Here is a 72,089-nt window from a genome sequence, read left to right on the forward strand (position 1 = left end):
GTAGTTCCAGAGCGTCAGAAGCAGAAAAGATAAGTACCAGCCATACTGGCACCATAGATCCTTTAAGGGAAGGGGAGACGCGGAACCGTGGGTTGAGTTAAAGACTCTTGCTGAACAGGACTGTAGTGTTGAGCTGTGTGGTGTTGAGATGGTGAGAATCAATGGAAACAGAGGACAAGTAGAAAGAGGAAAGGTGAAGATAGAGAACAATAGTGAAAAGAAGGAAGGAAACTGTGTGGAAAATGCTTCGAGTTGTGAAGGAAACGTTCATAAGACTGAGTACCCACTATCCCTAGTATATATTCCTTACCAAGTTCTCGTTCAGAACAAAGTAAATTTTGGACTGGTGGTCTCCCTCTCTGAACTGTTCAGCACCTGGTCCTAGCAATCCAACAACATCGGTTACATGCGGACTGATCAGGCGGGTAGCGCCCTCGCAGCACAAGTTCACACTTACAGAGATGAATACCTCGCCCACGGCTACCACCCCGCACCATGTTACAGCTGTATACATACAAATGTAGATTCTTTTAACCAAAAATGATTGCAAAAATATCAGAAATGAGAAGATCCATGTTTTACATCTCAGATATTAACGCATTGATGAAAGAAGGTGATGTAGCCTTTGACCACAACCGTAATGCTAGAAAATGTAACTCATGCATGTGGCCGAAGAACGCCAATGGAATCGTCCCAGTACCGTATACCATATCTTCTCAGTACTGTAAGTGCCTCCTATTTGTTTTCTCATTGTGCTGTTTGGTGTAACCAATCTAACGTCAATAATATTAAAAGGGTCTCCCAGGACTTTTTATAATTCATGGGCAATCCTTAGGATAGTCAACTGATGAGGACACAGCACATCAGTGTCCACTTTATTGTGTGCCCAGGCACAGCGCCATCCACACGGTTGTGGCTATAGCTGGTACTGCAGTTACATGCAATTCTTATCTAAGTGAGTGGAATGTAGCTGTAAGACCAGGCACAGTCTCATCTGTATATCTGGTGCTGTGCCTGCATTAATAATAAATGTTACACAGCATTCACTAAGCATAAGGTAAAAGGCTTATATATTTATCGAATATCCATGGGGTATTTGGGACCCACTTCTGTGGCACACTGTTCGGAATGGAGAGATGTATATGCATGTTTGGCTTTCTATTTATGAGTTCTGAATTTTTTTTTCTACAATTTTTTTGTACTCTTGTAATAATCAATAGAGAGTTGCTTCCCTGGTCATCTCTCCAATGACCAAGGCACATGATGCCGGTCCCACAGTTATGGGATCTGCATCTAATGAGAGACCTGTGAATATGTATAAATGATTCAGATGATTTACTATTATGACACATTTTTATATTATTCTAACAACTTTTTTATGGCGGTATTATACTATGAATATAAAGTCTACATACCCCCCATAACATGCCAGGTTTTTGTCATGTAAAAAAATTATACTAAGGACTTATTCAGATGTCTGTACAAATCAGTCTGATTTCGGACCACAATGCACAGACTGACCGCAGGACTCCCGCCCGGAGTATGACAGCTTCATGTATTTCTATGAGACTTTAGCGCTTGGGTCGGGAGAGCAGTCAGTGCGGTCCGAGATTAAACCAATTTGCACGGCTTCTGCATGAGCCTTTAGAAGAATTATTTCAGAACTTTTTCCACTTGTAATATCACCCATAATCTGCACAATTCCATTGAAAAACAAACTGAGATCTTTTTGGGTGGAAGAATAAAAATAAAGATTTAAAATAATGTGGTTGCATAAATATGCACACTCTTAAACTAATACTTTGTTGAGTACCCATTTAATTTATGACAGCATTCAGTTTTTCTGGGTAGAAGTCTATCAACATGGCACATCTAGAATTGGCAATCTTTGCCCACTCTTTCTTGCAGTAGCTACAAATCTGACAGAGTATGATGGCATCAACTGTGTACAGCACCATCTTCAAGTCAACCCAAAGATGTTTAATTGGATTCAGTTCTGGACTGACTGTTTGGAGCTGGCTGTTTGGAGCTGTTCATAATCCCCTCCACTTTGACTAAAGCACCAGTTCCAGCTGCTGAAAAACAGCCTCTAAATATAATGTTGCCTTCACCATGCTTCACTGTTGGTATGATGATCTTTTGGTGATCCGCAGTGTTGGCTTTCTGCCATACAGTCATATGAAAAAGTTTGGGCACCCCTATTAATCTTAAGCTTAATGTTTTATAAAAATTGGTGTTTTTGCAACAGCTATTTCAGTTTGATATATGTAATAACTGTTGGACACAGTAATGTTTCTGCCTTGAAATGAGGTTTATTGTACTAACAGAAAATGTGCAATCTGCATTCAAACAAAATTTGAAAGGTGCATAAGTATGGGCACCCTTATCATTTTCTTGTTTTAAATACTCCTACCTACTTTTTACTGACTTACTAAAGCACTTTTTTTGGTTTTGTAACCTCATGGAGCTTTGAACTTTATAGCCAGGTGTATGCAATCATGAGAAAAGCTACTTAAAGTGGCCACTTGCAAGTTGTTCTCCTGTTTGAATCTCCTCTGAAGAGTGGCATCATGTGCTCCTCAAAACAACTGTCAAATGATCTGAAAACAAAGATTATTCAACATAGTTGTTCAGGGGAAGCATACAAAAAGCTGTCTCAGAGATTTAACCTGTCAGTTTCCACTGTGAGGAACATAGTAAGGAAATGGAAGAACACAGGGACAGTTCTTGTTAAGGCCAGAAGTGGCAGGCCAAGAAAAACATCAGAAAGGCAGAGAAGAAGAATGGTGAGATCAGTCAAGGACAATCCTCAGACCACCTCCAGAGAGCTGCAGCATCAACTTGCTGCAGATGGTGTCACTGTGCATCGGTCAACTATACAACGCACTTTGCACAAGGAGAAGCTGTATGGGAGAGTGATGCGAAAGAAGCCGTTTCTGCAAGCACGCCACAAACAGAGTTGGCTGAGGTATGCAAAAGCACATTTGGAGAAGCCAATTTCTTTTTGGAAGAAGGTCCTGTGGACTGATGAAATCAAGATTGAGTTATTTGGTCATACAAAAAGGCGTTATGCATGGTGGCAAAAAAACACAGCATTCCAAGAAAAACACTTGCTACCCACAGTAAAATTTGGTGGAGGTTCCATCATGCTTTGGGGCTGTGTGGTCAATGCTGGCACTGGGAATCTTGTTAAAGTTGAGGGACGCATGGATTCCACTCAGTATCAGCAGATTCTTGACAATAGTGTTCAAGAATCAGTGATAAATATGAAGTTACAAAGTGGATGGATCTTTCAGCAAGACAATGATCCAAAACACCGCTCCAAATCTACTCAGGCATTCATGCAGAGGAACAACTACAATGTTCTGGAATGGCCATCCCAGTCCCCAGACCTGAATATCATTGAACATCTGTGGGATCATTTGAAGAGGGCTGTCCATGCTCGGCGACCATCAAACTTAACTGAACTGGAATTGTTTTGTAAAGAGGAATGGTCAAAAATACCTTCATCCAGGATCCAGGAACTCATTAAAAGCTACAGGAAGCGACTAGAGGCTGTTATTTTTGCAAAAGGAGGATCTACTAACTATTAATGTCACTTTTCTGGTGAGGTGCCCATACTTATGCACCTGTCATATTTTGTTTGAATGCAGATTGCACAATTTCTGTTAGTACAATGAACCTCATTTCAAGGCAGAAACATTACTGTATCCAACAGTTATTACATATATCAAACTGAAATAGCTGTTGCAAAAACACCAATTTTTATAGAACATTAAGCTTAAGATTAATAGGGGTGCCCAAACTTTTTCATATGACTGTATATACCTTTTGGAATTATGGCTCAAAAATTCAACCTCGGTATCATCAGACCATAACACATTTTCCACATGCTTTTGGCAGACTTGGTGCAGGTGTTGGCAAAACATAGTTGGGCTTGGATTTTTTTTCTTTAAAGAAAAGGCTTCCATCTTTCTACCCTACCTCACAGGCCAGTCATATGAAGAACACTGGATATTTTTGGCATATGCAGTACACAATTAGTACTTGCCTGCGGTTCCTTTAATGTTGCTGTAGGCTTCTAGGAATCCTCATGGATCAATTTTCTTCTGATCTTTTTATCAATTATGAGGGACACCGATTTCTAGGTAATGTCACTGTTGTACCAAATTTAAGTCACTTCTTGATGACTGTCTTCAGTGTTGCATGATATATCTAATGCCTTGGAAATAAATGTGTACCCTCCTGACTGATAACTTTCAACGAGATACCTTTGCTGTGTTGTAAGCTGAGCAAAACTTTAACTGTAAAATGCAACTAGAAAAATGTCAGGAAAATCCTGCTAGAACAGCTAAACTTTATATGGGGTTAATCAGAGTCCCTGTAAATGATGGCAGCCGTATACTGACTGCTATGTAATTGTACTACTGTACTGTGCAACAGTGTAAATGTGATTGGCTAATTCTGAAAACAACCACATCACCAAGTATAAGATGATGTTCACAGTTATGTAACCACACTATCAGTTGTATTATTTTTATTTCCCCTCAAAATGATTTCAATTTGTTTCTCAGTGGATTTGCACAGATTATTGGTGATATTATAGGTGGAAAAATTCTGAAATGATTCTTCTTGGTATGAATTTTCTTTTACCAAACCTGGTATTTTAACAGGTGATTATAGACTTTGCAAATCCACTATATGCACACAACTGTACCAGGATGCTGTTTAAAGCATTTCTGTCATTCGATGTCACTGCATATGCTATTAACTAGATTTCGTACACTTGATGACATTGGTGTACTTACTGTGAAAATCTGTGCCAGAATGACTCTATAATCCTTGGTCAAAGCTTAATCGGTGTCCTTCCGCCTTGCTGCTTAATCTCCTCCCACCCAGCCTGATTGACAGCTCTTTAATGTCCCTCTTCCCTGTTGCTGCTGAAATCTCACACTGCTCAGTACAAGACGTAGCTGTCAATCAGGCTTGATGGGCACGACTGAATACATTTGGATTCCTGAACACTCCCACTCTTTAGCTGGACTTATAAAATAATAATTTTAATATCAGTACTATACAGCCATTCTTACATGAATTTTTCAACATAATTACACCAGTCTCATCAGGACTAAGAGATCTATTTTATTTGGTATGCAGTTTGCATTGTGAAATCTGGTGGCAGATTTACTTTAAGCTCTCTCGCAATAATCGAAAAAAGGATTTTATCCGATGCAATGGTTCTCACCTGGTAAGGTTGTGTATCCACAACCACTAAAAGGCTCAAGGCTGCTGCAGAACCACGGCTAAGATAACAACTGAAATGGAATGAAAGGGTTAATCCTGCGCTGCTGGTGGTCAAACATGGAAGAGGAGAACGGTATCCAGGAATGCGGTTTACTTGTCAACGTGTTTTGAAGTTCCAAACTTCCACATCACTTCCACAGTGTGTAATACAATGAAACAATGCAGGTATAAATAGACATGAGATTCAAAAAAACGGACCTCAGATGTCATATGATCAGGGACAACGTATTGTGCAAAAAGATGGAAAACATTTAGGACATTTTCTAAAAAAAAACTAAAGACTCTTGCATTGGAGGCCATTAAATAGAGGACTATCTCTGTAATACGGCGCCATTAGGAGTTAGTATAGGGGAGGACATGAAGTTCCTATACAACCATCATGTTGTAGCCCTGTATGTCATACTGAAGGCTCTTCCTGCTTTTATTTATTCTAAAACTGACTCTGAACTCTTCCTCTTCAGCGGCATCAGATGTGTCTCTGATTAATGAAGCCTTGAAGGAATTTGAGGTGATGACCTGTGTGCAGTTTGTGAATCGGAACTCAGAGCCGGACTATCTCAGTATAGAATCTGGAACGGGGTAAGTGCTAATTTTTACATAGAGACCTATCACCAGGTACTAAGTCAAAAGTGGCCATTTTTTGCGCTTATATTATTCCCGCTCAGGCTCGGACTGGCCCACAGGAGAACAGGAGAATCCTCCGGTGGGCCACCACCCTCTTATATGATCAGTACTTGGCACAATATACCTGAATCACTATGTACAGACAAAGGCGACATCTTATTCATTTAACAATCTACACAGTTCATTGTATAAATTTGTGATTGAGGATATTGTCACATTTGCATGTAGTTGAAAAGTGGGGCCTTGTAGTTGGTTATTGGTGGGCCCTTGGCACCCCAGTCCAACACTGTTCCTGCTAATCCCCTGAGTATTCAGTTGTTTTGGTTTATTTTATATCTGAGACATGGGCATTTTCATTTTGTGCTCGCATTATACTAATTTGTAAGGTTTTTTTTACCAAGGGAGTGTTGCTCACAGGGTAATTATGCAGAGCAGCCTAAAGACAAGCCCCCATCCTGTAAGCAAAGCTCACTCGGTAAAGATCCTAAAAATGAGCATACTGGGTGCACAAAATAAAGTTGTAGTCCATCTTGTCTTGATAAATTTCAGGAATTAGTGGAGGAAAGGCTGGTCCCTCTCCATATCCATAGCAGAAAATAATCTTGGGAAGCAAAATCTAACAAAAAAGGAGAGGAAAACTCTTGAAAATCTTAAAACAATGCATGATGTAATATTCCGGGTGGTGCAGTTATTATTCTGGATACAGTAATGTATCATCATCAAGTCGTACACATGATATCGGATAATTCAATTTGTTTAATTTATTTCTCCTTCTCTTTTTAAATAAGATTTAGTCAGTTTGGTAGATGAAGGTTTAGCCCTAGGGGGGGTTTTTAATAGAAAGGAAGCTGAATTTATTGTAACTGATCATCCTACTATTGTTCTTTTTCATTGTATCCCAAAGATTCATATAGCCGGATTTCCTCCTCCATTTGATGCAGTCGTGGCAGGATTAGGCTGCATTAATGAAAACCTTTGTTCATGGGTGGAAAGTATACTCCAACCTTTAATTAAATCCATCCCTGGGAACATACAATATACCAGACATGTGTAATGCAGGTGCCGGAATATGTATCACAACTATTCTACAAAGGGGGTTAGTAGCAAGGGTAATAAACAGCAACTTGGAATACCAATCAGAAATATTTCAGTGAATAACAGTACAGTCCTTTGCAGCAGTGTGATGCATCCAGTCGTGGGAGACATCACGTGAGTTCTCTTTCTCTTTATATGGCTCTAGCGGGGGTCACCGGTTCTTCCCGCTAGGCCGCAAGTCTCTTCCAGATAAAGTCTATCAGATCCCGTTTAGACTCCCATGCACCAAAACGGCCCCCACCCAACCTGAGATCCTAATCCCAACTGTCCCCTGTACCATAGGTGAGAGTTGTAAGTGACGGCTCTGTTCACTTGCGCAGTTCCTCCGCTGCTGCTGGCGCATCTTTACTGTCGTGGTCCTCTCTCAGCTCTTCTTGGCTTCACCGTCGATGATAGTCTCTCACGCTTAGGGGAAGGGGGTCCAGACCTCGGTTCTTGGCAGGCGGTGTCGGATCCCGGGGACTTACTCAGTGTGGGGCGCAGGTCCTGACTCTGACCAACATGTGCGGGGCTGAGGGGGGCTTCTGTGAGGAGTGCGGAGCCTCTCATGCGATGTCCAACTCTGGTGCCGCGCAGCCCTCAGGCTGAGGCTTGTCGCGCTGGGCTTTGCTGTCCCTCTGGAGCATGTCTGCTCCACTTTGCAGCTCTGGAGCATGTCTGCTCCACTTTGCAGCCAAATCTCTGGCTGCAGAGTCTTTTCTGGTGCACATCTGCACCCTGCGCTCTCTTGGCGCCAAAAGCCCCTGCAATCTGTCACACAGAGCGTATATATACCCAGGAAACTCTCTGGGTCACATGATCAGGTCCAGCATCAAAAGTCTCACTCCCTGCAAATCTGCCAGCAACATTTAGTTCCTGCTAGCACAATTCTTTGTTTACTTTGATTTTCAGTTTGTTCCAGCAGAGGGTGGTGTTTACTTACAGTTACTTACTCTCTCTTGTCCACATCTCTACACATGTATTATTGACCTTTGACAATTTTCAGTGGAAAGATGATTTTATTTGTATTTCAGCTGATGTTAACCATTGAGCCAACAAGTGGGCAGCATGGTGGCTCAGTGGTTAGCATTGTTACTTTGCCGTTCTGTAGTCCTGGGTTTTAAATCCCAAAAGGGACAACATCTGCAAGGAGTTTGTAAGTTCTTACCAGTGTTTGTGTGGATTTCCTCTGGATACTCCAGTTTTCTCACACAATTCCAATGGGGACAGTAATGATGTCTATAAAGAATTAATGGAATTAATAATGCTATAAAAGCGAGCAAAATAAATGTTAGATCGCTATACTCAGCTATACCACATGATCTAGCACACTTACAGAGCATATAATAAAAACTTTGAGAAATCCTTATTTACACCAATCTTTTTCTATTGAAACATTTTTTTCCCCTTGATTCTGATTTTTATTTGCAATTATCTGGTGCTTCTAAGGAGACTATATTCTTCCCATTGATTGCTAATATCGATATTGCATGGTTGGAATTCAAGTATTTACAGAATTCTGATTTTTATATTTTGTCACTACATTGACGACCTCATTGTTTAGGGGATGCTGTATGGCGACCACACTAAACATTGAGAATTACTTTAATTCAAATAGTTTAAATTTATTTATTTTTCTCATTTTGTTGTGATCCCACAAATATTATTTTTGTTCACAAACGTATAAGTGATAAGTTAAGCGAATAAGTTAGGTCAGTACTAATTCTGTTCAGGCTAACTTTCAGAAGTCTAGTAAGATTATAGTAAGAGGTTTAAGGTGGAGGCTGATGTGGCGACGCATACTATTTTTTATTTTTAGGTATGTCTGACTAAATTGCTTTACTATTGATTTAATTTTGTGTATTACATTTCTCTATTTGTGTGCATTACATTGCACCAAATTTATAAAATTCAAATTCTCACATATAATAAATAACTCTGTGGATATACGTATGTGCATATGCCGTACATACCTGTTATAATTCCTTAGTAATATTCTGCCATCTGGTAGCTATCCTTTCTATTGTCTTTTTAATCTTCATTTTTTTGTGTATTATGGCGGCAGTAGTGGGGTGATGCTGTGGGCCCTGGGTTTGGGGTATCCCGGCGTTGCTGAGCGGAGTCCCCTTCCCATTGATTTCCTTGTGGTGGGTTTGGGAAAATGGCCGTTGAAGGCGACGCATGCACACATTGAGATCTCTGGATGAGATCTCGTCTCCCGAGATCTCAATCTGCGCATGCGCCTCCTCTGGTGGCCATTTTCCTGAAACCCACTGCAGGGAAATCAATGGGAAGGGGACTCTGCTCAGCGTCGGCATCTCCGAGCCCGGGGTCTGCAGAATCGCCCTACTCCTGCCGCCGCCGGCCTCCTGAAGCGGCGACCCTGCCTCCTGTGACCTCGCTCCACCCCAGCCGCCCACTCCCCAGTAAGCTACCTTTGGATTTTAAGACCCACCCCATTCTCCTCCCAAATTTGGGGGAAAAAAAGTGCTTCTTATAATCCGAAAAATTCGGTATGTCCATTTTGGCATTTTTTACAGCACTATAAGACACATCACCATTTTATCAAAAAAAATGTTTTTCCTATTTTCCTCCCCAAAATTTGGGGTGCGTCTTATAATCCGTAAAATATGGTAATTTCACACAAAACCCAAAAATGGTCCAGTCAAAATTGTTGGTACCCTCAGCTTAATATTTGGTTGCACACCCTTTGGAATAAATAACTGCAATCGCTTCCTATAACCATTAGTGTTGAGCGAGCACTAAAATGCTCGGGTGCTCGAAGCTCGGGCCGAGCTCACCGTGATACTCGGGTGCTCGACCCGAGCAACGAGCCCAAAGTTAGTCTATGGGAGACCCGAACATTTTTGCGGCGGCTCCCCCGGCAGTCATGCCCACCCATTGGTGACCCGCGATCACGTGACGGGGTCACTGATGGGCGGGGCTTAGGACTCCCGGAAGCGCGAGTTAAATGCCACTGTCAGAGATTTAACATGTTAACAGCCGCGGGTGGATTGCGATTCCAATAATCAGCTGACATGTGCTCGCTTCAGTGCGGGCTCACCGCCGGAGCCCCCGCTGAACTGGCCTTCCCGACCTTGTGCGTACTATTACTGACCAGATCGGAAAGGGGTTAAGGAACATCCTTTCCAGGGTAAAGACTTGTGTATAAGGTAAAATAAATAACCAAAAACAAAAATACTCCTCCACACCTTGGGCTATGTTCACAAGTAGCATTTTTTTAATGCGTTTTTGCACTTTTGTATTGCTTTCAACCGTGACAAATGCATTCACTGGGAAATATCATTTTAATATTTTACAACCTTATCTGGCCATGTGCTGTGTGACACATGCATACAGTGCTAAAAAGACATGGGAACAGCATGGGGAAGACCCCTGGAGGCATCTCTGACACCCAGGTCACTGCCTAAAAGTGTGCCCATCAGAAGTGATCGTTGCCGCATCAGAAGATGCAGACTTGCAACTATCCCCGTGCAAGTCCTTGTCCCAGGGCAGTGTTCAATTGTACCTCCCCCATAACTTGCAATACAAGAGCAAGTATGCAGCCTGCCACCCACCCACCCCCAGGCTGCAATACCATACTGCTAGCTTGCTTGCACTTGAAATTGGGCCTTTTAGGCATGTGGAGGTGGAATCTGGCCACCACGTCATGGCTGCGTCGGTAGCCTGGTATTCATTCTCAGTCCCCAGCCGCCCGGCGGCCGGGTGTCCACGCTTGGTCCCCAGCCGCTAGGGGGCGGCCGGGTGTCCATACTCAGTCCCCAGCCGCCCCGCGGCCGGGTGCCCACACACAGTCCCCAGCCGCGTGGGGGTGGCCGGGTGTCCATAAACGGTCCCCAGCCGCCCCTATTTGTCCCGGTGCACCTTATACACAAGCGCGCATACCAAAACATTACCTGTGCCCTCCCCAGTGCATTTAGTGGGAAGGACAGCCTAACCACAAACACGTGGACAAGTGAATGTGGCCAGGAATGGTCCATCTCACTGACGCCTTCACACTGGGTTAATATTGTGGAAGCCGGGACACAGTTGGACACTGGGATGCAACACGTCCTCCAGACATAGAGGATTGCGGGTCCTGGGTCAATCAGGCTTCAACACAAAGTTCAGAAGGTAGACAGCAGCAGTGGTCGGCCTCCTACACAACGAGTAAATTATTCATGATCATGAGGCCATCCACCTCCTTAGCTTTCTGTTCCTTGGAATGCAAGCGCATGTATGTAGTAGCAGCTAGACCTGAGGTGGTCAGCGTTTTGGCACATATTCTACCTCCTTCGAGGATTGCTGGATGTTTTCCTGCTACTATCCCAGTACTATGACTCCCGTTAAAACAAAGCTTCAGGTGATGAATGATGGATGAGGTGGTGGCAAAGGAGAAAGAGCAGGAGGAACAGGGACCATTCACATCAATATCAGGCCAGCCAACCACACATGTCTTGTAGGATATGTTTCTGTACTAAAAGGAGCGGTTCAGCTACACAGTTATAAGGCATGCAGTGAATGCAATGCCTACCAAAAATTTCGAGGCACTCCAATGCCCCTTGGAAGTGACATGGAGGTCAGAGGGCCTTAACTAAACCGTTTTTTCCATTTATAGCAACTGGGTCTCCTGTACACTGTTGGCCTAAGCAGGGAATGGAAGGCTTTCCAAAAATTATTAGGCACTGCAATGCCCCTTGAAACAGACGTGGATTACAGATTATTAAAAACCTTCTACCCATTATTGGGGAGTGGGTCTCCCTTAGTGTTCGCCTATGCATTGAAAAGCAAAAGCTGACAAAAATTAGGAGGAAATGCAATGCCCGTTGCAAGAGTCGTGGAGGTTAGAGGTAATTAAAAACAACATGTCAATGCCCCTTGGAAGAGCTGTGGAGTTCAGAGTGGTTTAACAAGACGGTTTTAATGCCCCTTAGAAGAGACGTGGAGTTCAGAGTGGTTTAACAAGACAGTTTTAATTCCCCTTGGAAGAGATGTGGAGGTCACAGTAGCTTAACAAGATGGTTTTAATGCCCCTTGGAAGAGACGTGGAGTTCAGAGTGGTTTAACAAGACAGTTTTAATGCCCCTTGGAAGAGTGGTGGAGGTTACAGTGGAATAAAAAGACAATATCAATGCCCCGTGGAAGAGACGTGGAGGTCACAGTAGCTTAACAAGATGGTTTTAATGCCCCTTGGAAGAGTGGTGGAGGTCGCAGTGGAATAAAAAGACAATATCAATGCCCCTTGGAAGAGTGGTGGAGGTTACAGTAGAATAAAAAGACAATATCAACGCCCTGTGGAAGAGACGTGGAGGTCACAGTAGCTTAACAAGACGCTTTTAATGCCCCTTGGAAGAGTGGTGGAGGTCGCAGTGGAATAAAAAGACAATATTAACGACCCTTGGAAGAGACGTGGAGGTCACAGTAGCTTAAGACAATTTTAATGCCCCTTACAAGAGCCATGCAGTACAGAATATTAAAAACATTATTCCCATTATTGGGGAGTGGGTCTCCCATAGTCTTTGCCTATGCCTTCCAAGCAAAAGCTGCCAAAAATTAGGAAGGGGGAACTTGCAATGTCCCTTACAAGAGCCATGCAGTACAGCATATTAAAAACATTATTCCCATTATTGGGGAGTGGGTCTCCCATAGTCTTTGACTATGCCTTGCAAGCAAAAGCTGCCAAAAATTAGGACAGAGGAACTTGTAATGCAGGCAACATGGACCACGGTCACCCTGGTGTTATAGTGGTCGTGGAGGCTGAGGATAAGGAGAAGAGCAAAAAACAGCCGAAATGAGGAAGCGTATACCCATGTGTGGGTGTGAAGCGGTGCATGTGAATACACCTCCCGAAATAACACAGTGGATTTGACTTTATGTTACTCTGCTGTCATTTGGTGGTGATGAGAAGTCTGGCCCAATCCAGCCCTTGTTCATTTTGATAAGGGTCAGCTTGTCAGCATTGTCAGTTGACAGGCGAGTGCTCTTATCAGTTATAATTCCCCCAGCGGCACTAAAAACACGCTCCGATAACACGCTAGCGGCAGGGCAGGCCAGAACCTCCAAGGCGTACAGAGTGAGTTCATTCCAAGTGTCCAGCTTGGATACCCAATAATTAAAAGGCACAGAGGAATCATGGAGGACGCTGGTACTCCCTCACCATCTTTTGAAACTTTCCACTCCTTGTGAGAGTACCCTGCGCCTCAGGGCCTGTAAGCTGGGCAGGTCTCAGAAAACTGTCCTAGAACATTGACAGTGTTCCCCTGCCTCTGCTGGATTGGAGTTGCGTCTCTCTCGCCTGTATGCCTTAGTTGGGCAGCGAACTGTGACCTCTGCCGCTACCGTGTTCAGATGGGAATTTTTTTAATAGTTCTGCAGCAAGGGCCTTCTGGTACTGCCCCATTTTTGTAGACCTCTCCAACTCAGGAATAAGAGAGTGAAAGTTCTCCTTGTAGAGGGGGTCTAAAAGTGTCATCAACCAGTAATGACTGTCACCCAACATTTTGACAATGCGAGGGTCACGGTTAAGGCAGCGTAATATAAAGTCAGCCATGGGTGCCAGACTGGTAACGGGCAAGACTTCCGTGTCCTCACCAAGGTGACGACTGATAGTGTTGAGCGATCACTAAAATGCTCGGGTGCTCGAAGCTCGGGCCGAGCTTACCGTGATACTCGGGTGCTCGACCCGAGCAACGAGCCCAATGTTAGTCTATGAGAGACCCGAGCATTTTTGCGGCAGCACCCCCGGCAGTCTGTAGAAAGCCTAAAAAGTGCCCAAAACGATAGTGACAGTGCTCAAAAGACATGGGGGCAGCATGGGGATCGCCCCTGGAAGCATTTCTGACCCCCAGGTCACTGCTGTCAACAACGTGGTCAGAGGTATTAAGCCACTTTTGCGGGCTCACAATAAAACGTTCAAAAACGAAACTGAAACGGTTTTCCTGTGAAATATGTTAAGGAACTTCCTTTCCAGGGTAAAAACTTGTGTATAAGGTAAAATAAATAACCAAAAACAAAAATACTCCTCCACACCTTGGGCTATGTTCACAAGTAGCATTTTTCATGCGTTTTTGCACTTTTGTATTGCTTTCAACCGTGACAAATGCGTTCACCGGGAAATGTCATTTTAACATTTTACAACCTTATCTGGCCATGTGCTGTGTGCCACATGCATACAGTGCTGAAAAGACAAGGGATCAGCATGGGGAAGACCCCTGGAAGCATCTCTGACCCCCAGGTCACTGTCTAAAAGTGTGCCCATCAGAAGTGATCCTTGCCGCATCAGAAGATGCAGACTTGCAACTATCCCCGTGCAAGTCCTTGTCCCAGGGCAGTGTTCAATTGTACCTCCCCCATTCCTTGCAATGCAAGCGAAAATATGCAGCCAACCACCCACCCACCCGCAGGCTGAAATACCATACTGCTAGCTTTCACTTGAAATGGGGCCTTTTAGTTTGGAGGAGGCCGAAGCTGGCCACTACCTCATGGCCGCTTCGGCAGCGAGGTATCCATACTCTGTCCCCAGCCGCCCGGCGCCCGGCGCTCGGTCCCCAGCCGCCAGGTGGCGGCCAGGTGTCCATACTCAGTCCCCAGCCACCCTGATTTCTCCTGTCACCTTCCCCCACACTTTTCTTAGCCTGGCCTGCTTTAGGGCAGCATTGGACGAGCCCACCAGAGAACCAGACTCCTCCGGTGGGCCCTGGCTTCTCCATCAGGGGAGTTGAGAGTGCCTAGGTGAGGAGCATGATGATGATGATAGAAGTTAGCATCTGCTTTGTTTTCTTGGAATGCAAGCGCATGTATGTAGTAGCGTCTAGGCCTGAGGTGGTCCGCCTTTTGGCGCATATCCTACCTCCTCCAAGGATTGCTGGATGTTTTCCTGCTACTATCCCAGTTCTATGACTCCCGTTAAAACAAAGCTTCAGGTGATAAATGATGGATGAGGTGGTGGCAAAGGAGAAAGAGCAGGAGGAACAGGGACCATTCACATCAATATCAGGCCAGTCAACCAGATATGTCTTGTAGGATATGTTTCTGTAACAAAAGGAGCGGTTCGGCTACACAGTTATAGGGCATATAGTGAGTGCAATGCCTACCAAAAATTTTGAGGCACTCCAATGCCCCTTGGAAATGACATGGAGGTCAGAGGGCGTTAACTCAACCTTTTTTTCGATTTATAGCAACTGGGTCTCCCGTGCACTGTTGGCCTATGCAGTGAATGGAAGGCTTTCCAAAAATTATGAGGAACTGCAATGCCCCTTACAAGAGCCATGTGTGGCACCCCAGGGGTCTGGTCACCACAGTAATAGAGATATTACGTCGGAGAGCAAGTGGGAGGTTTCCTGGTCAGGATCCCTTAAACATGCAGCATCCTCCTGCCCCAGTCCTGGGAGGGGAGAATTCTGCCCTTATAAACTGGATCTGGGGCGGGGTTGAGTGAGTCAGAGAACAGTCAGAGTCAGAGTGAGAGCAAGGGAAAGTAACAGCAAGGAGCTCTGTAGGAGCTAGGAGCTAAAGACCAGGGGCTGGAAGCTGAGCAGAGCTCGCCCTGGCAGAAGACAATAGGAACCGGACACAGGAGTCCGAAGCTGTGAGGACTTATATATCCAGCAGCAGAAACCAGTCGGCAGGGGATTTCAGGTCCTCTGGCCATAGAAGCCCGGAGGCTCAGTCACAAGCAAGGGACCAGCACCGCCGTCGTGGAGCGGAGGCTAACAGAAGGCCCCAAGTCACCAGCCATACGGGTGAGCACTACACGGTACACTCAGGGACGTGGGCTACTTCTACCCGCTTACAGCAAGGTAGCCAGGAAGAGTGCAGACAGACGGGGAGGCCTACAACTCCACCTGGCCAGGGGAACTCCTGCTTGCTCACAGACTGACCAGGCCTCTTATGCTAGCCAGTACTCCCGGGAGGGTCTACCTTATAATCATCAGTAAAGACCCTGAACTGCACTGCAAAGACTCTGAGTCGTTCCTGCTGCGCTCGTGCACCATCACCCCCATCATCCACACTCACTGCCCTGAGGCTATACTCCTCCCGAGGGGAGTTATCCCATTCTATGCTGCGCACACAACACCAGCCTCAGCGGTCTGCCTCGCAGCGATGCTACTCCCTGACCGCAATCCACGGGTGGCGCAGTCGGACAATTAACCTCAAAACCTAAGAAAGACTGCCACTGGTTTGACCAGCCTGAGCCACGGGACCGGGTCACTGCCACGGAGACTACAGACCCCAGAGACCCAGCACCGGGTATCCCACACACATGTACACACGGCCCAGGGGGCGCGTCACATGCAGTACAGCATATTACAAACATAAGTCCCATTATTGGGGAGTGGGTGTCCCATAGTATTTGCTTATGCCTTGCAAGCAAAAGCTGCCAAAAATTAGGACAGAGCAACTTGCAATGCCCCTTACAAGAGCCATGCAGTACAGCATATTACAAACATAAGTCTCATTATTGGGGAGTGGGTCTCCCATAGTATTTGCTTATGCTTTCCCAGCAAAAGCTGCCAAATATTAGGACGGAGCAACTTGCAATGACCCTTACAAGAGCCATGCAGTACAGCATATTACAAACATAAGTCCCATTATTGGGGAGTGGGTCTCCCATAGTATTTGCTTATGCTTTCCCAGCAAAAGCTGCCAAAAATTAGGACGGAGCAACTTGCAATGACCCTTATAAGAGCCATGCAGTACAGCATATTACAAACATAAGTCCCATTATTGGGGAGTGCGTGTCCCATAGTATTTGCTTATGCCTTGCAAGCAAAAGCTGCCAAAAATTAGGACGGAGCAGCTTGCAATGCCCCTTACAAGAGCCATGCAGTACAGCATATTACAAACATAAGTCCCATTATTGGGGAGTGGGTCTCCCATAGTATTTGCTTATGCCTTGCAAGCAAAAGCTGCCAAAAATTAGGACGGAGCAACTTGCAATGCCCCTTACAAGAGCCATGCAGTACAGCATATTACAAACATAAGTCCCATTATTGGGGAGTGGGTCTCCCATAGTATTTACTTATGCTTTCCCAGCAAAAGCTACCAAAAATTAGGACGGAGCAACTTGCAATGCCCCTTACAAGAGCCATGCAGTACAGCATATTACAAACATAAGTCCCATTATTGGGGAGTGGGTCTCCCATAGTATTTGCTTATGCTTTCCCAGCAAAAGCTGCCAAAAATTAGGACGGAGCAACTTGCAATGCCCCTTACAAGAGCCATGCAGTACAGCATATTACAAACATAAGTCCCATTATTGGGGAGTGGGTGTCCCATAGTATTTGCTTATGCTTTCCCAGCAAAAGCTGCCAAAAATTAGGACGGAGCAACTTGCAATGCCCCTTACAAGAGCCATGCAGTACAGCATATTACAAACATAAGTCCCATTATTGGGGAGTGGGTCTCCCATAGTATTTGCTTATGCTTTCCCAGCAAAAGCTGACAAAAATTAGGACGGAGCAACTTGCAATGCCCCTTACAAGAGCCATGCAGTACAGCATATTACAAACATAAGTCCCATTATTGGGGAGTGGGTCTCCCATAGTATTTGCTTATGCTTTCACAGCAAAAGCTGCCAAAAATTAGGACGGAGCAACTTGCAATGCCCCTTACAAGAGTCATGCAGTACAGCATATTACAAACATAAGTCCCATTATTGGGGAGTGGGTGTCCCATAGTATTTGCTTATGCCTTGCAAGCAAAAGCTGCCAAAAATTAGGACGGAGCAACTTGCAATGCCCCTTACAAGAGCCATGCAGTACAGCATATTACAAACATAAGTCCCATTATTGGGGAGTGGGTGTCCCATGGTATTTGCTTATGCTTTCCCAGCAAAAGCTGCCAAAAATTAGGACGGAGGAACTTTCAATGCTGGCACCCTGGTGGTATAGTGGTGGTGGAGGCTGAGGATAAGGAGAAGAAGATTAAACAGCCGAAACGAGGAAGCGTATACCCATGTGTGGGTGTGAAGCGGTGCATGTGAATACACCTCCCGAAATAACACAGTGGATTTGACTTTATGTTACTCTGCTGTCATTTGGTGGTGATGAGAAGTCTGGCCCAATCCAGCCCTTGTTCATTTTGATAAGGGTCAGCTTGTCAGCATTGTCAGTTGACAGGCGAGTGCGCTTATCAGTTATAATTCCCCCAGCGGCACTAAAAACACGCTCCGATAACACGCTAGCGGCAGGGCAGGCCAGGACCTCCAAGGCGTACAGAGCGAGTTCATTCCAAGTGTCCAGCTTGGATACCCAATAATTAAAAGGCACAGAGGAATCACGTAGGACGCTGGTACGATCGGCAAGGTACTCCGTCACCATCTTTTGAAACTTTCCACTCCTTGTGAGAGTACCCGGCGCCTCAGGGCCTGTAAGCTGGGCGGGTGTCAGAAAACTGTCCCAGAACGTTGACAGTGTTCCCCTGCCTCTGCTGGAATGGAGTTGCATCTCTCTCGCCTGTACGCCTTGGTTGGGCAACGAACTGTGACCTCTGCCGCTAGCGTGTTCAGATGGGAATTTTTTTAAGAGTTCTGCAGCAAGGGCCTTCTGGTATTGTCCCATTTTTGTAGACCTCTCCACCTCAGGAATAAGAGAGTGAAAGTTCTCCTTGTAGCGGGGGTCTACAAGTGTCACCAACCAGTAATGACTGTCACCCAACATTTTGACAACGCGAGGGTCACGGTTAAGGCAGCGTAACATAAAGTCAGCCATGCCTGCCAGACTGGTAACAGGCAAGATTTCCGTGTCCTCACCAAGATGACGACTGACCATGCTCTCCTCCTCCTCCTCTTCCTCCTCCCCCCTGTCCTCAGGCCACCCACGCTGAACCGACGGTGTGACACTTGTACAGGTACTACCGTCTACAACGCATGATAGCAGCTCCTGTTCTTCCTCCTCCTCCTCCTACTCCTCCTCTCCCTCATTGTCCCCCAATGCACGTTGGGATGAGATGAGGCTGGGCTGTGTGTAATCGCCCGCTACGGCTTCTTGATCCATCTCGTCATACTCTGGCTGCAATGCCTCCTCTTTAATTCTCTGCAGAGAGCGTTGCAAAAGACAGACAAGTGGGATGCTGACACTAATGATGGCGTCATCGCCACTCACCATCTTGGTGGCCTCCTCAAAGTTTGTCAGGATGGTACATATGTCAGACATCCAGGTCCACTCCTGAGGTCTTATGTGTGGAGTCTGACCTGAATATCGACGGCCTTTTGCAGCTGGTACTCCACAACTGCTCTCTTCTGCTCACAAATCCTTTGCAACATGTGGAGGGTAGAGTTCCAACGTGTGGGGTCATCACACACCAGTCGGTGTGCCGGAAGCTGCAAACGCTGCTGCAACACAGCAAGGGCGGCGGAAGCTGTAGCCGACTTGCGAAAATGAGCTGACAGGCGACGTGCTTTCACGAGCAGATCTGGCAACTCGGGGTACGATTTAAGAAACCGCTGAACCACGAGGTTAAGCACATGAGCCAGGCATGGTACGTGTGTGATCTCACCTCTCCTCAGAGCCGCCACCAGGTTACGGCCATTGTCACACACGACCATGCCGGGATGTAGGTTCAGCGGTCTCAGCCACAGATCTGACTGCTCTTTCACAGCTGTCCACAACTCACAAGCAGTGTGAGGTTTATCACCTAAGCTTATGAGTTTCAGCACAGCCTGTTGCCGCTTCGGCAGTATTGCAATGCTTCCAGCTTGTAACTGATGTGGTGATATCTGAGATGGAGGCTGAATATGAGGAGGAGGAGGAGGAGGAGGATGCGCAGGAGCTGTGCACTGTGGGGGCAACTCTGACTGACATAGGGCCCGCAATCCTCGGTGTGGGGAGGATGTGTTCCGTCCCAAGGTCCGACTGGGTCCCGGCTTCCACTATGTTTACCCAGTGTGCCGTCAGAGAGATGTACCGTCCCTGGCCACAAGCACTTGTCCACGTGTCCGTTGTCAGGTGGACTCTCCCAGTAACTGCGTTGTTGAGGGCACGGAAGATGCTTTGGGACACGTGCTTGTGTAGTGCGGGGATGGCACACCGGGCAAAATAGTGTCGGCTGGGGACCGAGTACCGAGGGACGGCCACCCCCATAAGATTGCGGAAGGATTCCGTCTCCACCAGCCTAAAAGGCAGCATTTCCAATGCAAGCAGTCGTGAAATGTGCGAATTTAGGACTGTGGCCTGTGGGGCGTTAGCTGTGAATTTCCGCTTTCGTTCAAAGGTCTGGGATATGGACAATTGAACGCTGCGGTGGGACGTGGACGTGGACGTGGACGTTGATGCTGTTTCTTGAGAAACTGCCATAACAAGTGAAGACTGAGAGGAGGGGGCATCTTTACATGCAGTATGGACAGGGGATTGCCTTGCACACACAACAGGGGGTTCTATTGCACGCACAACAGTGGAAGAAGCAGTGGTGACACCCGCTGACACTGGTCGTGGACCCTGGGTTTCGCCCCACAAAGTCGGGAGCTTTGCTGCCATGTGCCTGAATATGCTAGTGGTGATCAGGCTGGTAGTTTTGTCACCCCTGCTGATGCTGGCATGGCAGGTGGAACATATGGCCTTTTTGGGGTTATCAGCAGAGTCTTTAAAAAAATTCCAGACTCTGGAAGACCTACCGCTTGTACTGGCAACGTCCCTCGTGTTGGTGTTACGGGGAACGGTTGCCTGCCTTCTGTCTGCGGCCACCACACTACTTCTTCCTGCCTGTTGGGGTACTCTGCCTCCCTCCCCCTGTGTGCTGCTGGCCTCACTCTGCATGTCCTCCTTGCACATTGGGTCAGTTACTAGATCATCCACCACCTCCTCCTCTTCCACTTGCGCACCACGATCCTCCTCCTCACTTCCTGGAAATTGTGTCTCGTCATCTTCCACCTCTTGTGACAGATTGCCAACGTCGACTTGCTGTGGCCGTGGCTGTTCAAATATTTTGGCATCGCAACATGGGATCTCCTCTTCCATCACTTCAAGCGTATCAGGCGAGGGGCCCAAATATGGAAATGGACCAGTGAACAGCTCTTCAGAGTGTCCAAGTGTGGGATCACTTGCTGTCTGACGACACTCCGCATAGTGGAAGGAAGGAGCATCAGGGTGAGGAGGAGTATGCGGTCGAGACTCACGGCTACTAAGAGTTGACCGTGTGGAAGACAGACCGGAGGTGGTGGTGCCCAGGTAACTGGAAGTATTTTCTGCTATCCAATTAATAACCTGTTCACACTGATCAGTTCTCAATACTGGTGTTGTTCTGTGCTTCCCTAGTAATTCGGTCAAGAAGTGGGAGCAAGAAGATGTGGCTGTTGGTTGTGGCACATTTTCACCTTGGCCACGGCCCCGTCCTCTGCACGAACCATCACCAGAACGTCCACTTCCACGTCCCTTGCCACGCGCCTTGCCCATTGTAAATGAAGTAAAATAGCTTACACTTGCACTATCAATGGAAAAAGGGTAATAAAGAGTAGATTAGAACCGTGGAAGAGGAAAACCACAGTTATTGTTTACTGGGGTATACCACACTTTTTTAAATAGAGATATTTGCGGCTGAACAGTGAGCGACACACTCAAACTGCTTTTTTTTTAGATACCAAAGGCCCAAAACTGGATAGTACAGCGATTTGACCCATGGAACTGCGAAACCACACTGGGATGTCGGGCCTACACAAGACTATTTTCAACAGATATATTTTTGTGTCAGAACAGTCAGAAGACACTACTGTTTTTCTTTACGGAAAAAACTACCAAAACCTGAATAATAGAGATTTTTTACCGTGGGATGGCAAAACCACAGTTATTGTTTACTGGGGTATACCACACTTTTTTAAATAGAGATATTTGCGGCTGAACAGTGAGCGACACACTCAAACTGTTTTTTTTTAGATACAAATGGCCCAAAAGTGGATAATACAGAGGTTTGAACCGTGAAACTGCAAAGCCACACTTGTATTTCTCGGGCCTACACCAGACTATTTTCAACAGATATATTTGTGTCTGAACAATCAGGAGACACTATTTATTTTTTACGGCAAAAAATGCCAAAAGCAGGATAATAGAGATGTTTTACCGTGGAAGAGCAAAACCACAGTTATAATTTACTGGTGTATACCAGACTTTTTTGAATATATATATATTTGCGGCTGAACAGTGAGCAACACACTCAAACTGTTTTTTTTAGATACAAATGGCCCAAAAGTGGATAATACAGAGGTTTGAACCATGGAACTGCAAAACCACACTTGTATTTCTCGGGCCTACACCAGACTATTTTCAACAGATATATTTGTGTCTGAACAATCAGGAGACACTATTTATTTTTTACGGCAAAAAATGCCAAAAGCAGGATAATAGAGATGTTTTACCGTGGAACAGCAAAACCACAGTTATAATTTAATGGTGTATACCAGACTTTTTTGAATATATATATATTTGCGGCTGAACAGTGAGCGACACACTCAAACTGTTTTTTTAGATACAAATGGCCCAAAAGTGGATAATGCAGAGGTTTGAAACGTGGAACTGCAAAACCACACTTGTATTTCTCGGGCCTACACCAGACTATTTTCAACAGATATATTTGTGTCTGAACAATCAGGAGACACTATTTATTTTTTTACGGCAAAAAATGCCGAATGCAGGATAATAGAGATTTTTTACTGTGGAACAGCAAAACCACAGTTATAATTTACTGGTGTATACCAGGCTTTTTAAAATATATATATATTTGCGGCTGAACAGTGAGCGACACACTCAAACTGTTTTTTTTAGATACAAATGGCCCAAAAGTGGATAATACAGAGGTTTGTACCGTGAAACTGCAAAACCACACTTGTATTTCTTGGGCCTACACCAGACTATTTTCAACAGATATATTTGTGTCTGAAAAATCAGGGAGACACTATTATTTTTTTTTTTTACAGCAAAAAATGCAAAAAGCAGGATAATAGAGATTTTTTACCGTGGAACAGCAAAAGCACACTTCTGTCTCTCTGGCCTACACCAGACTATTTTCAACAGATATATTTGTGTCTGAAAAATCAGGGAGACACTATTATTATTTTTATACCGCAAAAAATGCCAAAAACAGGATAATAGAGATGTTTTACCGTGGAACATCAAAACCACAGTAATAATTTACTGGTGTATACCAGACTTTTTTAAATATATATATTTGCGGCTGAACAGTGAGCGACACACTCAAACTGTTTTTTTTAGATACAAATGGCCCATAGAACTGCAAAACCACACTTCTATTTCTCTGGCCTACACCAGACTATTTTCAACAGATATATTTGTGTCTGAAAAATCAGAGGCACACTTTTTTTTTTGGGGGGGGGGGGGGACACCAAAAGGTTAATAAGATGGGTATTTGTACATTGTGAAGGAGGAAAAAAAAAAGAGGATTTAGATAAAAAAAAAGGATTTTTCCTGGCCCCCGGGACCTGGAGCTAAGTCCAGCAATTTCAGCAACAGGAGCAGCACACAGGACTGTAATGCAGCGTTTGCTGGTATAACCACTGCATCTCCTATACAGCCTGCCTGCCTGCCTGATATACCTGGGATGGATATTAGTCCTGAGAAGGACTGTTTGTTTGATCTGGCAGCCTTTACAGACCCTACACTACCTATTTTGCAGGATATATCTCTCCCTAAATCAGCAGCGCTGTCCCTGCACTGTCTGAACCGGAGCGACTGTTTCCAAGATGGCGGCGCCCGGTTTTAAATACTCGAGGTGACGCTGTGCGGCCAGCCAATCACTGTAATGCCCACAAACAACATGGCTGCGGCATTACAGTGACTGGCTGGCAATCCCTGCATGTTCATTGGCTCTGTAAAGAGCGCCAAACATGCAGGGCGGAGACCCGAGCTCCCGCCCGAGTAACCCGGAAATGCTCGGTGCTCGCCGAACATCCCGAGTAGCGTGATGCTCGGGCGAGTACCGAGCAGTGTCGAGCATGTTCGCTCAACACTAATAATCATCAACAAGCTTCTTACAACTTTCAACTGGAATTTTGGACCACTCTTCTTTTGCAAACTGCTTCAGGTCTCTCATATTTGAAGGGTGCCTTCTCTCAACAGGATTTTTAAGATCTCTCCACAGGTATTCAATGGGATTTAGATCCGGACTCAATGCTGGCCACTTAACAGCTCTCCAGCACTTTGATTCCATTCATTTCTGGGGGCTTCTTGAAGTATGTTTGGGGTCATTGTCCTGTTGGAAGTCTCATGACCTAGGACACAAAGCCAGCTTTCTGACACTGGGCACTACGTTGCGACCCAAAATCCTTTACTAATCTTCAGATTTCATGATACTTTGCACACAGTCAAGGCACCCAGTGCCAGAGGCAGCAAAACAACCTCAAAACATCTTTGAACCTCTGCCATATTTGACCGTAGGTACTGTGTTCTTTTCTTTGTAGGACTCATTCCGTTTTTGGTAAACAGTAGAATGATGTGCTTTACCAAAAAGCTCTTTCTTGGTCTCATCTATCCACAAGACTCTTTCCCAGAATGATTTTGGCTTACTCACATACATTTGGCCAAACTGTAGTCTAGCTTTTTTATGTCTATGTGTCAGCAGTGGGATCCTCCTCGGTCTCCTGCCATAGCGTTTCATTTCATGTCGACAGATAGTTCGCGCTGACACTGATGCAACCTGAGCCTGCAGGACAGCTTGAATTTCTTTGGAACTTGATTGGGGCTGCTTATCCACCATCCGGACTATCGTGCTTTGCAACCTTTCATCACTTTTTCTCTGCCGTCTACTTCCAGGGAGATTAGCTACAGTGCCATGGGTTGTAAACGTCTTGATTATGTTGCGCACCGTGGACAAAGGAACATCAAGATATTTGGAGATGTACTTGTAACCTTGAGATTGTCTATATTTTTCAACAATTTTGGTTCTTAAGTCCTCAGGCAGTTCCATTCTCCTCGTTCTGTTCTCCATGCTTAGTGTGGCACACACAGACATACAATGCAAAGAATGAGTCAACTTTTTCCCTTTTTATTTGGTTTGAGGTGTGACTTTCATATTGCCCACACCTGTTACTTACCACAGGTGAATTTGAACAAGCATCACATGCCTGAAACAAAGTTGTTTACCCACAGTTTTGGAAAGTTGCCAACAATCTTGTTTGGCGTTTTGGGGTTTTGTGTGAAATGATGTCCAATTTGCCTTTTATTCAGTTTTTTTGGTGTTGGTCCAATACACACAAAGGAAATAAACATGTGTATAACAAAACATGTGTAATTGCAATAATTTTCTGGGAGAAATACTTCATTTTCTGGAACAATTTCAAGGGTGACAACACTTTCGGCCATGACTGTATATTGATGTGCAAAATGTCCTACTTTTCTTTTTCATCATTCACCAATACTCCCTAAATTATTTTAATTTACCGTACCAATTAAAGGCAATAAATATCTATATTTTGTGTTTTATACTTAAAGAAGAACTCCCATGAAATTGTTTATTAGTTAATACTGTGTAAATACAGTGGCATGGAAAAGTTTGGGCACCCCTGGTCAACATTACTGTTATTGTGAACAGTTAAGCAAGTTGAAGATGAAATGATCTCTAAAAGGCATAAAGTTAAAGATGACACATTTCATTTGTATTTTTGGCAATTTAAATGTATTTGTCATTTTTTAACCCCTTAAGCCCCGAGGGTGGTTTGCACGTTAATGACCAGGCCAATTTTTACAATTCTGACCACTGTCACTTTATGAGGTAATTACTCTGGAACGCTTCAACGGATCCCCCTGATTCTGAGAATGTTTTTTCGTGACATATTGTACTTCATGATTGTGGTAAAATTTCTTCGATATCACTTGCGTTTATTTGTGAAAAAAATGGAAATTTGGCGAAAATTTTGAAAATTTTGCAATTTTCAAAATTTTAATTTTTATGCCCTTAAATCAGAGAGATATGTCACACAAAAGAGTTAATAAATAACATTTCCCACATGTCTACTTTACATCAGCACAATTTTGGAACCAAAATTTTTTTTTTGTTAGGGAGCTATAAGGGTTAAAAGTTGACCAGCGATTTCTCATTTTTCCAACAAAATTTACAAAACCATTTTTTTAGGGACCACATCACATTTGAAGTCACTTTGAGAGGTCTTTATGACAGAAAATACCCCAAAGTGACACCATTCTAAAAACTGCACCCCTCAAGGTGCTCAAAACCACATTCAAGAACTTTTTTAACCCTTCAGGTGCTTCACAGGAATTTTTTGAATGTGGAAGAAAAAAATTAACATTTAACTTTTTTCACAAAAATGTTACTTTAGACCCAATTTTTTTATTTTCACAGAGGTAACAAGAAAAAATGGACCCCAAAATTTGTTGTGCAATTTCCCCTGGGCACGCAGATACCCAATATGTGGGGAAAAAACACTGTTTGGGCGCACGGCAGGGCTCGGAAGGGAAGGAGCGCCATTTGACTTTTTGATTGTAAAATTTGCTTGAATAATTAGCGGACACCATGTTGTGTTTGGAGAGCCCCTGTGTGCCCAAACATTGGAGCTCCCCCACAAGTGACCCCATTTTGGAAACTAGACCCCCCAAGGCACCTATCTAGATGCATAGTAAGCACTTGGAACCCCCAGGTGCTTCACAAATTGATTCGTAAAAATGAAAAAGTGAAAAAAAAAACACTTTTTCATATTTATGAATCAATTTGTGAAACACCTGGGGGTTCCAAGTGCTCACTATGCATCTAGATAGGTGCCTTGGGGGTCTAGTTTCCAAAATGGGGTCACTTGTGGGAGAGTTTTAATGTTTGGGCACACAGGGACTCTCCAAATGCAACATGGTATCCGCTAACAAATTGAATGGAAAATCGGCTCAAATTGTTAGCGGACACCAAGTTGCGTTTGGAGAGCCCCTGTGTGCCCAAACTTTGGAGCTCTCCCACAAGTGACCCCATTTTGGAAACTAGACACCCCAATGCACCTATCTAGATGCATAGTGAGCAGTTGGAACCCCCAGGTGCTTCACAAATTGATTCGTAAAAATGAAAAAGTGAAAAAAAAAACACTTTTTCATTTTTACGAATCAATTTGTGAAGCACCTGGGGGTTCCAAGTGCTCACTATGCATCTAGATAGGTGCCTTGGGGTGTCTAGTTTCCAAAATGGGGTCACTTGTGGGGGAGCTCCAATGTTTGGGCACACAGGGGCTCTCCAAACGCAACATGATGTCCGCTAACAATTTGAGCCGCCAATTTGTTAGCGGATACCATGTTGCATTTGGAGAGTCCCTGTGTGCCCAAACATTGGAGCTCCCCCACAAGTGACCCATTTTGGAAACTAGACACCCTAAGGCACCTATCTAGATGCATAGTGAGCACTTGGAACCCCCAGGTGCTTCACAAATTGATTCGTAAAAATGAAAAAGTGAAAAAAAAACACTTTTTCATATTTATGAATCAATTTGTGAAACACCTGGGGGTTCAAAGTGCTCACTATGCATCTAGATAGGTGCCTTGGGGGGTCTAGTTTCCAAAATGGGGTCACTTGTGGGGGAGCTCCAATGTTTGTGCACGCAGTAGCTCTCCAAACGCAACATGGCGTCCGCTAACAATTTGAGCCGATTTTCCATTCAATTTGCTAGCGGACACCATGTTGCATTTGGAGAGTCCCTGTGTGCCCAAACATTGGAGCTCCCCCACAAGTGACCCCATTTTGGAAACTAGACCCCCCAAGGCACCTATCTAGATGAATAGTGAGCACTTGGAGCCCCCAGGTGTTTCACAAATTGATTCATAAATATGAAAAAGTTTTTTTTTTTCACTTTTTCATTTTTACGAATCAATTTGTGAAGCACCTGGGGGTTCCAAGTGCTCACTATGCATCTAGATAGGTGCCTTGGGGGGTCTAGTTTCCAAAATGGGGTCACTTGTGGGGGAGCTCCAATGTTTGTGCACGCAGTAGCTCTCCAAACGCAACATGGCGTCCGCTAACAATTTGAGCCGATTTTCAATTTGTTAGCGGACACCATGTCGCGTTTGGAGAGCCCGTGATGTGCCTAAACAGTGGAGCTCCCCCACAAGTGACCCCATTTTGGAAACTATACCCCTCAAGGATTTTATTAAGGTGTATAGTGAACATTTTGAACCCAGAGGTACGACACAGAATTTGTTTACATTAGGTCATCATATTGAATAAGTTGTCATTAGTCTTGAGCGCAAGTGCTCGCTACTTGAGTTTGCATCGGGTACTCAGGTTTGCATCATGTACAGCGTGTGCTCGAGTGACATGCTCGAGTCCCTGCTCCGCATGTTTCACGGTAATTAGACACCCCAAGAAAAACATGAGGGGATCGCTCGTGCATGGCAGGCAATTGCCGTAAACTTTTTTTGGCCGCGAAGCATATGGGGCAGAGACTCGAGCATGTCACTCAAATACCCACGATACTCAATGCATACCAGAGCACCCGATGCAAACTCAAGTAGCGAGCACTTGCACTAGTCGCCATATCGTCATCTTTTTTCTTACTTTTGAAAAAAATCCCAACCCCATCACAACCCTAACCCCAACCCTAACCGTAGCACAACCCTAACCGTAGCACAACCCTAACCGTAGCACAACCCTAAAAGTAGCACAACCCTAACCGTAGCACAACCCTAACCGTAGCACAACCCTAACCCTAGCACAACCCTAACCCTAGCACAACCCTAACCCTAGCACAACCCTAACCCCAAACCCAGCCCTAACCCTAGCCCAATCCTAACCCAAGAGTTTATTTTTGACGCCGTTCCTCGTGCGGTATAAGTGATTAGACGACTTTATTCTTCGGGTCGGTGTGATTACAGCAATACCAGAATCATATGGGGTTTTTATGACTGACAGCTGTCACACACAAAAAGACGCATTTTTTGTAAAATCTAGTTTTTGCATCGCCATATTTTAAGAGCTATAATTTTTCCAGATTTTGGCAGACAGTCATGTGACGGCTCGTTTTTTGCGGGATGAGTTGACGTTGTTATTGGTGCCATTTTCAGGCACGTGACTTTTTTGATCGCTTTCTATTCCGATTTTTGGGAGGCAGAATAAACAAAAACCAACAATTCAGGAATTTTTTTTTTTTTTTTTTTTTTATTCTGTTCCGCGTGTGGTAAAATTGATAAGGCAGCTTTATTCTTCGGGTCAGTACGTTTACAGCGGTACCACATTTATATCGTTTTTCTATGTTTTGCACTTTTACATAACAAAAGCAATTTTATAGAAAAAAATATTTTTTAGCATAGCTTTATTCTGAGAGCTATAACTTTTTTATTTTTCGGCTGATGGAGCTGTATGTCAGCTTGTTTTTTGCGGGACGAGATGACGTTTTCAGCGGTACCATTTTTATTTATATTCGTCTTTTTGATCGCGTGTTATTCCATTCGTTTTTTTTTTTTTTTTTTTACCGTGTTCACTGAAGGGGTTAACTAGTGGGACAGTTTTATAGGTCAGGTTGTTCCGGACGCGGCGATACCAAATATGTGTACTTTTATTGTTTTTTTTGTTTTTTTTTATAATAATATTTATTGATGGGTACATTATATTTTTATTTTTGGTGGATTATTTTATTTTATTTTTTTTATATTTTTGCAATTTTTTTTTTTTTTCCACTTACTGACAGTTTTTATACTTTATTACTTTGTCCCACTATGGGACTTTCACTTTTTTTTCTCTGATCGCCTGCATGGCACAGGAATGCAGCACCATCCCTGTGTCATACAGGCTATCAGCGCTGCACAGTGAGAAGATTGTTTGGAGATGCACTGCGCATGTCCGAACAATCTTCCTGCTGTCTGGTGACCCGGATGTTGTCATGACGACATCGGGTCGTCATGGCAACACCCGGGAAGACTTTGCAGACAGCGCTGGAAGCCGGAAGAGGAGGTGAGTATCTCCGATCACCTCCCCTTGCCCCCGCAATGCTGCGATTGGCTGCGATCGACTTCGATCGCAGCATCGCAGGGGTTAATGTGCTGGGAGCGGTGCCGGACCGCTCCCTGCACATAGGACCGGGTGTCAGCTGTGACAATCAGCTGACACCCGGCGGCGATCGCGCCCGCACAGCCTGTGTGCGCGCGCGATCGCGATGACGTACTAATACGGGTCTGGCTCTTAAGTCCCAGGGCACAGACGCGTATTAGTACGTCAGATGTTATTAAGGGGTTAAAGTTTAAAAATTACAAAAAGGAAAATGGGCAAACTTGGAGATTTATGTGCTCAGATAGGTTTAACCAAGGTTTTAGACCTTAATTAGCCTGTTAGGGTTATGGCTTGTTCACTATCATCATTAGCAAAGCAGAGGTGATACAAATTTCACAGCTTTAGAAAAACCCAGCCTCCTCTAACCTTGTGTCAAAAAACAGCAGCCATGGATTCTTCTAAGCAGCTGAAAATTAAAAGCAGGAGAAGGCTATAAGAAGATAGCAAAGAAATGGCAGTTAACAGGAACAGTGGAGGTCAAGATAAGGTCTGGAAGACCAAGCAAAATTTCAGTGAGAGCTGCTCATAGGATTCCTAAAGAGGCAAATCAGAACCCTCTCTTGACTGCAAAAGACCTTCAGAAAGATTTAGCAGACTCTGGAGTTGTGGTACATTGTTCAGAGACACCTGCACAAATATGACCTTCATGGAAGAAGAAAACCTCTCCTGCGTCTTCAACATAAAATTCAGCATCAGAAGTATGCAAAAGTACATCAAAACAAGCCTGATGCATTTTGGAAATAAGTCCTGTGAATCGATGAGGTTAAAATAGAACTCTTGGGCAACAATGATCAGAGGTATGTGTGGATAAAAAAGGGCACAGAATTTCGTGAAAAGAACATCTAACCAACCATTAAGCATATGGGTGGATCAATCATTCTTTGTGCCAATGGCACAAGGAACGTGCAGAGGGAAGAATGGATTCAATGAAATTTCAACTAATTCTTGATGCAAACATAACACCATCAGTAAACAAGCTGAAAAGAGGATTGCTTCTGCAAATGGATAATGATCCTAACACACGTCAAAATCCACAATAGACTACCTCAAAAGGTGCAAGCTGAAGGTTTTACAATGGCTCTCGCAGTCCACTGATCTGAAATTCATTGAAAATCTGTGGCTAGGCCTCAAAATAGCAGTGCATGCAAGACGAACCAGGAATCTCACAGAACTGGAAGAATTTTCCAAGTTTCCAAGGAAGAACGGACGAAAATCCCTCAAACAAGAATCGAAAGACTCTTGTCTGACTACAAAAAGCATTTACAATCTGTGATACTTTCAAAAGGGGGGCTACTAGGTACTAACCATGCAAGGTGCCTAAACTTTTGCATTGGCCCATTTTCCTTTTTGTAATTTTTAACATGTAAAAGATGAAAAAATATATATATTTTGCCTTAAATACATAGTAAATGTGTAATTTTTAAACTTCAGGCCTTTTAGAGATTATTTCATCTTCAACTTGCTTGACTGTTCACAATAACAGTAATTTTGATCAGGGGTGCCCAAACTTTTACATGCCACTGAATATATGAGTGACTTGAAGGTGCATTAATAAACTTCTCCAGTTTTCAGCACAGCTCCAGTCCTCTTTTAGGTCATGTGATGGCTATTTTGACTTGCCAGCTCACATAGGGCTCTATGTGTGAGCCGGAAGTCACTTTTACAAAGTAAGCCTATGAAACCTTGTTCTTAGGCTCCAAAGGCTTACATTGTAAAAGCTACATCCAGCTCATCCATAAACCCCAGTGTGAGCTGGCTAGTTGGAATAGTTGTCAAGTAACTCAGAAGAGGACCGGAGAGATGCTGGAAAGACGGTGATTGGTAAGTATTTTACCCTATTTACACAAAATACATATACATTTACACAAGTTTAACTGATAAAAAATTTAATGGGATTGATTCTTTAATTTTTTTTTTTAATTTTCATATGACCTTTTTTCTATAATTACATATTTTCATATTTTTTTTGTCCCAGAGTGGGACTTACATTTAAATGAAACTATTTTTTATAACTATAGATTCTGAAATACCATACTGCCTACCTAGGTGCATAGGTAGCTGTTAGGTCAGAGCATACAGTAGGTATACTATTATAGGAATACCTCCCAACTTGGAAAGACAAGAAAAAGGGAGATAGAGTGAAGCGCAGAATGACAATTTCTTTTTCATTTCATGCCTCACAGTCCCCCTAACACAGTATGATTACCCCCACAGTGGCCCCAAAAGCAACTCTAAATAGAGCCTCCACAGCCCCGCCCACACAGTATGATGCCCTACAGTCCCCTTGCACAGTATGACACCCCCCACAGTTCCCCACACAGTATGATGTCTGCACAGTACATTACCCCTTCACACACTGTATGTTTTCCCAGGGCTGCCACTAGGAATTTCAGGGCCCCATACTGGCAACATTTTCCGGCCCCCCTGAGATTCTGCCCCATGCTTCACCCCAGCTCCGCCTCCATCCCTCAAACCTTCCACAGTCCCACCGCCCACTCTTGGAAAAACTCCACTTCTGCACCACATCCTCACCAATCATACATTAACAGTTCCCATTGAATCATATCACATACATAGCCAGCAGCTTTTGTTTTGGCCAAAAGATTTCTTAAGCCGCTACCAGGACAAGGAGACTCTTCTGGCCGGATCCTACTCTACTCTAACCTTTTTAACATTTCTTATAATACCCAATACTCCTTTTAAGCATATTTTTCTTTAAGGGAATGTGTCACATAATTTATTTTAAAAATGACCAATAATACCACGTGCAAGGGACAAATACTGCGACGCCATCACTTGACCACATATTATCACCACATAGTGACTGAATAATACCACATACAAGGAATACCGCTACACTATGACCAGACCATATGTTACCAACACATAGTGACTGAATAATGTCACATTCAATGAACAAATACCGCCACACCATGACTAGACCACATATTACCACCACATGGTGGCCGAATAATACCACATACAAGGAACAAATACTGCCACACCATAACCAGACCATATATTACCACCACATAGTGACTGAATAATGTCACATATAAGGAACAAATACCGCCACACCATGACTAGACCACATATTACCACCACATAGTGACCGAACAGTACCACATACAAGGAACAAATACTGCCCCACCATGGCTGGACCACATATTACCATGACATAGTGACTGACTACTACAATACTGATCATTAATATAAAAAAAACACAATGATAACATTACCATAAATGCCATTATACACAGGAGCTCTGCACATAATATACAGTGTATAGTGTAGTGTACAGGTAATACAATGATCACCAGTGACATTATAAACAGGTGCTCTGTATATAGTGTATAATGTACAGGTAATACAGAGATCACGAGTGACATTGTACACAGGAGCCCTATGTATAGTATGTAGTGTATAGTGTCAGTGTACAGGTAACACACTGACTCACCGGTGACGTCTCTAGATGAAGTCCTTCATCTTAGCTTTTCTTGTGCATCCAACACAGACCACCATCACTTCTTCCATCCAGGACACATCTCTGCAGAAAATAACACACAGTTATCTACAGTAGTTTCCAGAGCACATTTCCCACTTTTTCCCCAACTTCTACACTACACCAGATGAAAAAAAAAGTGACATAGTGTCGCCCTGCACAGTAACAGGACCTCCCCTCCCCACTGAAAACAGTATCCTCAAATATAAAATACATCACAGCAGTAATAATATCCCTTAAATAGCCCCTACAATAATAATGTCTCACATCCTGCCCCCATGTCACTTCATCCTGCCCTCATGTCATGTCTCTTCTCTCCCCTCATGGCATGTCTCTGCTCTCCCCCCCATGTCTCCGCTCTCCCCCCCATGTCTCCGCTATGCACCCCATGTCTCCACTATGCACCCCATGTCTCAGCTCTGCACCTCATGTCTCAGCTCTCCCCTCCATGTCTCAGCTCTCCCCTCCATGTCTCCGCTCTCCCCTCCATGTCTCTGCTCGCCCCTCCATGTCTCCGCTCTGCCCTCCATGTCTCCGCTCTGCCCTCCATGTCTCAGCTCTGCCCTCCATGTCTCATTGCGCCCCCCCATGTCTCAGCTCTGCACCCCATGTCTCCGCTCTGCACCCTGTCTCAGTTCTGCACCCCATGTCTTAGCTCACCCCCCATGTCTCTGCTCACCCCCCCATGTCTCAGGTCACCCCCCATGTCTCAGCTCACCCCTGCGTCAAAGCTCTGCACCCCATGTCTCAAAAAAAACCCCCAAAAATTCCTCCTTACCTTGCTGCTGCTCCAGTGACGACGCTCCTTCCTCCTTATGTGAAGAGTGGATGCCAGCCAGACTCAGGCTGGAACTGACGTCATACGCCAGCGACGTGCCCGTGACATCAGCTGCCGACCTGTGATTGGCTGGTGGCTGTTAACTATTGCCGTGCGGGAAGACTCCTGTATGACAATAGCTTTAAAGTGAACCTGCGTACGAGCGAGGACGCAAGTTCAGTTCTCTGGGGCCCGGTGAGCAGGGGGGGCCTCGCAGCATCGGGGGGACCCACTGCCACCGGGGCCTCTTTGCTCACTGGGCCCCATAAGCCAGTAAGGGCAGTAATGCCCTGATGGCAGCCCTGTGTTTTCCCTACACACAGTTCCCCCAATTGAGTATGATTCCCGCCACAGTGGCCCCCCACAGTAACTCTAAATAGAATGATGTCCCCATAGCCCCACCCACACAGAATGATACCCCACAGTTTTCCACACAATATGATGCTCGCACAGTACATTCCCCAACAAAGCATGATGCGCCCCCACTGTCACAATGTACAGTATGATGCCCACTATAGTCCACTTCCATACACACTTATGCCACCACAGTCTCCCATTCACAGTATGATGTCCCCACAGTCCCCCCCACACACAAAATGATGCTCCACAGCATGATGTCCCTCACATACTTAGTATGATGCCACCACAGTCCCCTCCTATACACAGTATAATACCAAAACAGACTCCTTCCACAACAGTATGATTTCCCCATAGCCTTCTATACACAGTATGATGTCCCCACAGCCCCCAAACAATGTATGATGTCCCCAAAATCCCCCAACACTTTATTATGCCACCAGAGTCTCCCACACACAGTTTGATGCTATCACAGCCTTCCCACACAGTATAATGTTCCCACAGTCCCCTCCCACATACAGTATGATGCCCCACAGTACCCTTGTAAGCACGTATGATGTCCCCACAGTACCTTTCCACACACAATATGATGCCCCAAGTCCCCTTCCACACATTTTATGATGCCCTCCACAGTCCCCTCCCACACACTGTATGATGCCCCTCACAATCCTCTCCCAGATAAAATCTAATGCCCCCACAGTCTCTTTCCATAAAGAGTATGATGCCCTCACAGTCCCTCCTCATACACAATGTGATGCCCACAAATTCCTTTCCCACACACTATATGATGCCCCCAAAGTTTCAAACTCACAGATGATGCCCCCACAATCACCTTCCACAACAGTATAATGCCACCACAACTGCCTCCCACACACAGTATGATGGTCCCCAAGTTCCCTTACAAACACAGGATGATGCCTTAGCAGCCCCCACACAAATTATGAAGGCCCTAAAATCCTCTCTCACTCAGTATGATGCCACTTCAGTTAACTCACAGTATGAATCCCCTACAGTCTCTCCACAGTATTATATCTCCCCCCACACACAATATGATACCCATACTGTCCCCACCCACACTATGATTCCCCCACACACTTTGATACCGCCACAGTCCCTCACTTAGTATGATGCCTCCACAGTCACCCAAACAGTATGATTTCCCCATGACACCACATACACTGTATAATTACCCTACACATCCGCACACAATATTACATCTCCACAGCCCACCACACACAATAAGCCACTACACACAGTATAAACCCCCACACAGTATGATGCCCCCAGAGCCACCCACAATTACATCCCTGCAGTCTCCCACTTAGTGTGATGCCTTCATAGCCCTAAGAACACTGTGAGGGCCCTTCAGTTCCTCTACACTTTATGATATCCCTACAGTTCCTTTACATACGGTATGATGCCTCTACAGTCTACCACACACAGTATAATGCCCCTAGTCCTCAACACAGTCTGGTGCCCTCAAAGTCCCCATACATCTCAATATGATGTCCCCCACAGTCCCACCAACACATTATGATTCTCCTCAGTTCCTCTACACATTATGATGCCACTACAGTCCTTCCCACATGATATATGATGTTTTCCCACACCTATTGATGCCCCCACAGTCTCTAACACACAGTATAATGTTGCAACAGTCCCTCTCATGCAGTATGATATTGCAACAGTCTCTCCTCACAGTTTGATGTCCCTACAGTACCCCATCACAATTTGATGGATCCACAGTCACCAACCACACAGTATGATGTCCTTAAAGCACCACCACACAGTATGATGTCCCCACAGTCTACCAAGACACTATGATGTCCCCATAGTTCCCTGTCACAATATAATGTCTCCAAAGTCCACCTTCACACAGAATAATGTCCCCAAAATCGCCCCACACAATATGATGTCCCCAAAGTTCCTCCTACACAGTATGATGTTCATAAAGTCCGCCTTGAATACATTATGATCTCCCCAAAGAAATATTACACTTGCCTATAACATCCCTGCTTGTTTCTCCTGTGTTACTGGTCTCTAGGTGTACAAAAACCTATCAGGCTCAAGTTATGTGACTTGAAGGACTTTCAGGCTCTACCTAGACGGATCGACTTGCCAGCTCCTTACTGTGTTCTGAGGACACAGATGTAGTTGATGTCTGGACATACCCTCAACCTCCTAGGACACTGGGATACAAAATTCAGTTAGCTTCTTGTGATGTCAGAATCACTATTAGGATGGGATCAGATGTCCTCATTTGAATATGTGTAACGGGGGGGGCAGGGTGGTAATCATGGGCGAGTGTAGCAGTGTTTTCTTCATCACCCCAGCTCGCTACAGAAATATGGGGACGTGCTTGTCCCTGGGTGTGTGTGGTGTGCTGTACTTTGGGTTGTATGCTGTAGAAGTCTTTACTCACTTTCATCCTGGATTCGGACTGTTGCAGATCTTCTACGCTTTGAATAAAAGACGACACAGTTCTTTTAAAAACAAAACAGTCCAATTTACTTCAGCAAGGCCTTAAAACATGGGTATTACGGGTACAACACTTGTTGCAAAACACGGCATTCACAGATGGTAAAACACAGTCTTAATCCCCACACGGTGCTAATCACGGTGTGACTCGGACCTAGGGGAAACTACCTCTGGACTTTCTCGTGGGGAATCCACGGCTCCCAATACCTGACTCTAGCAGGGACTACCTCACTTCTGAAGCTCCCTAGTCCAGGCACGTCCGTTACTGCCTATCAGCTGGAAGAGGCCAGGATCCACAAATTGACCTTTAGAGTATAGATTAAACTGTGGTGTGCCTGTTCCTGTTAATACTCCTGGTTTCTCCCACACACACCCATCTCTTTTCTTCTCTGTCTCTCCTTACTCACTGCTACTTCTTAATTAACCAAGATGGCCGAATCTCACTCCCAGAGATCCCTCAGTCTCTAGCTCGTCACTGAGTGCGGCCCCCAAACTAGTTAACCTTGTGTCCCACTGACATAAGGGTAATGTAGTATCAAACAGTACCTCTGCTGCCATATAATGGCCGTACCTGAAAATAACACATTTTCAGATGACTAAAACATACATAGAATTACTAAAACAGTACAGTTCTACAGGGGAGTGGAGTAGACATTCTCCACACTCCCCTCACATATGGGTCAGTCACGATCACAAATTGCAGACTTGACTGGCTCCTTGGGCACCTCCATCTACTTGTCTGCATTGTGTACGGGTGCTGAAGCTGCCTTTTTTATTGCACGCATCTTTCTGATCCATAAAACGGACCAGATTAGTATATGTTGGGATTTTTTACCACGCAGACCATAGGTCTGCATAGAAAATTGGCTGTTTGCACTGGCACAATGCCTACAATGGGTTCGTGAGAGGCCTGTGGTGCATATGGACAGCAACCGCCCCAATTATATGCTCACCTGAATGAGCTTCACAGATTCGCTTGGGTTAAAGGCTGAGATTATTTTTTTTTAAACTGAAGCAATAGAGATTGTGGCCCAAACCAACCATTCAGATTTCTGTCTTGGTTTTTAGAAGCCTACTTGGAAATGTAAGAAGAAACGTAATTGGGTTCTTCTTACAACTGTTCCACTTTCCGTTTGAACCAATTTTATAAAATCTGCTCAATCTTTTGCTATAATTTTCTGGAACGTAATATTAGTACAGGATAAGATATGTAACAGCTTCCAAGATAAATGTTCATTTTATCAAGATTGTATTTTGAAATTTATATAATCTTATACGTAGCTGCTGGTCTTACATTGGGAAAATTTCAGGCAAGCAAACAGTAAGCCTGGCCAGTCCAAGCTGTATGGTGTATGGTGTGATACAACATGAAGCTATGCACAATATTGGGTTCTTCCATGAACATACCAGAATAGACCGGGATAACTACATTGACATCTTATGGCAGAACATGGATCAAGGTGAGAAGTTTTACAAATGTTGGTGGTCAATCCACTGATATTGATTGCAGGAACCTCATACATAAAGCCACTCATCATCTCTGGAGAGAAGCTGCTGAATCCTCACATTCGGTTGCATTTATATGTGATACAATCGTTCTAATCTCTTCCAGCTTACTGGGATAATTTTGTTGTCGTTGATGGAAACACCTTTAACCTTCCCTATGATTATACATCAGTGATGCATTACCATAGGTAAGTCCAGATGATAGATGTTCCTTTTTGTACCTTATTCCACCTAGTGTTATTTCTTACTACACTGTCACGCACTGATTTTTTTCTTGTAAAAAAATTTTTAGTAAAAATTGAACTCCTGTATTCATGGTATTTTTAGAAGTATTTCCTAGGCGGGTACTAAGCACTGGTGTCGGTATGCAAAATTTGAGCTAGCATTGACTTTGTATCTAAATTCTCCGGTCAGGGGTCAGTGAGTTGTTAGCAACCCCTTAGTACCCTAATGAGCCACCATTACGACCAAAAGAGTTGAACAGAACTAATTTTGTGGTGCTGAAAACAAATATGATTCTTAAGTTTGCTGACTGGCTCTAATTTTCAAGATCCAGAGGAGGTTGTAATTACTTATGACACCTTTCATGCAGGCTTATAGAAAAACTAGATGGTGGTCCGATTCTAACGCATCGGGTATTCTAGAATATGTATGTGCCGACCGGGCTCGACTAATCAGCGAAGCGGTATTTAAATGGGTTGTGCACTACTTTAAATTAACCCCCCCAATGTATCCCCCCCGGGGCCCCTAATGAATTTTGGAGGACCGGGGAGCGAGGCCGCCGATCGGGGTACTTCTGCTGCGAGCAGCCGGGAGATGACCGGCTAGCACAGGGTGAGCGGCTGAGCATGTGAGGGTGACCGTGTGAGGGTGTGAGGGTGAGCGGGTGTGAGGGTGAGCGTGAGGGTGTGCGTGTGAGGGTGTGCGTGTGAGGATGAGCGTGTGAGGATGAGCGTGTGAGGGTGAGCGTGTGAGGGTGTGCGTGTGAGGGTGTCCATGTGAGGGTGTGCGTGTGAGGGTGAGCGTATGAGGGTGAGCGTGTGAGCGTGTGAGGGTGAGCGGGTGTGAGAGGGTGAGGGTGAGCGGGTGAGGGTGAGTGTGTGAGGGTGAGCGTGTGAGGGAGAGCGTGTGAGGGTGAGGTGAGATTGTGAGGGTGAGGGTGAGTGTGTGAGGGTGAGCGTGTGAGGATGAGGGTGAGCGTGTGAGGGTGAGCGTGTGACGGCGAGCGCGTGAGGGTGAGCATGTGAGGATAAGCGTGTGAGGGTGATGGTGTGAGCGTCTGAGGGTGTGCGGGTGAGGGTGAGCGTCTGTGGGTGTGCGTGTGAGTGTGTGAGGGTGAGCGTCTGAGCGTGAGAGCGTCTGAGGGTGAGCGTCTGAGCGTCTGAGGGTGTGCGTGTGAGCTGGTGAGGGTTAGAATGTGAGGATGAGTGTGAGAGGGTGAGCGTGTGAAGGTGAGCGCGTGAGGGTGAGCATGTGTGGGTGAGCGCGTGAGGGTGAGCGTGTGAGGGTGATCATGTGAGGGTGAGCGGGTGAGGGTGAGCGGGTGAGGGTGAGCGGGTAAGGGTGAGGGTGTGATGGTGAAAGTGTGAGCATCTGTGGGTGTGCGTGTGAGCGGGTGAGGGTGAGCGTGTGAAAGTGAGCGTGTGAGGGTGAGAGCGTCTGAGGGTGTGAACGTCTGAGGGTGTGCGTGTGAGCGGGAGAGCGTGTGATGGTGAGGGTGAGAGGGTGAGGGTGAGCGTGTGAGGGTGAGCGTGTGAGGGTGAGCGTGTGAGGGTGTGTGTGTGAGGGTGTGCGTGTGAGGGTGTGCGTGTGAGGGTGTGCGTGTGAGCATGTGAGGGTGTGAGGGTGAGCGTGTGAGGGTGAGTGTGTGAGGGTGTGAGCGTGTGAGTGTGAGCGTGTGAGGGTGAGCGTGTGAGGGTGAGCATGTGAGGGTGAGCGTGTGAGGATGAGTGTGTGAGGGTGAGCGTAGGAGCGTGTGAGGGTGAGTGTGGGAGCGTCTGAGGGTGTGCGGTTGAGGGTGTGCAGTTGAGGGCGAGCGTGTGAGGGTGAGCATGTGAGGGTGAGGGTGAGCGTGTGAGGGCGAGCGTGTGAGGGTGATCGTGTGAGGGTGATCGTGTGAGAGTGAGGGTGAGCGTGTGAGGGTGAGCATGTGAGGGTGAGCGGGTAAGGGTGAGCGTGTGAGGGTGAGCATGCGAAGGTGAGCATGTGAGGGTGAGAGGGTGAGCATGTGAGGATGAGCGTGTGAGGGTGAGAGGGTGGGAGGGTGAGCGTGTGAGGGTGAGCGTGTGAGGGTGAGCATGTGAGGATGAGTGTGTGAGGGTGAGCGTAGGAGCGTGTGAGGGTGAGCGTGGGAGCATGTGAGGGTGAGCGTGTGAGGGTGAGCGTGTGAGGGTGAGCGTGTGAGGGTGATCGTGTGAGAGTGAGGGTGATCGTGTGAGAGTGAGGGTGAGCGTGTGAGGGTGGGCATGTGAGGGTGAGCGGGTAAGGGTGAGCGTGTGAGGGTGAGCATGCGAAGGTGAGCAGGTGAGGATGAGCGTGTGAGGGTGAGAGGGTGGGAGGGTGAGCGTGTGAGGGTGAGCATGTGAGGGTGAGCGTGTGAGCGTGTGAGGGTGAGCGTGTGAGGGTGAGCGTGTGAGGATGAGTGTGTGAGGGTGAGCGTAGGAGCGTGTGAGGGTGAGCGTGGGAGCATGTGAGGGTGAGTGTCTGAGGGTGTGCGGTTGAGGGTGAGTGTCTGAGGGTGTGCGGTTGAGGGTGTGCGGTTGAGGGTGAGCGTGTGAGGGTGAGCGAGTGAGCGTGTGAGTGTGAGAGTGAGCGTGGGAGCATGTGAGGGTGAGCGTGGGAGCATGTGAGGGTGAGCGTGTGAGGGTGAGCGTAGGAGCGTGTGAGGGTGAGCGTGGGAGCGTGTGAGGGTGGGAGCATCTGAGGGTGAGCGTCTGAGGGTGAGCATCTGAGGGTAAGCATCTGAGGGTGTGAGGGTGAGCGTCTGAGGGTGAGCGTCTGAGGGTGAGCGTCTGAGAGTTTGAGGGTGAGCGTCTGAGGTAGAGGGTGTGAGGGTGAGGGTGAGCGTGTGAGGGTGAGCGTGTGAGGGTGTGAGCGTGTGAGTGTGAGCGTGTGAGGGTGAGTGTGTGAGGGTGAGCGTGGGAGCGTGTGAGGGTGAGCGGGTGTGAGGGTGAGCGGGTGAGGGTGAGCGGGTGAGGGTGAGTGTGTGAGGGTGAGCGTGTGAGGGAGAGCGTGTGAGGGTGAGGTGAGATTGTGAGGGTGAGCATGTGAGGGTGAGTGTGTGAGGGTGAGCGTGTGAGGATGAGGGTGAGCGTGTGACGGTGAGCGCGTGAGGGTGAGCATGTGAGGATGAGCGTGTGAGGGTGATGGTGTGAGCGTCTGAGGGTGTGCGGGTGAGGGTGAGCGTCTGTGGGTGTGCGTGTGAGTGTTTGAGGGTGAGCGTCTGAGGGTGAGAGCGTCTGAGGGTGAGCGTGTGAGCGTCTGAGGGTGTGCATGTGAGCTGGTGAGGGTGAGCTGGTGAGGGTTAGAATGTGAGGGTGAGTGTGAGAGGGTGAGCGTGTGAAGGTGAGCGCGTGAGGGTGAGCATGTGTGGGTGAGCGTGTGAGGGTGAGCGTGTGAGGGTGAGCGTGTGAGGGTGATCATGTGAGGGTGAGCGGGTGAGGGTGAGCGGGTAAGGGTGAGGGTGTGATGGTGAAAGTGTGAGCATCTGTGGGTGTGCGTGTGAGCGGGTGAGGGTGAGCGTGTGAAAGTGAGGGTGTGAACGTCTGAGGGTGTGCGTGTGAGCGGGAGAGCGTGTGATGGTGAGGGTGAGAGGGTGAGGGTGAGCGTGTGAGGGTGTGTGTGTGAGGGTGTGTGTGTGAGGGTGTGCGTGTGAGGGTGTGCGTGTGAGGGTGCGCATGTGAGGGTGTGAGGGTGAGCATGCGAAGGTGAGCGTGTGAGGGTGAGAGGGTGAGCGTGTGAGGGTGAGCGTGTGAGGGTGTGAGCGTGTGAGGGTGAGCGTGTGAGGGTGAGCGTGTGAGGGTGAGCATGTGAGGGTGAGCGTGTGAGGATGAGTGTGTGAGGGTGAGCGTAGGAGCGTCTGAGGGTGTGCGGTTGAGGGTGTGCAGTTGAGGGCGAGCGTCTGAGGGTGAGCATGTGAGGGTGAGCGTGTGAGGGTGATCGTGTGAGAGTGAGGGTGAGCGTGTGAGGGTGAGCATGTGAGGGTGAGCGGGTAAGGGTGAGCGTGTGAGGGTGAGCATGCGAAGGTGAGCGTGTGAGGGTGAGAGGGTGAGCATGTGAGGATGAGCGTGTGAGGGTGAGAGGGTGGGAGGGTGAGCGTGTGAGGGTGAGCGTGTGAGGGTGAGCGTGTGAGGGTGAACGTGTGAGGATGAGTGTGTGAGGGTGAGCGTAGGAGCGTGTGAGGGTGAGCGTGGGAGCATGTGAGGGTGAGCGTCTGAGGGTGTGCGGTTGAGGGTGTGCAGTTGAGGGCGAGCGTGTGAGGGCGAGCGTGTGAGGGTGAGCGTGTGAGGGTGAGCGTGTGAGGGTGATCGTGTGAGAGTGAGGGTGAGCGTGTGAGGGTGAGCATGTGAGGGTGAGCGGGTAAGGGTGAGCGTGTGAGGGTGAGCATGCGAAGGTGAGCGTGTGAGGGTGAGAGGGTGAGCAGGTGAGGATGAGCGTGTGAGGGTGAGAGGGTGTGAGGGTGAGCATGTGAGGGTGAGCGTGTGAGGGTGAGCGTGTGTGCGTGTGAGCGTGTGAGGGTGAGCGTGTGAGGGTGAGCGTGTGAGGATGAGTGTGTGAGGGTGAGCGTAGGAGCGTGTGAGGGTGAGCGTGGGAGCATGTGAGGGTGAGTGTCTGAGGGTGTGCGGTTGAGGGTGAGTGTCTGAGGGTGTGCGGTTGAGGGTGTGCGGTTGAGGGTGAGCGTGTGAGGGTGAGCATGTGAGGGTGAGCGTGTGAGAGTGAGCGTGTGAGAGTGAGCATGGGAGCGTGGGAGCATGTGAGGGTGAGCGTGGGAGCATGTGAGGGTGAGCGTGGGAGCATGTGAGGGTGAGCGTGTGAGGGTGAGCGTAGGAGCGTGTGAGGGTGAGCGTGGGAGCGTGTGAGGGTGGGAGCATCTGAGGGTGAGCGTCTGAGGGTGAGCGTCTGAGGGTAAGCATCTGAGGGTGTGAGGGTGAGCGTCTGAGGGTGAGCGTCTGAGGGTGAGCGTCTGAGAGTTTGAGGGTGAGCGTCTGAGGTAGAGGGTGTGAGGGTGAGGGTGAGTGTGTGAGGGTGAGCGTGTGAGGGTGTGAGCGTGTGAGTGTGAGCGTGTGAGGGTGAGCGTGTGAGGGTGAGCGGGTGTGAGGGTGAGCGGGTGAGGGTGAGTGTGTGAGGGTGAGCGTGTGAGGGAGAGCGTGTGAGGGTGAGGTGAGATTGTGAGGGTGAGCATGTGAGGGTGAGGGTGAGTGTGTGAGGGTGAGCGTGTGAGGATGAGGGTGAGCGTGTGAGGGTGAGCGTGTGACGGTGAGCCCGTGAGGGTGAGCATGTGAGGATGAGCGTGTGAGGGTGATGGTGTGAGCGTCTGAGGGTGTGCGGGTGAGGGTGAGCGTCTGTGGGTGTGCGTGTGAGTGTGTGAGGGTGAGCGTCTGAGGGTGAGAGCGTCTGAGGGTGAGCGTGTGAGCGTCTGAGGGTGTGCGTGTGAGCTGGTGAGGGTGAGCTGGTGAGGGTTAGAATGTGAGGGTGAGTGTGAGAGGGTGAGCGTGTGAAGGTGAGCGCGTGAGGGTGAGCATGTGTGGGTGAGCGTGTGAGGGTGAGCGCGTGAGGGTGATCGTGTGCGTGTGAGGGTGAGCGTGTGAGGGTGAGCATGTGAGGGTGATCATGTGAGGGTGAGCGGGTGAGGGTGAGCGTGTGAGGGTGAGCGGGTGAGGGTGAGCGGGTAAGGGTGAGGGTGTGATGGTGAAAGTGTGAGCATCTGTGGGTGTGCGTGTGAGCGGGTGAGGGTGAGCGTGTGAAAGTGAGGGTGTGAACGTCTGAGGGTGTGCGTGTGAGCGGGAGAGCGTGTGATGGTGAGGGTGAGAGGGTGAGGGTGAGCGTGTGAGGGTGTGTGTGTGAGGGTGTGTGTGTGAGGGTGTGCGTGTGAGGGTGTGCGTGTGAGGGTGAGCATGTGAGGGTGTGAGGGTGAGCATGCGAAGGTGAGCGTGTGAGGGTGAGAGGGTGAGCGTGTGAGGGTGAGCATGTGAGGGTGTGAGCGTGTGAGGGTGAGCATGTGAGGGTGAGCGTGTGAGGATGAGTGTGTGAGGGTGAGCGTAGGAGCGTCTGAGGGTGTGCGGTTGAGGGTGTGCAGTTGAGGGCGAGCGTGTGAGGGTGAGCGTGTAAGGGTGAGCGTGTGAGGGTGATCGTGTGAGGGTGAGCATGTGAGGGTGAGCGGGTAAGGGTGAGCGTGTGAGGGTGAGCATGCGAAGGTGAGCGTGTGAGGGTGAGAGGGTGAGCATGTGAGGATGAGCGTGTGAGGGTGAGAGGGTGGGAGGGTGAGCGTGTGAGGGTGAGCGTGTGAGGGTGAGCGTGTGAGGGTGAGCATGTGAGGATGAGTGTGTGAGGGTGAGCGTAGGAGCGTGTGAGGGTGAGCGTGGGAGCATGTGAGGGTGAGCGTCTGAGGGTGTGCAGTTGAGGGCGAGCGTGTGAGGGCGAGCGTGTGAGGGCGAGCGTGTGAGGGTGAGCGTGTGAGGGTGATCGTGTGAGGGTGATCGTGTGAGGGTGATCGTGTGAGAGTGAGGGTGAGCGTGTGAGGGTGAGCATGTGAGGGTGAGCGGGTAAGGGTGAGCGTGTGAGGGTGAGCATGCGAAGGTGAGCGTGTGAGGGTGAGAGGATGAGCGTGTGAGGGTGAGAGGGTGGGAGGGTGAGCGTGTGAGGGTGAGCATGTGAGGGTGAGCGTGTGTGCGTGTGAGCGTGAGCGTGTGAGGGTGAGCGTGTGAGGGTGAGCGTGTGAGGATGAGTGTGTGAGGGTGAGCGTAGGAGCGTGTGAGGGTGAGCGTGGGAGCATGTGAGGGTGAGTGTCTGAGGGTGTGCGGTTGAGGGTGTGCGGTTAAGGGTGAGCGTGTGAGGGTGTGAGCGTGTGAGGGTGAGCGTGTGAGGGTGAGCATGTGAGGGTGAGCGTGTGAGAGTGAGGGTGAGCGTGTGAGAGTGAGCGTGTGAGAGTGAGCGTGGGAGCGTGTGAGGGTGAGCGTGGGAGCGTGTGAGGGTGAGCGTGTGAGGGTGAGCGTAGGAGCGTGTGAGGGTGAGCGTGGGAGCGTGTGAGGGTGGGAGCATCTGAGGGTGAGCGTCTGAGGGTGAGCGTCTGAGGGTAAGCATCTGAGGGTGTGAGGGTGAGCGTCTGAGGGTGAGCGTCTGAGGGTGAGCGTCTGAGAGTTTGAGGGTGAGCGTCTGAGGTAGAGGGTGTGCGTGTGAGGGTGAGCATGTGAAGGTGAGCGTGTGAGGGTGAGCGTGTGAGGGTGAGGGTGAGCGGGTGAGGGTGAGCGTGTGAGGGTGAGGGTGAGCGTGTGAGGGTGAGCGTGTGAGAGTGAGTGTGTGAGAGTGAGCGGGTGAGCATGTTAGGGTGAGCGTGTGAGGGTGAGCAGGTGAGGGTGTGCATGTGAGGGTGAGCGTGTGAGCATGTGAGCGTGACGGTGTGAGGGTGTGCGGGTGTGAGGGTGAGCGTGTGAGGGTGAGCGTGTGAGGGTGAGCGTTTGAGGGTGTGCGTGTGAGGGTGGGAGTGTGAGGGTGTGCGTGTGAGGGTGGGAGTGTGAGCGTGTGAGGGTGTGCGTGTGAGGGTGAGCGGATGGGAGTGTGAGCGTGTGAGGGTGAGCGTGGGAGCATGTGAGGGTGAGTGTGGGAGCGTGTGAGGGTGAGTGTGGGAGCTTGTGAGGGTGAGCGTGTGAGGGTGAGCGTCTGAGGTTGAGCGTCTGAGGGTGAGGGTGAGCGTGTGAGGGTGAGCGTGTGAGGGTGAGCGTGAGAGGGTGAGCGTCTGAGGGTGAGCGTCTGAGGGTGAGCGTGTGAGCGCGTGAGGGTGAGCGTGTGAGGATGAGCGTGAGTGGGTGAGGGTGTGAGGGTGAGAGTGTGAGCGTCTGTGGGTGAGCGTGTGAGCGGGTGAGGGCGAGAGTGTAAATTTGGCGCCAATATCGCTGATTGGTCGCGGCCGGCGGCATCGCCGCTGACCTCCATGCGGCTACCGTCGGGAGATCACCGACTAGGGCCGCTGATCTCCCGACGGCAAGTGTGAAGGGAGGACCGGGGAGCGGCGCCGCCTAGGCCGCCGGTCGGGGTACTTCTGCTGCGAGCAGCCGGGAGATGACCGGCTAGCGTCGGTCATCTCGCGGCTGCATCACCGCTGACCTCCGTGCGGCAGATGAGCCGCTAACGGCCGCCATCTTGTTCTGAAATCCCGCGTCGCTGATTGGCCGTGGCCGGACCAATCAGTGACGCGGGATTTCCTGGACAGAAGGACAGACAGACAGACGGGATAAGACAATTATATATATTAGATTGCGCCTTTATTATGTCATCATCATTATTCCATTGTTAGTAGCTAGTCTATTACGTCATCTATTTATTTTATTGAGCCTTCAGCATTCTATCATCTTAGCATGACCCATCAAAAAACACCAACTCCGCTCCGATGACGTATTCCTAATTACAGCTTCATCATCTACTTTTACAAATGTCCTGTATATAAGGTATACAGTATTAGGATTTTTTAGCTTAGTTTCTTACCATATTTACATGTTTCTATATGTTTTTACATAAAAAAGTGGATTTTTTTTGCTACATATGTGGAGAAGTCATTCAGGGCATTCTCTGATAGGATTGGGTGAAGGTGGGGGAGAGGTAATCCCTCATTGTTCGATTGTTCAATTAACCTGCATATTTGTCCTAGGTTGTGTAGACTAGTAAACCGCAAGGGGCTGATAAATTACATAATCAGCAGGCATTCCACAAATTAACATACAAGAGTCAACATACAGGCTTATATGAAACAATTGCTCATGTCCAAAGACCTACTCAACGAAGGAACAATACGTCTGCCATAATTAAGAATAATTCACCCCCGCACCATGGCCAGGATGAAGCTGTGTCGTCACATGCATCTTTATATTTGCATAAATAATAATGTTTCAAGGTACTGAAACTTTTATGCATTAATTATTTGTAACAGTAAAAGGAAAACTCTTTAATATCATAGAAACAAGAACCAACTAAAAATATTAGATTTGAATTCAGGAGATCAAAATCATTAAGAAATGGCTCATTTCCTAACTGAACCTGTTAACTTTTGAAAATATGTAGACAAGTGTTATCTGTGGCTGACACATAGTTATTCCGATCTCATCCATGAATGTAAACTTTAATAGTGTTGTCTTAGCTGGAGAAAAGTTGCCCCAAGTAAATTTTTTGAGATTGGTGAACCACACATTGATAGTATTAAATGCCACACAATTGAATGGGTGACCATAGCAGAGCCAAGCTTGCTTAGTAGTGCCCATTGCAAAACTGACTCCACTCTATTGTTTTTTTTACTCAGTTTTCCCGTGGACACATTCATGGGCAGGAGGCTATCATTTATAACCTAGTATAATGACGAAGTTCAAATTTTGGCCCTGTTTACTCCACCATTTTGAGTTCTGTTTCTTTGTTCCTAAAATAGGGACAGAATTTGTGTAAATATGGATCTGTTACATAACAAATGCACATGTAAGCAGAAGGGCCCCATTAACTAGAATGGGGTCCTTCTGGTTGAGTTTCTTCTATTTTATCCCTTTACTCTTTAATTATGTTACTGAACTCAAAATGCAAGTGTGAACAAAGCCTGAGCGTGGCGTTTTAGCATCAATATGCATTTTCTAGACAATACTACCTTTGTTTTTTCACACTGTTTTCTTTCTACTTTATATCATAATAAGAAAAAATAACAAAACTCTCAACTTTATTCTATTGGTCTTTAGAAAACTGGTAAAACCAAATAAGTTTAGGGTTTTGTACTTTTGCCCATTCTAGGACCAATAACTTTTTTTTTATTTTAGTGCTGGTGCAGAGATGAGGGTGACTATCTTTTTAATAGATAGGTTGTAGTTTTTATTGTGGTACACAGTTTATTGACACTGCGCATCACCAATGGAACACCATACCCTCAGTGAAATATGGTGGAGACAGAATTATGCTTCAGGGCCATTTTTCAGCAGCTGTAACTGGAGCTTCAGTCAAGGTGGAGGGTATTATTAACAGTTCCAAATATCAATCAATTTGGCAAAAAAACCTTCAGACCTTTGCTAAAAGCTGAAGATGAATTTCACATTTCAGCACAACAACGATCATAAGCATACCTCAATATCAACAGAAGAATGGCTTCACCAGAAGATCAAATTTTGGAATGGCCCAGTCAGAGCCCAGACCTGAATCCAATTGTTAACCTGTGGGTGACCAGAAGAGGGCGCTGTACACAGTAGATGCCCTAGCAGTCTGACAGATTTGGAGCTTCTGCAAGGAAGAGTGAGCAAAGATTGCCAGTTCTAGATGTGCCAAACTGGTAGACTCCTACACAAAAAGACTTAATGCTGTCATCAATTCAAAGGGAATTTAAACAAAGTGTTAGGTTAATGATGTGCCTAATTATGCAATCACATTATTTTAGTAATTTATTTTTATTTTTCTACTTGCTTTTTTTTTTTCAATTGAACTGTACAGATTATGGGTGGCATTAAAAGGGGAAAACATTCTGAAATTATTCTTCTTGGTATGATTTTTTTAACATGATAAAAAATTGTATGTAGTAAAAAAAAAAACATTTAATGAATATATGAATCAGGTCAGTTTTTTATATCAACAATTAAACACATTTTTGTGACAACCTGCAAAAAATCTACAATCCCATTAATATGGCAAAAAAAATCTTCATTCATACTCTCTACAGGTTTGCCTTTTCCAAATTGTTGACTTTGCCTACTATAGTCTCAAAACCTGATGCTTATGTGCCTATAGGACAGAGATCGGGAATGAGTAGCCTGGACGTGATGAAAATTAATGCCAACTATGCCTGCAGTAAGTTTTCTTTGCCTGATGTCTTTTCTGAAATCCTAATTGTTTTTATCTCTGTTATTTGTTGTAAACTTTACACTCCCTGCTAACATTCTCCATTTATATCACCACCAAAAGACCTTTGCAGGGTAAAGCTGGTGACGGCCTCAGGATCTCTTTCCGGAAACAGCTTTTCGGCAAACCAAGGTGGTGGAAACTGCCTCTGGCTTATTCAAGTCCCATACAACAAGGTGAAACCCATGAATACAGATAAAATAAAAAAATAAACAATCATACCAATTAGATATTTTTAACATAAGAAAACCAACAACTAACTTCAGCTGTAATGGTGATCACACAGGGTGCTTGGTAGCTTAAGCAGAACTTGTCAATATATTCCAGCAAGAGAAAAGTCAGCACTCCATCTTTCTTGAGAAAACTGTGTTTATTGTAACTTTATTCCATATGTGTTAAAACCACTAAGCACATGTCATCAAACATCTGACGCGTTTCAGACGTAATCTTCCTTATTCATGGCTTAGCTAAGGAAGTTTACTTCAGATGTTTGCTGACCAGCACTCAGTGATTTCAACACGTATGGAATAAAGTTGCAATAAATATGGAGTTTTCTCAAGAACAATGCAGTGCTGGCTTTTCTCCTACTGAATTAGATATTTTGGGATTTTTTTTTCGTAGTTTCTTCCAAACTAATGGCACTTTTTGGTTTTGTCTTAGGTTTTTTTGCAGTTTATCTATCTTAACATCGCTTCTACTGACTATGTTAAAGTCTATGATGGTCTTACTAAATCATCACCTGTCCTACTGGGGAGCACCTACGGGTTTGGGCCAATCTTACCTCTGATTTCATCCACGCGTAACATGCTTATAGAGTTTGTGAACACAGCTGGTTCCCTAAACAGTCAATTTACAGCCATTTATCTCACTGGTAAGTGTTTTAACATTCATCCTGAGATGAGCAAAAATATTCATCCAATAGAAAATGAATGAGCAAAATTAACAATTAGATCGGCCTATCGCCATATCTAGCATCTTCTGCTTCACCAAAGGCTCTTGTTATATCAGTAGAGAGAGTGAGGGGAGAAGTGGTGGTCGAACAAATCTGGCACTGTCTACCTGTAGCTTCTAGGGACATGTAAAAATTGAACTTGTGGTGCCCAAGAGGGAAGATTTGCCTTTGTCAGAAAGACAGAAACCATCAGCTCACTCGAGGTAGGAAGTCATCATTGCACGGAGAACCTTGTAGTATGGCATGTATCCTGGTAGGAAAAATAGCGAATCCAGCAAAAATGATCCTTAAAAAATTGAAGTTTATTGAACATCCATTAAATTTCAAACCATCACCTTGAAAACCAGAAACGCATTTCAGGCAACGTCTTTAATCATTGCATGCAATTGTAAGGAGATGATGGACAAGCTGCCGTGTTCCCCCTGAAGACATCCATGCTGCTGTGGTATACAATGTGAATAATGTTTTGTTCCTGATATGTTTTCCTGTGGGCTGCAGTATTAACTAACAGTCACAAGAGTTCACTGTCTAGAATGTAGATGAAAGATGAAGTTTGCCCTGTAACACAGCCGGCATAAAGACAGTGTTAGAGTTAATTAAGTGTGAGGACAGCCCATAGTGGGTGGGCACTTTGGGAATCTCTGTGTAGTTATCAAGTCTAGGAAGTGACTGTCAGTGTTGTGCAGTACAGTGACAAGTGACCAGTAGCAGGCTTCAGTTAAGGGCTGCTAGGGACGATGTGGGCCTAGAATCCTGGGCAGTGGATTGGCAGAGAACCCCTCTGCATGAGTCCCCTTTGCCGGCCTGGGAACCTCGAGATAAACCTCGGGGCCAAAGGGCACATTCTGTCTGCGAGGCTGCAGAAGAAGATATAGGACTCAAACTCTTAGAGGCGGAGTGAGATGGGATCCAGAAATACTGCCAGAGGTGGAGACTAATCCCTAGGGCTAGATAGCAGAAGGGATGTTCTACCTAGAACGGGAACCAGGGCTGAAGTTGTATCCGATACCTGTGGGAAAGATGACAACCCGTTGGGCCTTAGCCTTTATACCTTCCTGTAGATATTGTAAATACTGCCAGACACCAAGTAAAGGTTTAGTTGTTTTTATGTCCCCTGGATTGATTGCTGCCCTGGTTTCAGAAAAAAAATTCCTGGAGTCAGAAGAGGCCTGCAGGTCAGAAGTAAGTGGGAAACACCACATACATAGTAGCATACCAGGACGGGCGCACAATGTGTCTGTGGGGAGCCAAAGCGAGTGGAAGCGACAGCTTGCCCACAACTACTTCGCTTGGGCACCTTACACATTGATTAAAGACGTTGTCTGAAACATGTTTGCGGTTTTCAAGGTGATGGTTTGGATTTTAATGGATGTTCAATAAACTTTGATTTTTTTTGGATCCTTTTTGCAGGATTTGCTATTTTTTTTACCATTACTACAAATCTAGTGCCTATGATCCGTTTTCATTTTCTGTTCCCTGCTGGCTATCCCTACCAATTGGAAAGTAGTGAAAGAAACTGTGATCAATCATGAGCGCCACCACTCCATTCACACATGGGATTTTGGGACCCCCATTCTACTGATTATTCGGTTTCCAGCAGTAAACCCCCCCAACAATCATAGATTCATACCCTTGTGGAACTCGAGAATAATATTAGGACTTAAATAGATAAGTGATCAATTAATCTGTAATCAATAAACAATAGGACCTGGATACGATGCTGTGAGAAGTTAGGTTAGAAAATTGGATTCTACCTAAAGACATAACTGAAAAAAAAAAATTCTCTGATATTTTATTGTTCCTAATTGTTTTTTCTTTACTTTTCAGTAATTTAAGGCATTAGAAAATCAAATAATCCATGACATGCACCGGCAGATAATGAGGAGGATATACTTATACTTGTTCAATTTGAACCCTTCTTTTGTAAATTGTTGTAGATGCTGTTATTGATTTACTGAAACATCTAAAGGCTGTCCAGCGTCTAAAAACATTTTCAACAGGAGGGATGGTTTCAAAATAATAAAATGAGACATAGTCTCATGGATCTAGAGCAGGCCACATTGATGCCTCATTCGTATATTAGCTGACTGCTGAGGTCTATAATTGGCTGCATTAGTCAGGTGAGTAGAACATCATCCAACGCACAACCAATGAATCCCCTTTCAATCACTTGACCGCTGCAGCCAATTATATGCCTCAGACATCAGGTGGCTCTAATAATGGGACATCATTTCTTCCTGTCTTGGCACAGACCACCGATGCTGCCTCTAGTGGAATCACAAAGCTTTTATTTGATACGATCCCTTCCACTTAGAATTTTTTTTTGGAGATTGGACAACCCATTTAACATGTCTGTTGTTTTTAATAAACTACAAGATTTTGAAACCATTCTTTTTTTTTTTTTTACTTCCATACACTCCTACATAAGCTTAGTTTAAAAAAAAAAATCAGAAGTGTAACTTGAAGCTCCAGGACCTTAATTCACATTTTGTAACATCTCCCACTTATTAATAAATACTGATGTATTTTAATGTTACGATGCTATCTAGTGTAACCTCCCATACTGTGATAATATTGTGAGCATACCAACTTCCTATGAAGCAGAAATCATACTTACCACCAAAATTTAGAATGGAACATTTGGGATACTTAAACCTCGCCCCCAAGGAACACCACAAAAAATGTTGCATGTAGTTTTGCTAAACTCCACCACTATTGTGTTCTGGGTTGCGAGATTATACTGATAAGTTTGACAAATGTGGTTATTCAACACAGTGGCACTTCCTCTAATCTTCTCCCATTAAACCTTTGTACCCAAGGATCAATACAAATTGAAAAAAAAAGCCAGAACAATAAAGGGAATTGAATGGAACTTGGAAATATCTGACCATATTTCTTGTAAGGTATAACTTATGTATGCATTTAGAGTAAGGGAGGAGTTAATGTTTCCACAAATTTCACAGTTGGGGCTCATTCAAATGTCATTTTTTTTCATATAATCTGTTTCCATGCCTATTATAGTTTTTGGCGCTGTTGACGTCAGTGTATTTTTGTGGACTGAGTGGTCCACACAAAATCACGGATGTCTGATTTTGATTCGAGTCATTGACCAAAATCTCCAATGCAAGTCTAGGGGTACATGAAAAAAATCAGACGGCACTTGAATGCCATCCATATGGTGTCTGTTTTTACGGATTGTTTGCTAGGAGAAGCTTGAGAAACCTTCATTTTTTTTTAGTAACCTAAATAACCATGGCCATGGTTTGTTGACATGCACTATGCCTGGTGCGCTGATGAAAGCTACACGTTCCATATTGCTTGCCTAACAGACAAGGTTGTTACCATCTCTCTGTGCTACAGAATGCAGTGCGCCCTACTCACCCTCATTCATGATGTAACGGTGCCCGAAATCGTAGCCGTAGGCGAGTGTCATCGGATCGACAACTTGGCACATTACAGAAAAAACGAGAGTTCTGGATGTGTGTGTGTAGGCTGGCAGTGTTGCTATGGGTGCCTTCACCTTCAGACCGGTCTCGTTACACTCTTCAATAGTTTCATTTGACTTCAAGACAAGGACATCAGGCGCGTTCATAAAAATAAGGCACTCTTTACTTGACATTGGCAACACACTTAGGTACACAAGGCAGCAGGCAGTACACTTTACAACTTCTTCTGTCTCATACAGAGGTACGTTCTTATCAGTTTCGGGTGACTGCACTTTACATGTGGATGGTTAACAAGCAGAGGAAATGAGATAAACCTCCATCTTCCTGATTCAGGGACACATGAGTCAATATGTTTCTCTGTGAACCCTGCACCCAAACAGCAGTCTGTGATCCGTTAACGAGGGCCTCTCTTGGAGCAGCGTCCCTCTACCGTGTCCTCAGCTGGGTAAGACCCTTCTCTACAGGGCTTCCCACGTCTGGCCAACACTGGACTCACTTTTTCCTTTATAGAGGTTGTCCACTACTATATAAAATGCCCCAATGGTGGAGATAAGTGTTTTTGTAAATACTTTCAGCGGTGCGTCTTGCCTATTGCTTACCGCCCACAGGCGTCACGTGACCCCCGGCTGCAGCCAGCTGTGGCATCTGCTGATGTCACGTGACTTTCTGGCTCCCCGCTGATTGATGTGCTGTGGGTGGGGTTTCCCCGCGCGTCACAGCCCAGCATCCACCTCGCTCTGTCCCAATGAATGCAGGAGAGGGAAAGCGCATGGTGGATGCTAAGCTGTGATGCGCGGGGAAACCCCGCCTACAGCCCATCAATCAACGGGGAGCGTGTCACTGAGTCACGCAGCTGAGGGTCACGTGATGCCTGTGAGCGGTCAGCAATAGCACTGCTCATAGGCAAGACGCACAGCAGAAGGTATTTACAAAAACACTTATCCCCACCGTTTAACTACATTGGGGCATTTTATATAGTAGTGGACAACCTCTTTAATTTCTCCCACAAATAGATTTCACCCAGTTACCTGCTGAACTGGACCTCAGTCGCCTCTAAAGTTTCTTAATGGTCCTTACTGCCTTCTTCCTCTTAGCTCACTTCTCACTAACTCTGTTCCTCTCCAGATGTCTGCATACCCTCCTCTCTTCTCTTCTCTTCACCTACTTCACTAATTTCGTGTTTTCTGAAACTACCCAGAGATTCCAAATCTTCCTCCCCTCTATGGGCCGATCTTACAGTTAACCCTGACACTGTCCCTTCTGTCTGTTACTGGCCAGACTCAACCTTTCACCTACATTCTATACAATAAAAAAAAATAATAATTGAGCTTGGGTTTAAGTTAAAATACATGCAGTACATAAACGCATGTTCACATTGGCCATTTAACAGAAGAAAACCTACAAGAAACAAAATGATAATAAACCCTTCTGTAACTAAATAAGTAAAAAAGGAAAAGTGCATTTAAATAACATAGGGTTCTTAGTAAACTCTGTTTTTGATCAAAAAAGCATAAAAACTAAAGGATATTCCCAAAATTTCAGATATTATAGAGAGAATTTTTACTCATAGAGTTTTTTGAACTCTCTCATGCCTTAAGAGAGAACAAATTTATAACGTATACCAAGAGGTGGCAACTTTGGAATAACGTTTTTCCTCCTTCCTCTTAACTGGTTATATGTTGATTAATCTAGAACAGGACAAGTCAAGTTTCATCATCCTCGACAAACTCAAGTATTAAAGGACTTTTTCAGAATCTAAGTTTAATATACCGATTGGACATATGATCTCTAACGATATATGAAGTACTTGATTTTCTGTTTAAAATTAGATTGGTTATAGAGTGCAAAATTACCAGTAGGATCTTAGTAGTTAGTTTCCCCATTTCACTTGTAGTTCCCAGTCCTTTCCCTTCATAATCCTTTCCTCCTTCCTCACACCACTTTCCTCCCTCCCTTCTTTTAGTATTAATGATATTGTTTTGTATTGTTGTGTATTGTATTATAAAAACTTCAATAAAAAATTAAATTGAAAAAAAAAAAGCATAAAAGCCATCCCACGATCGACAAGGTGACCCTGTTTGGGATGGTCTTACACTAGGATGTAGGATTTAAGACCATCCCAAACAGGGTCACTGTGTCATTGGTGGGATGGCTTTTATGCTTTTTTGGTCAATAACAGTGTTTACTTAGAACCGTATGTTATTTAAATGCACTTTTGCTTTTTTTCTTATTTAATTACAGCAAGGTCTGTTAGATCGGCTTACTTGGTTACACATAGAGGTAGCCACAGGAACACTGTCTCTTTAAATCTTCTATGGTTTATTAAGAGCACTGCATAAACCACGGCAATGTTAGCAAAACAAACATGGCCTTCCTGGCCTAACAGGAAAAACAAAACATAATGTATGGCACGGTCCTTGTTGCTACGGGTAACCGCCAACTTCAGGAACAAGCATCTCAATGTTTAACTTGTCTTCACATGACAAAACAGCTCCAGAGCTTGTGTCTCCAGATCCACCCCACACCAAATGCTCTAAAAGGCTGGCATTTTATCCTCTGACCTTCCTCTCTACAGGTGTTTAATCACCCTAGCACTCAAGATGGCTGATTAACTGGGACCTTTTTCCTATGTTTAATTACTGGAGCTAACAATCTCAGTGCTACATATCTCCTCTCCAGTACTTTGCCAGTGACTTTGTCACAAGGGTTTATGATCATTTTGTTTCTTGTAGGTTTTGTTTGTTTCATTCTATACAATAGTAAAAAGGAAGAGATAGTGACATCTTGTGGTCGTTGCTTACTAATGCAGCCCACAGGGAAATTAACACTTGTTACCACAAGAAAACATATCAGGTACAAAACATTATTCACATCCCACACATAATATATCACAGTAGCATTGATGTCTTCAGGGGGGGAACACAGCAGCTGGTCCACCTCCTCACAATGACACCTCACTATCACAGTGAGACAACCTGGCCTTTCAGCCATGACCTCTGTAAAGTACAGGGGCCAGAAATGCAGATTCCCTGCAGTAAGTACATTGGGGATACTTATAATGATGGGAAGAAAGGTTTTAGAACATAATCATTAGTCTTAGAAACCCCCTATAAATGGACACATTTTTGGCTAAAAATAATTTTTGGGTTGCATTAAAAAATATTGCACCATTTGGCTTTCTATGGTATATGCTCACGGGGTCTTTTAGACATCAGTGTACCCATTATTGAAGCAGAAGATGCTTCAGGAAAATGCTCTCTTGAGTATTTTTTTTGTTCCTATGCCTCTCTGTTCATTATATATGGCCTCCTCTTCCCTTCCCTGTATATGCGGTGGGTATGGAAAGTATTCAGACCCCTTTAAATTTTTCACTCTTTGTTTCATTGCAGCCATTTGGTAAATTCAAAAAAGTTAATTTTTTTTTCTCATTAAAGTACACTCTGCACCCCATCTTGACTGAAAACCCCCCAGAAATTTTTGCAAATTTATTAAAAAAGAAAATTGACCCTTTGCTCAGTATTGAGTAGAAGCACCCTTTTGAGCTAGTACATCCATGAATCTTCTTGGGAATGATGCAACAAGTTTTTCACACCTGGATTTGGGGATCCTCTGCCATTCTTCCTTGCAGATCCTCTCCAGTTCAGTCAGGTTGGATGGTGAATGTTGGTGGACAGCCATTTTCAGGTCTCTCCAGAGATGCTCAATTGGGTTTAGGTCAAGGCTCTGGCTGGGCCAGTCAAAAATGGTCACAGATTAGTTCTGAAGCCACTCCTTTGTTATTTTAGCTGTGTGCTTAGGGTCATTGTCTTGTTGGAAGGTGAACCTTCGGCCAAGTCTGAGGTCCAGAGCACTCTAGAAGAAGTTTTCATCCAGGATATCTCTGTACTTGGCCGCATTCATGTTTCTTTCAATTGCAAACAGTCGTCCTGTGCCTGCAGCTGAAAAACACCCCCATAGCATGATGCTGCCACCACCATGTTTCACTGTTGGGATTGTTTTGGGCAGGTGATGAGCAGTGCCTGGTTTTCTCCACACATACCGCTTATAATTATCACCAAAAAGTTCTATCTTCATCTCATCAGACCAGGGAGTCTTATTTCTCATAGTATGCGAGTCCTTCATGTGTTTTTGAGCAAACTCTATGCAGGCTTTCATATGTCTTGCACTGAGAAGAGGCTTTTGTGGGGCCACTCTGCCATAACGGCCCGACTGGTGGAGGGCTGCAGTGATATTTGACTTTGTGGAACTTTCTACCATCTCCCTACTGCATCTCTGGAGCTCAGCCACAGTGATCTTGGGGTTGTTCTTTACCTCTCTCACCAAGGCTTTTCTCCCACGATTGCTCAGTTTGGCTGGACGGCCAGGTCTAGGAAGACTTATGGTGGTCCCAAACTTCTTCCATTTAAGGATTATGGAGGCCACTGTGCTCTTAGGAACCTTGAGTACTGAAGAAATTCTTTTGTAACCTTGGCCAGATCTGTGTCTTGCCTCTGAGCTCTTTGGGCAGTTCCTTTGAGCTCATGATTCTCATTTGGTCTGACATGCACTGTGAGCTGTGGGGTCTTATATAGACAGGTGTGTGCCTTTCCAAATCAAGTCCTATCAGTTTAATTAAACACAGCTGGACTCCAATGAAGGAGTAGAACCATCTCTGGGAGGATCACAAGGAAATGTACAGTATGTGACTTAAATATGAGTGTCTAAGCAAAGTGTCTGAATACTTATGACCATGTGATATTTCAGTTTTTCTTTTTTAATAAATTTGCAAAAATTTCTACAGTTCTGTTTTTTTTCTGTCAAGATGGGGTGCAGAGTGTACATTATTGAGAAAAAAAATGAACTTTTCGAATTTACCAAATGGCAGCAATGAAACAAAGAGTGAAAAAGTTAAAGGAGTCTGAATACTTTCCGTACCCACTGTAAATCTAGGGCCCGCATCATTATTGCATTTGAACTTATTTTTTGCCTATTTATTTCCTTTATTTTTTTTTCAATTTGCTTCAAATTCTTTTTTTAGGTGACACCTACAGTACAGACCAAAAGTTTGGACACACCTTCTCATTTAAAGATTTTTCTGTATTTTCATGACTATGAAAATTGTACATTCACACTGAAGGCATCAAAACTATGAATTAACACATATGGAATTATATACTTGACCAAAAAGTGTGAAACAACTGAAAATATGTCTTATATTCTAGGTTCTCCAAAGTAGCCACCTATTGCTTTGATGACTGCTTTGCACACTCTTGGCATTCTCTTGATGAGCTTCAAGATGTAGTCACCGGAAATGGTCTTCCAACAATCTTGAAGGAGTTTCCAGAGATGCTTAGCACTTGTTGGCCCTTTTGCCTTCACTCTGCGGTCCAGCTCACCCCAAACCATCTCGATTGGGTTCAGGTCTGGTGACTGTGGAGGCCAGGTCATCTGGCGTAGCACCCCATCACTCCCCTTCTTGGTCAAATAGCCCTTACACAGCCTGGAGGTGTGTTTGGGGTCATTGTCCTGTTGAAAAATAAATGATGGTCCAACTAATCGTAAACCGGGTGGAATAGCATGCCGCTGCAAGATGCTGTGGTAGCCATGCTGGTTCAGTATGCCTTCAATTTTGAATAAATGCCCAACAGTGTCACCAGCAAAGCACCCCCACACCATCACACCTCCTCCTCCATGCTTCATGGTGGGAACCAAGCATGTAGAGTCCATCCGTTCACCTTTTCTGCGTCGCACAAATGTAATAGTGGGGAAGGGAGAAGCCTTCCCTTGGTACTGAGATAGTTAAAGGAAGTGTTCCTAAAGTCAGACCTGTTGGTAGGCCAAGCTAAAGGGTTAGCTTTAGTGGTCGAGTCAGTAGAGTAAAGGGGGGACTTAGTGCCCGGATCAAGCCTTGAGTGATATAGAGCTTGTTCCTGGCTTAATTCATTGTGGGCTGCAGTACCTGTAAATAGCCACAAGATGCCACTGTTCTGGGTGCAGATGTCAGGTTGAGTCTGCTAGCAGGGTTACAGGCAGTGATGAGTTAATGCTGTATGATGACAGCTCACTGAGGGTGGGCACATTAGGAAAATCTCTGTTTAGTTTCCAGAATCAGGAAGTGATTCTTCAGTAAGAGACAGTACGGTGAATCGTGCGGGCAGCCTGACTATAGTGGCTGCTAGGGTAGACAGGAGCTCTACACCCTGAGACAGTGGGATCACTAGTGTGCACGTCTCCTCACGCAAGAGCAAGAGTCCTGTTAGCTGGTCGGAGAAACTCATCAGAGGTAGTGAGGACCCGAGGCACTTCTAGTCTGCAGGAAGCAGAAGAAGATAAATAGGACTCCAGGCTAGGACGTGGGGGAGATATTTGATCCAGGTCACTGTTAATGTTACAGAAGAGTCTCTTGGACTAGAGATAGAGTCACAGAGATGCTTCACTTAAAGAGGGAACCAGGTCTGAAGATGTTAGTGCCTGTGAGAGAGATGATAGCCTGTCGGGCCTTATCCATTACATCTGCCTGTAAATACTGTATATATCCCTCTTCCCCAAGTAAAGTTCAAGTTCTGGTTAAGAACCTCGTGTCCTCTGAAATTCTTGCTGCCCTGGTCTCAGAAGAGAAATGCCTGGAGACAGCCGTGATCGGATGGCTTGAAGTAAGTGAAGAGCAATACATACACAGCCACACTTTAGAGGGAGGACATGTATTGTCTGTAGGGTGCCATAGCAAGTGGGGACTACAGCTCGCCCACGACTACCTCGCTGGGGCACCTTACACAAAGAGACGGTGGTTGGAACCAAAGATCTCAAATTTGGACTCATCAGACCAAAGCACAGATTTCCACTGGTCTAATGTCCATTCCTTGTGTCCTTTTGCCCAAACAAGTCTCTTCTGCTTGCTCCCTGTCCTTAGCAGTGGTTTCCTAGCAGCTATTTTACCATGAAGGCCTGCTGCACAAAGTCTCCTCTTAACAGTTGTTGTAGAGATGTGTCTGCTGCTAGAACTCTGTGTGGCACTGACCTGGTCTCTAATCTGAGCTGCTGTTAACCTGCGATTTCTGAGGCTGGTGACTTGGATAAACTTATCCTCAGAAGCAGAGGTGACTCTTGGTCTTCCTTTCCTGGGGCGGTCCTCATGTGAGCCAGTTTCTTTGTAGCGCTTGATGGTTTTTGCAACTGCACTTGGGGACACTTTCAAAGTTTTCCCAATTTTTCGCACTGACTGACCTTCATTTCTTAAAGTAATGATGGCCACTCGTTTTTCTTTACTTAGGCTGGGTGCCCACGTAGCGTTTTTCAAGCGTTTATGCTGGTAATCCGCACCCCATGGTCCCCAAGCGGATTCCGCATGTTCTATGCACATGCTGCGGATTTTTCCGCAGTGTTTATGCTGCGTACAAAAATCCGCAGCATGTCATTTAATTTTGCGGAAGCGCAGCGGAACTCCCGCCATTGACTTGTATTGAGACGCATAGAAACCGCGACTGTACATTTGTACAAGCGGCTTCTATGCGTCTCTATGTGCGGATGGTACCCAGTTCTGGAGGAGAGAAGACTCTCATCCAGACCTGTAAAAAAAGAATAAAATAACAAATAAAGTTTATAGTCACCTTTCCGAAGGCTTTTCTCTGAATGCCGGCATCGCTTGAGGACCTGCGGTGACGTCACAGTCATGTGACCGCAGGCCCTTCACCGCTCTGTCTCGCGATATGCCGGCATCCAGGAACCAGACAGGAACGAGCGCTGCAGCCACGCCGGGCATCGGGGGTGAGTATAGCTTTATTTGCTTTAATTTTTATGGTTCACACTGTATAAATCCATGCTGTTTGCATGGATTTATACAGTGTGACCTAGTTGTCAAGCACTTTCCAAGTGATGCTATCGCCTGGAAAGCGCTTGTCAATCTGCATGCGGAAACGCATGTGAATCCGCATGTGGATCCGCATGTATTCTGCAGGAAAAACGCATGTGTAGCACCCTGATGATTCGGCTGCTACAGGGGTATTGCACCTCACTCCAGAGGTGTGGTATTCCACTCCCGGGTAAGGATGGAGTGTGGAACTGAGCTTAGTAGGCTGCATGCACTACATACATCCCATTTCCGGGGGACAGAACAATGGTACTCCCACCAAGTAAATGTGCAGGTACGACAGCGTCTGTCCCTGGCTGGAGTGGGAGGGGGGTGGAACATCCCAGTAGTGTAGGGGCAGATAGGGGGAGTAGTCTGGGTAAAGCTAGGAGCCCATTGGGTGCTAGTCACCTGGGCTCACACATAGAGGGAGTATATATGGTGGGCACCATCTTAGATCAGGGTTCAGTTCAGAGAGGAGGAGAAGCAGAGGAGAGGAGCTCAGCCAGGAGGGCTGACAGGGAGCTGTGGCTCCGGCTGGGCCCAGCTCCAGGGCCAAGCCTGCATTGAAGAGAGAGAGGAGTAAGAAGGACCCAGAGAGAAAGACAGAGGGAACCCCAAGAACCCAGAAACAGACCAAAAAGGGTGAAGGGTTGGCGGACACGGGTACCAGAACCCGAAATGGTGGAGGCCACTTATCCTCAGCCAGGAACCGGAGGTCGTGGTCAAGATTTGCCACGACCCTCACCAAATCCACCAGAAAGGCACACCAAGCATAGGGTCAGGGAACCCAGAGGAGGTTTGACCACTAAGAGACCCGAGGGAGCCGGCCAAAGGTGGATCCCTGGTGGGAACGGCCAGAGACAGAGAGAGAGAAGGGAAGCTCAGGACCACGCTCCAGAACTGCCTGGGGGTTAGCCGAGTCCAGGACCTGGTGGACGCAGCACGGCTCGGGTGGTCACTCAAGGCCAGAGTGACTGAGAGAACAACCGTGAGTAAAAACGCTGAAACTGCACCTCAAGTCTCTGACTCTCCTTTCTACAACATAACTACACCCATCATCCACACCTGCTGCCCTGAGGCCATACCCCTCCCATTGGGGGTTATACCATCACTGCTGCACATATACCACCGGCCTCAGCGGACTGCTCTGCAGCGGCGGCTTCAAAGCCGCACTCAACGGGTGGCGTAGTCGATCAAATTAACATCTACTGCCATAGACTGCCACTTAGTTTGACACCCTTGGCACGGACCGGGTCACCGCCACAAGGACTACTACCCCCATCGAGATCCGGCTCCGGGTATCCCTTGCACATGGCCCAGGGGGTGCGTCAACTTTGGCGTAGTCGGCAGGATAACGTGCCCGCAACCACCGGGTACTGCGTGCCTGAACAAAAGTTTATCTGTACCGTAAAAAGAAGTCTCCCGCCAATTCCGGAGGGTCCCCGCCATCGGACGCCATCACGGGTCGGTTCCCGCCGTTTGCCCGCCATCTGCAGCCTTTTCCCACCATCCACAGAGTTTCCCGCCACTGGGAGACGATTCCCGCCATCTGAGAAGATTTCCCGCCCTGGCAGAGCGGACTCCGTTATGGGCGTGCCAGAGGGTGGTAAGAGACGACCTCCCATCGTGGGCCAGGACCAAGAATGGCGCCAAAAACGAAGACCGCCCCCACCAGCAGAGGCTGCGATGCTAGCGATGTCCATCAGCGTGGGGGGTCTGCCCCTGGAACTGACAATCACCAAGTTGCCCCAGGACCGCCCTGAGTGTGGGCGGATACAGAACAAAAGAGCGAAGGTGGGTGCAGCCTGGAGGAGTCTGGAGGAGCCGTACCCGGAGATGGAGGGAGAGGCAGGCAGCACCGACCCTGTGGTCAGGAGCCTGATGCAAGCAACCACCCCACAAGACCTGGTGGAGATCCTGGCACAGCTCCCCCGAGACCGGGAGCGTGCACAGACCGCGCTGGAGGGCCTCGCACGGAGGATGGCCCAGGTGCAGCGAGAAACGCTGACGGAATGGAGCAGGGAGATGGCCCAGCAGGCTGGAACCCGCCAGCGGAGCACACCACCCGCAACGAGGAGCACGCCTGCCCCTGAAGAGGATGCAGAAGGGACGGAGGCCGGAGACGACGCCGCAGAGGGAGCTGAAGAGACGGAGGCAAGTAAAGGGGACGTTACTACCCCGAGCCCAGCCACCGTAAGCCTACCCCCGCTCCCCGTCGCAGAGCCCGAAGTCCCACTGATCGTGCCCGTTGCCGCACCGCTACCGCTCCAGACTAGGCCCCAAGCAGGAGCCGCGACCACGCCCCCTGTGACGTCACGCGCCTCAACCCTGAGCGCGGCCAAGCAGGAGACGCCACCGGCCTGGTCGCAAGGCCGAGTGCCCCCGGGCGCCGCCGTCTTCACGGTGCCCTTTACCTTCAGGGTACCCCAAGCCTGGTCGCAAGGCCTAGTGATCCCGGGCGCCGCTGCCACCACCGCGCCCTCAACTTCCACTGTGCCGCACCTGGGTGAAGACTTGTTTGCCCAGCACACTTGCCCGGATGGGCAGCCCTTTGCGTGGCCACCGGAGTACCACCATCCCCGACTCCGGAAAGAAAGACCCCTGGATGAGCCCCTAATCCCGGCTCCGGCGCCCGTCAAGATGACCCCGCTCTCGTTAGAGGAGGCGCAGTTTGAGTGGGACCCCGCAGGAGGAGACCTCATCGGGTTCACTCAGGAGACCCGGGCGGCCGCAACTGAGCGTGCGGAGTGCTGCCGCCAGCAGTTGGAAGTCTTTGAGCGAGAACGGAGAGAGAGACGGGTCCGCGAGGAGCGGCTGCAAGTAAAGAGTGCAGAACAAAAGAGCCGGACCCGAAGGAACCCCCGTGCAGCCCACGGTCCCCGTGCCACCGGGACTGTAATCAAATTCCAACTGCAGCACGGTTGGGGCTTCATCAGAGATCATCACACCCCCGGCGACGTCTTCGTGACCAGAAGAGATGTCGAGTCCCACCTACCGGAGGGACACAGAGGTCGTGACCTTTACCTGGGTGATGAGGTCACCTTCACCCGGCACCAATGTGCCAAAGGACCCTATGCCCTTCATGTACACCGACTGACAGAGAAAGAGCTGAGGTGTCAGGAGGAGCAAGAGGACCCGGACGGGTCTGAAGGGTACACGGAGGAAGGAGCAGGAGGACGCCGCTACTAAAGTACGGTAAATGGAACTGTAAAATAGTTACCCGTTAGGGTACAGGAACTGTTACCATTATAGTCCCCGTTGGGACCAGCAAATTAAACTGTTCCAGTGTGTCCCATCTCCCCACAGGCTGAGGACTGTGAGCAGCCATCCCTTTTCCCCACTGGCCGAGGACTGAGAGCGGTCATTCTTCCCTAATCCCACTGGCCGAGGACTGAGAGCGGCCACCTCCCCTTGTATATAGTTGCGCTTCCTAAGGCGCCCCTACTGGTTTTAGAATGAACTGTGTTTTTTCCAGAAGAGACTGTTGCACTTTACCCGGTCACAAGTTGCACCGTGGCCGGAGGAACAAGAATGTTTATAATGAAAAGTTTTATATGAAGAGTATTATGCTGCTGATATATATATATAGTGTTTTGTATGTTTATGATGTTTTGAAAAAAATTGTATGTTTTTGGATATTTTATTCTTTTACAGCCCGAGGACGTGCTGTGGTTTACCAGGGGGGAATGTAGCACCCTGAGGATTCGGCTACTACAGGGGTATTGCACCTCACTCCAGAGGTGTGGTATTCCACTCCCGGGTAAGGATGGAGTGTGGAACTGAGCTTAGTAGGCTGCATGCACTACATACATCCCATTTCCGGGGGACAGAACAATGGTACTCCCACCAAGTAAATGTGCAGGTACGACAGCGTCTGTCCCTGGCTGGAGTGGGAGGGAGGTGGAACATCCCAGTAGTGTAGGGGCAGATAGGGGGAGTAGTCTGGGTAAAGCTAGGAGCCCATTGGGTGCTAGTCACCTGGGCTCACACATAGAGGGAGTATATATGGTGGGCACCATCTTAGATCAGGGTTCAGTTCAGAGAGGAGGAGAAGCAGAGCAGAGGAGCTCAGCCAGGAGGGCTGACAGGGAGCTGTGGCTCCGGCTGGGCCCAGCTCCAGGGCCAAGCCTGCATTGAAGAGAGAGAGGAGTAAGAAGGACCCAGAGAGAAAGACAGAGGGAACCCCAAGAACCCAGAAACAGACCAAAAAGGGTGAAGGGTTGGCGGACACGGGTACCGGAACCCGAAATGGTGGAGGCCACTTATCCTCAGCCAGGAACCGGAGGTCATGGTCAAGATTTGCCACGACCCTCACCAAATCCACCAGAAAGGCACACCAAGCATAGGGTCAGGGAACCCAGAGGAGGTTTGACCACTAAGAGACCCGAGGGAGCCGGCCAAAGGTGGATCCCTGGTGGGAACGGCCAGAGACAGAGAGAGAGAAGGGAAGCTCAGGACCACGCTCCAGAACTGCCTGGGGGTTAGCCGAGTCCAGGACCTGGTGGACGCAGCACGGCTCGGGTGGTCACTCAAGGCCAGAGTGACTGAGAGAACAACCGTGAGTAAAAACCCTGAAACTGCACCTCAAGTCTCTGACTCTCCTTTCTACAACATAACTACACCCATCATCCACACCTGCTGCCCTGAGGCCATACCCCTCCCGTTGGGGGTTATACCATCACTGCTGCACATATACCACCGGCCTCAGCGGACTGCTCTGCAGCGGCGGCTTCAAAGCCGCACTCAACGGGTGGCGTAGTCGATCAAATTAACATCTACTGCCATAGACTGCCACTTAGTTTGACACCCTGGGCACGGACCGGGTCACCACCACAAGGACTACTACCCCCATCGAGATCCGGCTCCGGGTATCCCTTGCACATGGCCCAGGGGGTGCGTCACATGCACAATCTGCATGCGTTTTTTCTGCTAGGGAGATGCAGAAATGCTGCAGCAAATTCTAACAGTCTATTCAGTAGGACTATCAGCTGTGTATCCACCAGACTTCTGCACAACACAACTGATGGTCCCAACCCCATTTATAAGGCAAGAAATCCCACTTATTAAACCTGACAGGGCACACCTGTGAAGTGAAAACCATTTCTGGTGACTACCTCTTGAAGCTCATCAAGAGAATGCCAATAGTGTGCACAGCAGTCATCAAAGCAAAAGGTGGCTACTTTGAAGAACCTAGAATATAAGATATATTTTCCGTTGTTTTACACTTTTTTGTTAAGTATATAATTCCACATGTGTTAATTCATAGTTTTGATGCCTTCAGTGTGAATGTACAATTTTCAAAGTCATGAAAATACAGAAAAATCTTTAAATGAGAAGGTGTGTCCAAACTTTTGGTCTGTACTGTATTTTGAAGTCTATTTTCTCCTTGTTTGTCTGTTCGCCGCTGTGGATATGGTTTTTGTAATGCAGATGTTGGTGAACAATTTAATTTTATTCTCTATTTTAAAATTTGCAAAATTTTGGCCGAAAAGTACTCCTACTTCCATCCCTTAGAAAAAAAGGCGCAAAAAAGATGTAAAACAAACATAATGGCCTAGGTTCACCATTTGCGTTTTTTTTAAGTCATTCTTCCTTTTTTTGCGTTTAGTTGCGTTTTTGTAACAAATTCTTCAAAATGGCGCATGCGATTCATAAATTTGTCACAAAGTCAAAATAGTCTTTTTTTCTGTCTTAAACTATTTTTGTGACGTGTCAGCAGAAAAAGTCATACGTTTTGCAAAATGTTGTAAAAATTGTGCAAACACACTGGAGTACACAAAAATCCACCAGGGAAAGACTAAAGTGGAGTTGCACCAAATTTGTGCACCCATCGGCCATACCTTGGCATGGTTGCTGGGCACCGATTGTCTGCTATGACAGCTAGGGGTCTGTTGAAGACCTCTGTGCCTGTCATTAGGAAGGTTCATTGAAACCGAGCAGTACTGTCCCACAGCTATACCTTTGCTGCCCCCTTCTGCCTGTCAATTATACTGCAGATTACCTTGATTTTTTTTATTAGTGATATGATTGCTACTTAAGTCACATATTAAGATATGTTTTGTATGACATTAGATAAGTACTCGTTCCGTCTTCTGTATCATTTGGCAATCTTACCAGTGTACTCTTGTAATTATAACATTTTTAATATAACTTCTGCTTGAAAGTGATAAAAATGTATTCCTAATATATTTGGGGTATTCTTTTTCCTTTCCTTTGTTGTCATTGTTGGTTGCTTCAATAATTAACAGATATTAATGTCACACAAGGTGTGGGAAAGACTTAGTACAACATAAAGGGAAGAGGGAAAGGGAGCCCAGACTCTAAGGAAAGGGGGGAAAGTGGAGACCTCCTAGGTTAATCTAGCATCACCCTGTCTCCTCTAACGTCCCTGTATTGGCTCTTAACCAATTGCCGCATGCGTACCTCGCCCTGTCTTCCCCTGGCATTTGGCTCAAGCTAGGGAAGAGAGGAGATGAGCACTAGTCGATCTCCACTAAACACTATAGACAACAAGGAAGGACAAACAGGGGAAAAGTGCTTAGCTTTAGACGACTCCAGACAAATGCGCACACATTTTCAAGCTCCAGAGAGGAAAAGGTACTGCTCTTGCTAAGCCTTCACAAGGAATAATGAATATCGCCGGCACCTCTAGAACACACCAGGTATTTATACACCCAGGCCAGGAAGTTATTTAGCAAGAGGGAGGTAGCCACTGGGTCCTAGAGACAACCTCTTTGAAGATGTGTGTAATGCCAAACGTAGAGATCTCCTGTAACCAACTGCAGGGCGACTGTCTGTCACCTTTGACACACCCGTGACAGTACCCCCCCTCTACTAGTGGCCTCCGGACAATCAGGACCGGGTTTCTCAGGATAAGAGGTGTGGAATGAGTGAACCAATCTGGGATTGTTCACCTCTGACGCCGAAACCCACATCCTCTCCTCTGGACCATAGCTTTTCCAGTGCACCAAGTATTGTAGAGAACGACGTTGGAGATGAGAATCTACAGTCCTTCAGATTACAATCAACCATTACTGGGGGCGGTGGTAGAGGTGAGGGATCAAGAGGTTCCACATACTTTTTGAGTAAGGACCTATGGAACACGTTGTGGACCTTAAGGGCCTGAGGAAGTTCAAGACGAAACGCTGCTGGGTTAATGACGGCGGTTATTTTATAGGGACCAATAAACCTAGGTCCCAGCTTCCAAGAAGGAACTTTCAATCTTATATTCCTGGTAGACAACCACACAAAGTCATTCCCATTCAGGTTCGGACCTGGCAAGCGTTTTTTGTCAGCCATACATTTATACCTGTCTCCCATGATCTTTAAATTACTCAGAACACCCTGCCATACTGAGGAGAGCGATGAAGCAAACCGCTCCTCCTCAGGAACTCCTGAAGCTCCTCCCCCACTAAAGGTACCAAACTGTGGGTGGTAACTGTATGCACCAAAAATGGTGACCTGCCAGTGGAAAAAAGATGTAAAACAAACATAATTGCCTAGGTTCACCATTTGCGTTTTTTTTTAAGTCATTCTTCCTTTTTTTGCGTTTAGTTGCGTTTTTGTAACAAATTCTTCAAAATGGGGCATGCGATTCATAAATTTGTCACAAAGCCAAAATGGTCTTTTTTTCTGTCTTAAACTATTTTTGTGACCTGTCAGCAGAAAAAGTCATACGTTTTGCAAAATGTTGCAAAAATTGTGCAAACACACTGGAGTACACAAAAATACACCAGGGGAAGACTGAAGTGGAGTTGCACCAAATTTGTGCACCCATCGGCCATACCTTGACTTGGTTGTTGGGCACCGATGGGCTGCTATGACAGCTAGGGGTCTGTTGAAGACCTCCGTGCCTGTCATCAGGAAGGTGACCTCCCAGTGGATTCTTGATATTAATGGCAAATTCTTCCAGTGGTAGGTAGGATGCCCAATCCTCCTGATTTTCGGAAATTAAACACCTAAGGTAGGTCTCCAAATTCTGATTGACACACTCGGTCCGTCCATTCGACTGAGGGTGGAAAGCAGAGGAAAAGGACAGCTGCACCCCCAGTCGAGAACAGAATTCCTTCCAGAACTTGGAAACAAACTGGGTACCTCGATCCGACACCACATCGGAAGGAACCCCATGAAGCTTCACAATCTCATTCATGAACACCTGAGCAAGTGTCTTGGCATTTGGAAGTGCAGTGAAAATGAAGTGCAACGAAATGAACCATTTTACTGAACCTATCTACTACCACCAAAACCACCTTTTTGCCTTCAGAAACTGGTAGGTCAGTAATAAAATCCATGGACAAGTGTGTCCATGGCCTACTAGGGATAGGTAGCGGAAGAAGAGTACCGGACGGATGGGTATGCAAAACCTTTCAACGCGCACAAATACTACAAGCAGCTACGTGTTGAATCACATCCCGATGCAACCCCAGCCACCAAAAATGACGAGAGAGGAGGTCCGCGGTTGCCTTACTACCTGGATGCCCAACAAGCACAGTTATGATGTTCCTTAATTACTTTGTGGCTCAGGTCAGATGGTACAAATAACCTTCCTGAAGGGCAGGAGCGTCAACCTGAGCCTCCAACACCTCACCCTCCAGTTCAGGGAACAGTGCCGAAATGACTACCCCTTTCTGTAATATCAGGGCAAGGTTCTCCACCACCAGGGAAGCTCTGGGACAAACCATAAGCCTTGACATTTTTGACCCCTGGACGAAAAGTGACAGCAAAATTGAACCTAGTAAAAAACAGGGACCATCTGGCTTGCCTAGGGTTGAGACGTTTAGCTGACTGGAGATATGACAGGTTCTTATGGTCAGTAATAACAGTAATAGGATGGACAGCCCCCTCCAACCAATGTCTCCATTCTTCGAACGCCAATTTGATCGCCAAAAGTTCCCTATTACCCACGTCATAATTTCTTTCACCCAAAGACAATTTTTTTTAGAAAAGAAGGCACACAGACACCATTTACCAGGGGACGGACCCTGGGACAATACAGCCCCATCCCTGACATCCGACGCATCAACCTCCACAATAAAGGGTTGGGAAACATCTGGTTGACTGAGCATAGGTGCAGTGGCAAAATGATTCTTTAAGGAAGAGAAAGCCTGGAGGGAAGCATCCAACCATTTGGAAAAATCAGACTCTTCCTTAGTCATGTCAGTAAGGGGTTTCACAATAACAGAGTAATTTTGGATGAATTTACAGTAAAAATTAGTAAAGCCCAGAAAACGTTGTAGAGCTTGGGATGTTCCCAATCAAGGACTGCATGGATCTTCTCCGGATCCATTCGAAAACCTGAAGATGACAACAAGTACCCCAAAAACTGCACCTCCTGAACAGCGAAAACACATTTTTCCAGTTTGTCATAAAGTTTGTTATCCCTTAATATCTGGGGCACCTGCTTAACATGCCACCAATGTGTCTTAAAATCAGGTGAGTAAACCAAAATATCGTCCAGATAGACCACCACAATCCTCCCCACCAAATGATGGAAAATATAATTTATGAAATGCTGGAATTCCGCACGTGCATTGGTCAAACCAAAAGGCATAACCAGACTCTCAAAATGTCCTTCCGGGGTATTGAATGCTGTTTTCCATTCGTCCCCCTCTCTGATTCTAACCAGATTGTAGGCTCCCTTTAAATCCAACTTGGAGAATACCTTAGCTCCTACAACGTGGCTGAACAAATCAGGAATCAGAGGAAGAGGGTATGGATCACAGATGGTAATTTGATTTAATTTGCAGAAATCTAAACAGGAACGTAGACCTCCATCTTTTTTCTTCACAAAGAAGAACCCTGCCGCCACGGGCGAAGATGAGGGTCTGATATGTCCCTTCTCCAGACTTTCCGCAATGAAATTCTTCATGGCTTGTCTCTCAGGGCCAGAAAAGTTATACAGTCTGGACTTCGGTAGTTTAGCTCCGGGGTTCAGGTTAATAGGACAGTCATAAGCACGTTAAGGAGGCAAATCCTGACACCTCCTCTCACAAAAAACATCCTCAAAACCAGACAGAAAAACAGTTAACATTTCCATGTAGACAGTAGCAAGGGGAATATTTAAACAGTTTTCATGGCAGTAATCTCCCCATTCAATAATCTTCCTGGTTTGCCAATCCACCAACGGATTATGTTTAACAAGCCAAGGAATACCCAAA

At 46.4% G+C, this 72,089-nt stretch overlaps 1 protein-coding gene across 1 annotated transcript; it reads left to right on the forward strand.

Moving 5' to 3' along the window:
- The first annotated feature begins 540 nt into the window (after positions 1-540).
- LOC141258447 (hatching enzyme 1.2-like) lies at positions 541-50,639 on the forward strand. Its single transcript, XM_073673446.1, has 7 exons — positions 541-724; positions 5,766-5,883; positions 38,412-38,590; positions 38,743-38,824; positions 49,528-49,655; positions 49,770-49,882; positions 50,367-50,639. The coding sequence occupies exons 1-7, from the start codon at positions 541-543 to the stop codon at positions 50,637-50,639; spliced, it is 1,077 nt and encodes a 358-aa protein (XP_073529547.1).
- Positions 50,640-72,089: the final 21,450 nt, after the last annotated feature.

This window comes from Phyllobates terribilis, unplaced genomic scaffold (genome assembly GCF_046119375.1).
Source record: "Phyllobates terribilis strain yellow unplaced genomic scaffold, ASM4611937v1 Scaffold_3__8_contigs__length_932513732, whole genome shotgun sequence".
NCBI classification, from domain to species: domain Eukaryota; kingdom Metazoa; phylum Chordata; class Amphibia; order Anura; family Dendrobatidae; genus Phyllobates; species Phyllobates terribilis.

Bases quoted from the DNA above. Each gene is read 5' to 3' on its own strand.
- LOC141258447 (XM_073673446.1), top strand. From the start codon at position 541: ATGATTGCAAAAATATCAGAAATGAGAAGATCCATGTTTTACATCTCA. The intron at 5,884-38,411 runs GTAAGTGCTAAT...TCTTATACGTAG, and splicing joins AGTATAGAATCTGGAACGGG to CTGCTGGTCTTACATTGGGA. The intron at 49,656-49,769 runs GTAAGTTTTCTT...CACCACCAAAAG, and splicing joins TAATGCCAACTATGCCTGCA to ACCTTTGCAGGGTAAAGCTG.